Below are 67494 nucleotides of genomic sequence, written 5' to 3' on the forward strand. Positions count from 1 at the left end.
TCCCGGCGCCGATGCGAGTGAGCGAGCGAGCGCCCTCTCGGCCCGGGGCTCGGTTGGCCGTCCAGGAGGCCCGCCGGGCCCGAGGGGGAACCCTGGGCCGCTCCCCCATCCACTCCGGACGGGGCCCGGTGGGCGGCAGCCACGGGGCTTCCACGGCCGGGACCCCCGTCCCGCGTGCGCCCGCCCACCCCGCGGGGCCGTGGGCGTGGGGGGACCCGAGTCGGCGACACCAGCCGCACTTTTTTTTTTAAACAAAACTTTATTGGTAATAGTTTTCAAATATGTTTTACAACAGCACACTGCTCTGGAAGTCGCGGCCTGCCTCCCCCCACGCAGGTCGGACCGAACTGTTCCTTGTCCCCCCTCTCTGGTGCACCGGGCCAGCCCCCCCAGGCCACCCGCGCGGCGCGGAGAAGTTGGGAGTCAGGCGAGCGGGCGAGGCGGCTGGGTGGCACTGCATCGCCTCTTTTTCTATTGCGAGAAGACAGCTGAATGGGAGGGGGGGTTGTTGAGGGCCGAGATGGGGCGCAGTGGGGTGTGGGCAGGGCTCTGGTGACTAAACCTGGCAGCCCCTCCCCGCGGCTCCGACCTTGAACCCCGGGCCGTGTGGGGGAGGTGCTCTGCCTAATCACATCTTATTTTTTATTTTATTTTTGGGGTTGTATGTGTGGGGGTGGGTGGGTGCCTTCCCCAACAGGGCTAGGCTGGCGCCGCTGGGCATTAAAACCTAGTTGAGAATAAAATTTCAGAGTTTGGGGGGTGCAGGGCAAGTAGGCCGGCCGGGCCCAGGGTGTCCTGCCTTTTGCTGCTTTGTCTGGGTCCAGGCGCCTCCGGCCCCATCCCAGAGGTTGAGGGTGGTGTGTCCGGTGGCGGCTGTTGGGATGAGGGGGCTTGGGCTGGCCAGGGGACACCCCCCCCCCCGCCCCAGCAGGGGGAGGGTAGAGTTTAGCAGCGGCGGTGGTGGCCAGGCCAGACCAGGCCAGGGTCCCCGAACTCCAGCTCCTTCTTTGAGTCACTCTCCTTCCCAGCAGGGCTTGAATGGATTCGGGAGGCAGGTGGGCAGGAAGGTGCAGCGGCAGAAGGAGGGAGGCGCAGGGCCACTACCGAACCTGTGTAACACCATAGCTGGTCTTGGAGAAAGTTCCAGCCAGCAGTCCGAAGCCAGCTCCTATCTACATTCTCCAAGGCCCCAGGCCTGGCTTGTGAGCCTTAGCTTTTCTTGCTGGGGTCATTCATTCATTCACTCATTCATTCAGCCAGGCCAGAGCCAGATATGGTGGCAGCATGGGGGGCTGGAGATAAGGGCCAGCACACCCCACTTCTCACACCCTGTCCTGGGGTTACACGCACCCGTGACAAGACACCCCAGTCTGACCCCAAACTTAGACTTATTTAAAACAGGCAGCCCTGGGCAGAGCAGCGACTGGAAGGTGAAAATGGGTGCCAGGGCTGGATGAAGGGCTGGGTTTGGGGGCATAGCCGACCTTCCCATCCCTTCCAGTGACTGGGGTTCTTGTTTCCCATAATCCCCAGAATGGGGGTACAGGGAGTAAATTTAGGAACTGGCTGCTCAACTCGCCAGCTCCCTCATTAGAAATAAAAGAACAGGGCCGGAGAGATAGCATGGAGGTAAGGCATTTGCCTTTCATGCAGAAGGTCATTGGTTCAAATCCCAGCGTCCCATATGGTCCCCCGTGCCTGCCAGGAGCAATTTCTGAGCATGAAGCCAGGAGTAACCCCTGAGCACTGCCGGGTGTGACCCAAAAACCACGAAAAAAAAAAAAAAAAAAAAAAAAAAAATAAAACACACACGGGGGGGGGGGGAGGAGAGCGCACCCTAAAACTCCAAGAACTCCTTGCCACACTTCTCGTTGATGGAGACACGGATCTCCTCCTCCTCGTAGTCGTCAAAGTTACTTGTGTCCCCAGGACCTTTGCACTTGGGTATGAAGGGGGCCTCCACCTGCAGAGGGAGGGGGCGCTGAACGTTGGGGCAGGCCTGGACCCCTGGATCCCTGCCCCATCCCCACCCCCAGGCCAGGAGCCAACCTTCCTCTGGTAGATGGCGATCCAGTCGGTGGTGGCGAACCACTTGTGGTTCTTGATGTCGCTGACCCCGTTCTTGAGGTTCCCGAAGCGCTTGGTCAGGTCCACCTGGAGCAGGTTCCGCAGAAGGTCCTTCAGGTCGGAGCTGAAGTGGGACGGGAACCGCACCTGGGCCGGGGATAGGGATTGGTCATGGGGAGGGGCTTGGCTCCCCCCTTCTTCAGGGCTCAGGGGCTCAGATCTCTCCTGAGCTCACCTGCCCACTCTGATGTGTGGTCCTGGGCTGGACAGGTGCTGGGGAGATGGTGGGTGCGGGGATTCCCCCCAGCTTCCTCCACCTTCTTTTTTTTTTTTTTTTTTTTGGTTTTTGGGCCACACCCGGCGGTGCTCAGGGGTTACTCCTGGCTATCTGCTCAGAAATAGCTCCTGGCAGGCACGGGGGACCATATGGGACACTGGGATTCGAACCAACCACCTTATGTCCTGGGTTGGCTGACTGCAAGGCAAACACCTCTGCTATCTCTCCGGCCCCTGGATAGAAGTCTTAAAGCAAGCAACTGGTGTCTTAGATATATCTAACAATAATAAAGAGGGTCCACCAGCTCGGTGTCCAGTCCTTTTCTGCCCATCACCAGCTCCACCACACCTCCAGCCCCTTTTTATTATTATTCTTTTTTGTTTTTGTTTTTGGGCCATACCCAGCGGTGCTCAGGGGTTACTCCTGGCTGTCTGCTCAGAAATAGCTCCTGGCAGGCACAGGGGACCATATGGGACACCGGGATTCAAACCAACCACCTTAGGTCCTGGATCGGCTGCTTGCAAGGCAAACGCTGCTGTGCTATCTCTCTGGGGCCCCCCCTTTTTATTATTAATGTTAGATATATCTAAGACACCAGTTGCTAGCTTTAAGACTTCAGATAACAGCATGCCACACCCGGCTCTGCACTCAGAAGTGGCTCTTGGAAGGCTTGGGGGACCCAATGGGATGCTGGGGATCGAACCCAGATCTGTCCTAGGTCAGCAGCTTGCAAGGCAAACGCCCTACCGCTGCGCTATCACTCCAGCCCCAGCTTCCCCTTTTCTGACCAGTTCCTGGAGTGGGGGAACCAGGGCTCTGCTGCCGCCTGTGGGGGTGGGGGTCACTCAGTGTCCCGGCCTTACCTTCCCAGAGACGATCTTCTCATAGATCTGGATGGGCTGGTCGGCGAAGAATGGGGGGTACCCCGCAGCCATCTCATAGATGAGGACCCCGAGGGCCCACCAGTCCACGGCCTTGTTGTAGCCCTGCAGGATGTGAGTAGGGGGCAAGTTGGGGTGAGGTGGAGGGGGCGCACGGGTGAAGTATGTAGTGCCGCGTGAAGCATAAAGGCTGGGGTGAACCGGCGCCTACTTTGCTGAGGATAATCTCGGGGGCCAGGTACTCGGGGGTCCCGCACAAAGTCCAGGTTCTGCCTTTCACGCGTTTGGCGAAGCCGAAGTCGGTGACCTGTGGCAGGCGGGTGGGAGGTGGGTTTGTCGGGGGCGGGGATGGGCCAGGCCAGGGAGGAACTGGCAGACCCCGGATGTCCCCCTTCCCCTGCCTGCGTCCCCCAAGCACCTGGATGTAGCCCTGCTGGTCGATGAGCAGGTTCTCGGGCTTGAGGTCCCGGTAGATGAGGTCGAGTGAGTGCAGGTACTCGAAGGTGAGCACGATCTGGGCCGCGTAGAAGCGCGCATGGGGCTCGCTGGGGAGTCCGGGGACGAGGGGTGAAGGGCAGGAGCAACTGGTCACCCAGACACCAAGACCTGGGGAACCTCAGGCCACCTCCCTTCCTTCTTACAAGTTTTCATTTCATGGGACTGATACCACAGCGGGGAGGATGCTGTCCTTGCACACTGACGATCGGGTTCGATCCCCGGCATCCCATAGGGTTCCCCAGTGCCCCGCCAGGTGTGATTCCGAGCGAAGAGCTAGGAAGAACCCTGAGTTCTGCAGGGTGTGGCCCAACCCCCCCTTAAAAAAAAACCTCTGCTGGAGAGATAGCATGGAGGTAAGGCATTTGCCTTGCATGCAGAAGGACGGTGGTTCGAATCCCGGCATCCCATATGGTCCCGAGCATAGAGCCAGGAGTAACCCCTGAACACTGCTGGGAGGTTCTCTGGGCACCAGGCCTGGGCACGTGCAGCTTAGATTTGGGGGTGACCCCACTCATCCTGGCATTTGAGCTCGTTCCCTGGCCACTTGATCTGGCTCTGTGGGGTGTCACCAAACCCACGGAGGTTTGCTGGTGACAGACGTCCCTGGATGGGGGCTGGGCTGCAGATGGTGCACTGCCTTCAATGGAGGGGGCGCGGCATACCAGACCCAGCTGGAGGGTGTGGGGGTCACAATCCGCTGAGCTGGGCCCGGGTTCCAGTTCCCTCTCTCAGCTCACCTGAACCTTCCAATCCGGCGCAGGTGTGAGAACATTTCCCCACCTGGAATATACTCCATCACCATGTAGAGGTTTGAATTGTCCTGGGGGTGGCAGAGAGGGGTTATTAATGCCCGAACGCACCCCAATAAAACAAAGTGGCCCCTACAGGCTGGAGAGATACCATGGAGGTAGGGTGTTTGCCTTGCATGCAGAAGGACGGTGATTCCAGTCCCGACATCCCATATGATTCCCCCGAACCTGCCAGGAACGATTTCTGAGCATAGAGCCAGGAGTGTAACCCAAAAACCACCCAACCAAACAAACAAAAAAACCAGAGTGGCCCTGCTGGGGCCTGGGGTGGACGCTGTCCTGGTGTGAGTGGCTGATCCCACCCACCCTGTCATCTGTGAGGACCAGGAGAGGCAGTAGAAGGGGGGGGGGACCTATTTAATTAACTGTGAGACCAACACCCCCACGGTGGGCTTGAATATTTTTGGGGGTGGGCTGGGAGCCATACCAGGCAGTGCTCAGGACTGACTCCGAGCAGTGCTTGGGTGATGGGGGGCCCTATGGGATGTCTGGAATTGAACCCAGTCGGCCGTGTGCAAGACCAGATCCCTCTCTGCTGTGCTGTGCCCCTCCCCCTGCCCCAGAGATTCCGAGGAGGTGATGTTGGGAGCGCCCAGTGCTGGGGTCCGGGGTCCAGGGCCCGAGGGACTTCCTGGGTTCCACCTGACAGCAGTCTCTGTCACAGGGCCATCGGCGGAGAGGTCAGTGGGATGGGACCCTTGAGTGGCTGTGTACAGGCAGGGAATTGGATGGGGGCTGAGGGGTGCAGGGGTGGGGCTGGGGACCTACCTTGAAACAGAACTCGAGCTTGACGAGAAAGGGGAAGGTGACAGCTTGTAGGATGCGCTTCTCATTCAGCGTGTGCTCAATCTGCTTCAGTTTCACCACCTATGGGTGCGGGTCCAAGTGTGGGTGGGGTGGGCTGGAAGAGGCCAGGGGCCAGCCCCAGCAGCAGATTCAAGACCAACGCCCAGGAGGCAGAGGGCTGATTGGAGCCCGGAGCTGGGCAAAGGGGGCCTTGTGTGATCCGGGGACAGCCGCAGAGGGCTTCCTGGAAGAGGAGGCCCTGAACCCAACCTGGATGATTGTGTTTGGTTTGGGGTCCACACCCAGTGATGCTCAGGGATCACTCCCGGTAGGATTCGAGGTGACCCTATCGGGTGCTAGGGATCAAGCCAGGATGGAACACTGGTTGGCCTGTGAAGGGCCAGTGCTCTCCCCCATAGTCCTGTCACTCTACAGCCCCACCAACGTTCTTTCTCCTTCTCTTTTCCATTCCTAGCTGACTCCGGGCTCTACGCTCAGGAATCATGTCTAGTGGGGCATGGGGAACCCCTTGGGGTGGCTGGACATGGAACCTGGATTGGCTGCGTCCAAGGCCAGTGCCTTTTCCGCTGTGCTGTTGCTCTGGCCGCTCTCTCACTGTGGGGTGACACTCTGTGGCGTTTGGGGTCTACTCTCAGCTCTATTTGGAGCCACTCCTGAGGCAAAGTGAACTGCAGTTCAGCCTCCTCTGGAGGCTCGAAACCATCCCACCCTCATCTGTACACCTCACTCTTTCAACTGGTTTCACAGGGTTCCTAGAACATTCCAATGCACAGGCCCATATCCGTAGGGCAGCTCTGATCTGAAGGCCAAAACCAGAAAAATGGGTTTCAAAAAGAAAAATAATACCTATGTCTATCTCTATGTATTTACATAGCCAAACAGACTAGACTGGGAAGGGGACAAGGTCACCTCTTCAGGAAAGACCTCTAGGTTGCACCCTGCCTGGGCCGCCTCCTGGGCTCACCTTCTGCTTGTCCAGGATCTTCATGGCAAAGTGGTTCCCGGTCTCCTTGTGCTTCACTAGCATCACCCGCCCGAAGGAGCCTGTGCCCAGGGTCTTGATGCGCTCAAAGTGGTCCAGCTGGGCTGTGTTCTGTGGGCACCGTGGGCAGTAAGGCAGGGTCAGGGCTGGGGACAGGGACCTGGACCCAGGGCCGGGCATCCCGTCCTCTGCCAGCAGAGGGGGCCCCCGGGGAGCAGGTGGACAGGGAGGGCGGGCAGTTGGGCACGGGTGGCGGCAGGCGCCTTCCCGGGCTGTGCTGGGTCAGATCCGGCCTGGCCCAGAGCCCGGCAGCTGCGTGGACTGCGAGGTGGGGGTGGGGGGCGGCCCAGTCCTAGGGTCCTGCGGGCATCTGGGGCCTTGGGCGGGACCCTCCATTGCACACCCCAGGTCTGGTTGGGGGAGCAGCCTCACCTGGGTTGGGGACTCCCATCTCTTGATGAAGTCTTCTTTGGCTTTGGCTAAGAACTCTTTCACTGCAAGGGATAGAGGGGACGTGAGACTGGGCCCCCGCACACTGTCCCAGGGGAGCTGTCTGAGTAAAGTGAGGTGCAGCCGACCCTGGCAGGGGCCTGAGGGCCAGTTCGGAGGAGGCTGGTCAGGGCTGGGCCCCTTTCGGGAGAGGTGGGACCCAGGGGGGCTCGGGGCAACTTTGGGGGGGGTGGAACGCAGCACCCCGGCCAGCCCACCCCCACTGGCGCACCCGAGCCACATTCCAGGAGCCGGCAGCCCGCCGGGAGGTATTTATAGCTGCAGGATTTGGCCGCCCAGCCTGGCCCTTCTCTGGGGAACCGGCCCGGGGGCTCTGCGGAGAGCAGCCGGCCTGGGGGAGCTCAGCTGTCGCCCGGGGCCCCCTGGCTGGCCTGGCTCCTCCCTTCGCCCAGAGAGGGGTTAGTGAACCTGAGCTGGGCGCCCCAACGCGCCACTGGGCAGGCACAGTCATAGGCCTCTGAGCTTATCTGATGCACCCCGAACACCTCCCTTTCACCCTCTCCCTCAGCGCCTTTGCAAACTATGGGAAACTGAGGCAGGAAGTCCTGCCCCCACCGCTGCTGGGCTAGCAAACCACGACTCTTGAGCTCTCAGCTGATGGGGGGTTCGCACCCCCCAGAATGGGCAGTACGTGGCTCTGGAACCGAGGCCTGGATGGAAACGGCGGACGCCATCCTGACCCAATCCTTACATTGGGCTCCCCCCCCAACGACCTGCTTGAATATACTTTTGGGGGTCTCTGCCTTCATCACCCCAAGGAAGCACTTCAGACTATCCCAGGCTTGCCCCCAGGTGGGCTCTGATGGTCCAGGGAGTGGTGGCAGCTTATGGAGGAGGAAGGGGCATATTGATGGCAGTGTCGAGGTGGGGGGACCCCCAGCCAGGACCTCCACACTCACCTCTGCTTGCTGCCCCCAGGGCAGAGTGCGGGGGTTGAGGCGAGGGGGCGGGGGTTCAGGGCACGGGCTTGGGAGCTCGGAGCATGCGGCGCAGAAAGCCCAGGGCGCGTACGGCCAGGTGTGCCCAGAGCAGAAGCTGCACCCACAGCTGAAAGGCGGGTTCCGACGCCCCGCTCCCACCGCTGCCCGGCTCAGCATCCATGGGGGGCGCCCCGGGCTCCCCCAGCCACCCTCCCTCTGCAGCAGGACACTGCGAATCCGCAGCACACCTGGGCAGGCAAGGCAGGGCCTCCGGGGACCCTGGAGGAGGAGCCGTTTGGTTGCCAGGGTGCCCTTTAAAGGTACCTGGGCCGGCCCTAGGTGAAGGCTGGCACGGCGGTGCGTGCCCGCATCTGGCCCTCACCCCCGACCCTGGTGGAGGACAGGGTGCTTCGCCGGCGCTGGGGTGCTGGAGTGCCAGCAGGATGGCACGAAGGAGGTGCCCGGCAGAGCCCCAGGCAGAGGGGAAGGGGTTAAGGCGCGGGGCCCAGGAAGGAAGCGGCCAGGCCAGGATCTCCCTGGGGGCTTAAGGGCCCCCCTAGTGCCCTTAATAAGCTGAGCAGACGTGCCAGCCCCTGAGCACCTGCACTGGGGAGAGAAGGGGTCACCTCGACCCGCTGCTCCCGCTCCCCACTGGGCCTCCAGGTCTGCTCTGGGTCTGGGCAGGGTGAACCCCGGGCTGCGGAGGGGACAAGGTCCCCACTTCCTCCGCCTTCCTGGGGTCCCCAAGAAGCGGAGGATCAGGCCGACACTGTGCTTCAGATGGTGACTTGGCGGGGACGGGACCAGCCACTTACTGTCCCCAGGGGGCGTGAGGGGGATCCTGGGCCGCGGTTGTGAATCCACTTGTGGCCCCAGCGGGAAGGTGTTGGCAGTCCCTCACACTCAGCGTGGACCCCGAGAGCAGGCAGAGTCGGGGGGACCCCTTGGCCACTGGGCCCGGGGCTCCGAGCGCCGGGTCTCTGGGGTGGGCTCAACCTGCACCCACGAGGTCCGGGAGTCGCCAACTTCCACCCCGGGGCCGAGCGGGGATCCCCCCAACGAGGACCCGGCCCCGCTGAACCCCGTGGCGGCCCTGGGGGACTCAGGGTGGCGGTTGCTCTAGCAACGGGCGACGCTCACCATCGAAGGAGGCGGAGGCCATGGCCTACTCCCTCCGGTCCTCCCGTCCCAGGGGCTCGGACTACGGCGGCCCCGAGGGCTCCTGTGGCCCATGACACGCCCCGCAGCCAGGGGGCGCTTCGGGGCTGGTGGGGGGCCACGGGGGACCGGCCGGGCAGGCACCCAGGACCCCCCCCGACACTCAACAGTCCCCAGGGCGGAGCCCAGCAGCGAGGCGTGGCCGGACCCTCGGGGTACCCGTACAACGGCCGCCACGCGGCGTGGGGGGCCTTGGCCTTCGCGGGCCCCTGTAGCGGGCTCGGAGGATCTGGACCGGCTCGGGCCCCACCCAAGTGGGGGTGTCCAGCATGGCCGCTGCCCGGCGCTGCCCCTTCTGCTGCAGGCCTGCTCCCAGGGGTGCCTCTGGCCAGTGCAGCCAAGACCTGCGCCCCACTTGGCCGCCAGGCTTAGGGCCTCTTGGGGCCCCGCGCGTGGCCTTCTTAGTCCTTCCGCGGGCTCGGACTTGGGCTTAATTTTAATTTTTTTTAAATTTTCTGCAGGGGAAGGGCCACACCCAGAAGTGCTCAGGGCTCTCTCCCGAATCTGCGCTCAGAGATCACTTCTGGTGGGCTCCAGTGGCCTTTGGGGGGTGCCAAGGATCGAACTTGGTCGGCCGCATGCAAGGCAAGTGCCCTCCCCACAGTGCTCTTCTCTGGCCCCTTGGACTTCATCTTCTCCTGTCTACCCTCTTAGCATCTCTCAAAGCCCCTGCCTGGGGCTTGGCCCTTGCTGACCCAACCCTGGGCTCCGTCCGGTTCCTGGTGTCTGGCGCACGGGAGGACTTTGGAGGAGGTGCAGGCTTTGGAGGATACAAGCAGTGCCCCCTTGCAAGTAGGCTCTTTAGTGACCAAAGGGTCGATTGGAGATCAAATGAGGGAAGCCCCCCACATCAAGCTGCAGATGTTACCCAATGGGTACCGCCGCCCCGCTCCCCCCGGTATGCTGCATCCCTGCATTGGTTGTGTATTTGAGCCCAAGGTGGGCAGGCAGTGGCCCGGTTTCATTGCTGTGTCTGCATAGGCCCTACTCGCCGCCCGCGGGCCATTTGCGGCCCTCCATACAACATTTTGTGGCCCTGTCCTAGAGGAATCTTTGTTTTGTTTTAGTTATTTGAATCACACTCCCCAATGTTCAAGGCTTACTACTCTTTGCACTCAAGGATCACCCCGACCTTTGCCTCCTGCAGCCCCCAGGTAAATTGAGTTTGAGACCCCTGGCATAGGGCCACCAGGGCTCATGTCTAAACTCAGGAGACTGTTCACTTTGGGGGCTTTAAACTCAGGAGCAAGAGAGCCCAACTCAGGAACCAAAGAAGCTGGGGAATGTCTGGGCAGGGAAACCTTGGGGTCCCCATGCACACGCTAACTCTGAGGCCTTCCCTAGTGCTGTTCCCCATAGGGTCTTGTGGGCTGGGCCATGTCTGGTGTGGTGAGCTCATCTGGCGCTGAGTTAATGGTTCTTTCCAGAGTCTTCGGTCTGATTCTTGGGGATCCTTCCTGGTCCCCTTCAACCTCCCCAACTGGGCCTTGCTTCGGAAGTTCTCCAGGGCTCCGTCATCTCCCAACTTTATGCCTGGCCTCATCTGCTGGGCCCCCGCATCTCCTCCGGGCCAAGTCCCCACCAGCCTCCGGCCCCGGATGTTTTTTTGGGCCACCCTCCACCTGCTGTTCCGCCGTCAAGAGCTGTGCGGCTGCCACTGCCACCCCCCCATTGCTGACCCGGCCCTCTAAGGTTCAGCCACTTGAGTCCCTACTCAAGTTCCTCCCTGGTCAGGATTCGAAGAAGGGAAGGAAGCAGGTCTCTGCATGAGGGTGCCCCATTTAGAGCAGCGGGAATTCGGGGGTGGGGCTCCAGAAGGGCATTCAGCTGAGGTTCAGCTTTAAGCCCTTAGTGATGACTTTTTTTTTGGGGGGGGGTCACACCTGGCAGCGTTCAGGGGCTACTCCTGGCTCTCTGCTCAGAAATCACTCCTGGCAGGCTTGGGGGACCATATGGGATGCCGGGATTTGAACCACCGTCCTTCTGCATACAAGACAAATGCCCTTCATTGTGCTATCTCTCCAGCCCCAGCGATGATGATTATTTTGGGGGGTTCATACAGGGCTCACTCCTGTCTCTGTACTCAGGGACCACTCCTAGTGGTCACATAGGAAGACCCTATGTGGTGGCAGGATCTGAACCCAGGTTAGCTGCATGCAACGAAGCGCATCACAAGTTGTACTATCTCCGTCACCTTCTTATTTTTACTTTACTTTTTTTTTTTTTTGGTTTTTGGGTCTCACCCGGCTGTACTCAGGAGTAACTCCTGGCTCTACACTCAGAAATTGTTCCTAGCAGGCTTGGGGGAACCATATGGGATGCCGGGATTCGAACCACTGTTCTTCTGCATGCAAGGCAAATGCCCTATCTCCAATGCTATCTCTCTCCGACCCCATTATCTTTACTTTTAATGCTGTAAGAGTTGAGGAAGAGGCTTGAAGCCATTTTTTTTTGTTTGTTTGTTTTGGGTCACACCCGGCAGCGCTCAGGGGTTACTCCTGGCTCTACACTCAGAAATCGTTCCTGGCAGGCACGGGGGACCATATGGGATGCGGGGATTCGAACCACTGTCCTTTTGCATGCAAGGCAAATGCCTTCCCTTCATGCCATCTCTCAGGCCCCCTTATTTTTACTTTTAAGGCTGTAAGAGTTGAAGAGGCTTGAAGCCATTCCTAAGAGTTTCTAGAAAGTCTGTGCCGGACAGCAAACAGCACTATTATTTGGGGGCTGGAGGGGGGGGGTGATGACGGGATGATCAAACTCTTCCTGGCAAAGCAAGTCACTGACATCTGTCCCAACTGGCCCCCCCAATTACAGTTCCAATGAATGAGTCCATCGCCACCCTGACACTGCCCCACCAACACTGCCCCACTGGGCCTTTTCCTCCGGACTTGGGAGCCTGGGAGCCGCTCAACAAGCCGGGTCGGGGTCACTGGGCGAAAGACGGAACCTCACTTGTGCAACAACCATTTATTGAGGAGCTCTGCGGGAAGCCCTGGAGCTCCAGCACCGCCGGGCATCAGGAGGGGCTCTGGGCCCCCTTCTCCCAGCCCAGGGCGAAGCGCACTCACACACACACACACACACACACACACACACACACACACACACACACACACACACACACACACACACACACACAGCAAGAGGGGCTCAAACTTGGCTGGGAGCCCTCCCCCTGCGCTTCTCTAGCTTTAGGCTCCAGGGGGCCATCCCGGAGTCGGGGGCAGCAGCGGAGGGGCAGGGCCTTAGGGAGAAGCCGTGCTGGACAGGAGGACCCTGGACCGGGGGAACCCAGCACGCTCCCAGGAAAGAATTCTGCAGGTGTTTCAGGGAGATGCGGCGGGCCCTGGGGGTGGGTCAGCGATAAGGTGAAGAGGGAAGGGCAGAGGAAGATGGCCGGGGCTTGGGGGTGGGGTGGGGACCCCACTTCCAGACTGGCAGCAGCCTGGGTCCCTCCTGGACGTGGATCTGGAAGGGGGACCCCCGGGGGAGAAGTGGCTGAGGAAGCGGGGGCGTGGGGGTGCGGGCGAGTGAGAGCCTGGGAGGGAGCCAGAGCGCCAGGGTCCCATGTGGGGCCCCGGCTCTGCTGGCACGGGGTTGGCAGTGACAGCTGGGTGTGGAGGGGGGACGGCCTGTGCAGGGCGGGGACGCGTGCACGGGGGCCCCTGCACGGGGCTCTCCGGGGGCCTCGGACCCCAACTCCGGGCCGCCACGGGGCCGGGGTGCAGGGCGAGGAGGCGAGCAGAGTCGGGCCCGCGGGGAGGGCCGGGCGGCGATGTCCCGCGGGGGGTCGGGGTCAGGGCCCGGGCACTCACCGCTCTCCTGCTCGCTGCCCTTCTTGGCGGCGGCGGCGTTGCCCATCGCGGCGGCGAAGGCGGCGGCGACCGGGGCCGGTCCCCGAGCTGCGGCGCGGCGCGGCGGGTGCTGGCGGCGGCGCCCGCGGCCCCGGAGCGCGCGGCGCGGGCGGCGGCGGCCCCTCGGCTCGGCTGCGCGGACTGCGGCGCCGCGACCCCCGCCCGGCCCCTGCCTGCTTCCCGCGTCTCTCGGCGCGCGCCCGCCCGCCCGCCCGCCTGCCGCCGGCCCGCCCGGGAACCTCAGCCCAAGTCCGCTGCTGCTGTCCGTGACGCCCCCGCAGCCCGCCGCCCATTGGCTGCCCGTCGCTTGACGGACGGGGCCGCGCCGCCGCCCATTGGCTGCCCGCGACCGTCTCGCGCCGCGACTGGCCGGGAGTCCGCGACGTCACGACCGACGCCCCGCCAACCCCGCGCTCGCGAGGTCGAGGGTGGGCGGGCTCACGCGCCCGATTGGACGCGGCTCGGGACGGGGCGGCCGGGACCCGCCCCCCGCGGCCCTCGATTGGCGGAGCGGCGCCCGCCGGCCCGCCCCCCGCGCGACGTCGCGTGTCAATCCCGGGTGAGGGGGCGGGGCCTCGGCGCGGACGGCGGACGGGGGCCCGGACCGGGCGGGCGGGGCGGCCCAGCCCCAGGAGGCGGTGCAGGCGGTCGGCCCGGCCGGCCCCAAGCGCGCCGCAGTCCCCCGCCCGCGCCGACGCCGGCGCCAGAGCCCGGCTGCTGGTCCCGGCGCGGCGAGGCCGCCGTCCACCTGCCAGCGGGGGAGGGGCCTGGCCGAGGCCGCGGGTCAGAGGTCGCCGGGCCGCGGCCTGCGTCGTGCGCGCGGGGGGCCAGTGGCGGGCCCGGCCCCTTTCCCGCACTTCTCAGCCCGCTTCTCGAGGTGCAACGCGGGGCGCCGCCAGGCGGAGGGTCTCTGCCTCTGCCTTCGGGAAAGCAAAGCGGAGCCCTCGGCAAGAACTGTGGAAGCTCCTATGCACGCAGCCAGTCGAGGTCTCCCTTGTGCTCCAGCACCCCCAGCCTCCACCCCGAGTACCGGGGCATGCCCCCTTTGCACCCCACGGTTGTGACGACCCAGACCATCTGCAAAGGGTCACATCCTCCCCTAACCCCCACCCACTGCGCAGGTCCCACGGGGGTGTAGAGGGGCAGGGCGCAGCCTGGAATTTCCCCCAGCAAGGCCTGGCATTTCAGCTCCCTGCGCCACAGCCCCAGGTTTCAACCCTGCAAATTCCCAAGGAGGGAGCCGGGCTCAGGGCGCGAGGCCTGAGATCACAGGGTTCCACACTCCTCTGGGTCCAGGGCAAAGTCTGCAGCGTCACCGGTTGTGTCCAGGACAGGCCCTGCGAGGGAGGCTCGGCGGGAACTCTGCACAGCTCCCCGAGGAGCCATTCCCCCGAGGCCCAGTCCGGCCAGGCCCACCCAAGGCTGTGGTGGCTGCGGCAGCGAGACTGAAGTGCTTTTATTTTTAGATCAACTCAACATCGACTGTACAAATCCTCAAACAGACAAACAGCCATCAGCACGGATCCTCGGATCCTTGGCGTTACAAGGTCACTGGGGTGCTGTCCCGAGGTCTCTCTGGAGTGTGGGATACTGGACAGTTCGGGCCGTACCGGAACAAGGCATCAAAGGGGCCCTCGAGGCAGCGGACCCAATGGGAGGTCATGGGCCTCAGTAGTTTCGGGCAGGCGGGAAGCATGTCCGAATTAGTCTGTAGACTCGGGCTCTTTGTGGAGTGGCAGTCCGGTTGGTATTTGTAAAGGCAGAGCTGGGGCGTATCATCCGGTGGGCAATGAGTTGGGGGAGAGAGCCCAGTGGCCATGGGGGGTTCTTTCCTGAGTGTGCAGCACCCTGGCTTCTCCCATCCCAGCCCTGGCCCGGGGCGAGCTGGTCCTTCAGGTCCGAGTCTCCTCTGGGCCCAGTTTGACGGGCTCAGACATGGCAAACACATGTGGTTGTCCCTCCTGATGTCCAGGCCTTTGGTCAAGGAGTGCCCCCCCCCCCCCCGGCTAGATGCAGTCCATGGAATTTTCGGGAAGGAGACCGGGGATGCAGCCAGGGAGTCCGGATCCCTTGATTGGGGTGCAGCTGAGCGGGACACTGTATTCCAGGCCGGGGTCCCGGGGCTCCACGCCGTTGAGCAAGTCCTCAGGGCTGTCCCAGTTGATATGGAAGCGGGTCACCCGGGGGTTTGAGGCCAAGATGTTGCGCTGGAGCTGCGGCAGAAAGGGGGGGCGGTGTTAGGGTCCTCCTCAGTGTCCCCCTGCCCCAGCCCAGTCTGACCCCACCTTAGTTACAACCTCATCACCAACCGGGACCTATCTAATTTCCCAGTGTGGGGGATGCTTCTTCGCAAGTGCCTAAAGTGCTGGTGGCCGCAGGGGGACCCAGACCCACCTGGGAGAAGTCAGGCTTGGGGGGTGGATTCTCTCGTAGTTCGAGGCTGGGGTACTCGTTGTTGACGTAATAACCCACTCGGATGAACTCCTGCGAGCGGTAGGTGCAGGTGATGAGGACCACGGTCACGCCCACCGCATCAGTCTCCGGGATGAGGGAAGGGTTGGGGGCGTCGGCCTAAGGGGAGACACAACACAGGATGGGGACTTTAGCATCCTTCACAGGCCCCACAATCCCACCAAAGGGGAGGCAGACCAGCACCCCGGGGGCCTAATCCTTAGGGCAGTAGGGACGGGGACCCAGCAGGGCTGGAGATCCTGCCGGAATCTTCTAGAATTTCTTTTCCTTGTATCTGGGTCAGGGCTCAGGGCTTACTCTTGGTGAGCTGGGGGGAACCATCTGGGGAGGTTGGGGACCAAACCAAGGTCAGCAGCGCACAAAACAAGTGGCCTCCCAGTCTGGCCCCACTTTCTACCGTACAGCAGAGCCCAAACCCAAAATTGCTTTTTTTTCTTTTGAGGGGAAGGGTTGTGCTACTTTTGCGGGTTGAGATGCCGGTGCCCAGAGGGGGGCCTCCCTCGTCCTTCTGACCTGGAAGACGAACATGTGTCGCCCAGCGGGCACGGGCCCCACCAGCACCGAGTCCAGCACCTGGTCGAACTCCTCGCTCTCGGCCGAGCCCACATAGATGATCTTCCACTCCAGGTCTGTGGGGAAGGAGGTGATCAGGCCCGGAAACAGGGCGACAGCGTGGGAGGTGGGGGCAGCCGGGGAGCCTCTGTGACAGCGAACACCCTCACCTCCTTATTCTCGCGCCCTCCCAGGCTGAGCTCAGTGCCAGATGTGATGCCAGAGATCAAACTGGACTCAGGGGGCCCAAGCAAGAACACAGTGGGGAGGGTGTTTGCCTGGGACGTGGGTTCGATCTCCGGCTTTCTAAAGGGTACCCTCAGTCTTCCAGGAGGGATTCCTGAGTACAGAGCCAGGAGTGAGCCCTGAGCACCACCGGGCGGGGCCCCAAAACCACAAAAACAAATCGGATTCAGCTGCGTGCAAAGCCAGAGCCTCGGCCCTTCTTGAGGCCCAGTAGGGAAAAGTGGGATTGGGGCAGGCCCTCAACAGCACCCAGGACACCATATTTATCTCTCAGGCCTGAACATTCCTTGCCTCAAGCCCCCTTTCGGGGCCCACCTTGACTCCTGAGCCCCAGAGAGCCGTGGGCGTCCCTACAGCAACTGCGGCCCGTATGGCAGAGTCTGAATCAAGAGGCAGCTGACCAGAGCAGGGGAAGCATCCTCTTTCACACACAGGGCCCCGTGCCACGGCTGATCCCTCGACATCGGGCAGGGCAGGGTACAGCGAGGCCACCGGCGGCCCCTGTCCTGTGCACTCCCATACCACACCCCCCAACTTCCTGCACCCAGAAATTCAGCTTTGTGTCAGAGAGTACCCGGGTCCTGGGCCCACTATGGGGACCCCAAACGGCTCTCACACTCCAGGCTGGGGAGAGGGGGACGGACACACACACACACCAACGTGGAGAGTCCAGGGGGGCCGGCCCATTCGCTGCTGGCCAGGCTGGAGGTGCCAGTGCTCCAGGGCCAAGGGCAGCCTGGCGTGAGCAGTGCAGCTAATTTTGGGCTCCTGGGGATTACACAACTCCCGGCTCTGGCAGGGAAGTTGCACAAGTCCAAATTGTCGCCGGAAGCTCACGCCCTGGGCAGCTGCGTGGTACCAGGGTGCCCCCCCTCCCCACAAGGCAGGCGGCCAACTTCCGAGGGGCCCACAGCCAAGGTATTATCCAGCCTGTATCCTTCAGGCTTCCTTCTGGTTCGTATTTATTTCCCTCTTTTAATGGGGGGGGGGTGTATGCCACACGCTGAGGATCAGGGGCCCATATGGAATGCCTGGGCTCGAAAGCGCGTGGGGTGCCTGCAAGGAAAATGCCCTCCTTACTGTGCTACTGTGCTGTCACTTTGACCCTTTGTGGATTTCCCCAGCCTTCCTGTCCGGGTCCGGCAATAGTTTGAGTTCTGGCTCCCTAGGGTTTGGGCAAACCCAGCCTGGAGTAGTTCATGAGTCCTGCCAGGCACAGATCCAGACCCATACCCAGAGACAACCAGAGGGATGGTTCACAGGTGGGGTGCTTGCTTTGCACGGGAACAGACTTGGCCTGATCCCCGACACCCCATAAAGCCCCTAAGCCTTGCCAGAGGTAAGCCCTGAGCAGTGCCAAGCATGGCCCCCAAAATCCAACAATGAACCACCAAAATTATACACTCTAGGGCCAAAGTGATAGTACAGCCGGGAGGGCATTGGCCTTACATGAAGCCGAACTGGGTTTGAGTCTCAGCAACCCCCATGGTCTCTTGAGCTCCACCAGGAGTGATTCCTCAGCGTTGAGCTGGGAGCCACCCCAGAACATCGCCAATTTTAGTTTATGTGCTACCGAAGCGAACACCTTGAGCATGCCAGGTGTGGCCCAAAACAAACAATAAAGACCCATGAGGGGATGCAGGTGGACTCGCTCCATGATGCACAGGCCCAGTGAAGATGGGGGGCACCCCACCCTTCATTCGGATCTCAGGGCCCACCAGCACTTCACATCCTTTCTACAGTCAGAAGAGAAAACCATATCAAGCCCTAGCGCTGAAGTGCCAGGGAAATCCGGTGCTGGGACCTCCTTTCACTTCATTTTGGGGCCACACCCGGCTGTGTTCTGGTGAGGATCTCTCCTGGTGCGAGTTGGGTTGGGTTGGGGGACCCATCTGTGATGCCAGCAAGGGAATCTGGCCTGGGATGGAGTGGAGTGGCCAGGGTGGAAGGTGGCAGCTGGCACAGACCAGCTGGAACCTGCCCACACCTGGGGGAGGGGGATGAGGATTCGCTGCCCTCCCTGTTGCTCCTGGCTGGGAAACCCAGTGTCACTCCAGTGTCAGGATTGTTTTACTATTTACTCCTTGTCATGGCCCTGGAAGGACTAACACGACTGGTCAGCATCTTCACTTATAAAACACTGTGAGGGGCTGGAGTGACAGCACAGTGGTAGGCCATTTGCCTTGCACACAGCTGAACCAGATGAACCTGGGTTCGATTCCTGGCATCCCATAAGGTCCCCCATTAGGTCTGCCAGGGGCGATTTCTGAGTGCAGTGCTAGAAGTAACCTCTGAGTGGCCCAAAAACCAACAAGCAAAAGAATCAAACAAGCAAAAAAAGCCACCCAGGGAGAAAGCCCGTGGCTACTCCTGTCATAGCCCAGGACCTCAGAGCACCACTAGGCAGGCCCACTGACAGCAGAGGCAGGACCGAGGAAGGGGTAAGATGCTTGGTGATGCACACAGCCGTTGCAGGTTCTAAACCTCGCACCCCATAAAGGTCCCTGAGCCCGGCTTCAAGTGGAGTGGATTCCTGAGCAGAGACAGGAGTAAGCAAGCCGTCAAGTAAGCACCACTGTGTGGATCCAAAAGACAACAAAAGGTGCAAGAAGGAAGGATGAGGTGGAATGTCAGCAGAACTTGGGATTAGAGCCTTGATGTTCAGGGAAACCCCAGATCTCCCCTCACCTGCTCGGCGCCCATCCCTGAGCCGCACCAGGACACGCTCCCCCCAACGGTCGTCCATGAGAAAGGTGCAGGAAGGGCCGGAGTGGGAGCAGAGCGGTAGAGCGTTTGCCTCGCACTCAGCCAACCCGGGGCAGACCCGGGCTTGCCCCCGGGCATCCCATATGATGGTCCCCCAAGCCAGGTGCGATTTCTGAGCGCACAGTCAGAGGTAACCCCTGGGGAACACGGGGTGCAACCCAGAGAATCAAACTTTAACAAAAGGAAAGTGTATGGAGTGAAGGCAGGCCCGGGAGCTCCCAGCTACTGTGAGGGGGGGGGGGCATGGCCATGGCCTCCAGTTGGAGGGGGGCCCCCCAAATAAATCTGGCCATCAGAGGCGGGTGGGGGGAGTGCGACCCGCCAAATGCAAACGGAGTTCCTTGGAAGCCCCCAGCCAGAGCCGGGGAAAGGGGAGGGGAGGCAGGAGGGTGAGCGAGCGGGGAGGGCTGGAGGAATGACTCGGGGGTTGCAGTGAGTCCCAAGGAGCAAAGACAGGAAGATGTGGGTATTGGGGAGATGCGGGGGTGGAGGCCGGGAAGGAGCTCCCGCCAAGGGGACCAACAAGGCGGGCGGGATCCGGAGGCGCTGGGGCTCCCCCATCGGGGACGAGAGAAGTGGGGGGCCTGGGCCGGCCCGGGCAGGGACGGGAAGGGTTGGGAAGGGAGGGGAAGGCGCGGGCGGTGCTGTGCAAAGCGGGGAGCTGGGGAGGGGTCCGGGGCGCCGCCGGGGAGGACGGGCAGCCAGAGCGACCCGGCGGGGCCCCACCTCGGGGTCGGGGGCTCGTTCGACGCGGCCTCACCCACCGTCCTCCAGGCCCTCGCTGCACTCGAAGCTGATCTCGAAGCGGAAGGGGCTGTGGAAGGGGCTCGGGTTCTCCAGCACCGCCACGTTCAGCACCGACACCTTGGCCATGGCAGCGCCGGGCCCGGCTGGCTTCGAACCCGCGTCCGAGCGGCCGGCTCCGGGGAGGGCCCCGGAGAGTCGCCGGGGAAGCGCGTCGCCCTCTCGGACCCGCCGCAGCCGCCGCCGCTTCGAGGAGCGCGGCGCTAAGTGCGTCCCCAGCCCCGCGCGCTCCCTTCAAATAGCCGCCGCGCTCGCCGGCCAATCAGGACCCACGCTCGTGAGGGCGGGCTCAGCGCGGTCTGCGCCAATCGCGAGGCGCCGCTCGGCGCGCGCTCAAGCAGCGTCGGCCAATCAGCGCCGCTCCCTCGCCGGGACGCGCCAGGAAGGCGGGGCCAAGGCGCGGCTGCTCGAGGAAGTCCTCCGGGGACCAATCCCCAGCGTCTCCGACTCGCTGGTCCTGGAGCCAGTGGGCTGAGTCAACAGGAGCTCAGGGCCAATCCCGAGGATTCCCGCACGGATCGGGTCCACCCCCTTGCAGCCCAAGCTCCGCCCTTTCCGGAAGCTGCGCCCCGCTGCGGCAGCGCCGCCAACCGCCTAGCGGTGGCGCGCGGCGCTCGCCTCCGAGGGCGGGAAAGGCGGTGTTCGCGCCCGCGATGATTGGCAGATGTCAGTGGGGCGGGATCTCTGAGAGCTGATTGGCTGAGGTGGCTCAGGCGGGGCGGGAGGGGAGGGAATACAGGCTGCGGATTGGTGAGAGAGGAGCGGAAGTCGGCCGGCGGCTCCGGGACCCCGGGCTGGGGAAGAGAGTAGCGGGGTTGGGTTTGGGGTCTTGGTCGCCCCCTGTGCGTGGTCCTGGACCTGCCCCATGGGAGCTCCCCAGCAGCCTGGAGTTGGGGGGTTAATTGTGAACGCTTGGCAGCGCCCCCTCCGCGCAGACGGAGCGGCTGCGGGTGCACACTGGTCGGGCTTTAAGTGGGTTTGCTGGGTGCAAGCAGGCAGGCACCAGCCCCGCAGCCGTCTGATGGGAGCCTGGTCTTTGCTGGGGAGGGAGAGAGAGAAAGACCAGGCCGGGGGCTTCTGTGTTTGGGTCCAGGGCTGCTCTGGGGGTCACCGGTGTGTACCCAGCAGTTTTGGGGTGGGGTGGGTGTTGCATTAAGATTCTAGGCGTCTTGGGCCCGGAGAGATAGCACAGCGGCATTTGCCTTGCAAACAGCCGATCCAGGACCAAAGGTGGTTGGTTCAAATCCCGGTGTCCCATATGGTCCCCCGTGCCTGCCAGGAGCTATTTCTGAGCAGACAGCCAGGAGTAACCCCTGAGCACTGCCGGGTGTGGCCCAAAAACCAAAAAAAAAAAAAAAAAGATTCTAGGCGTCTTTTTGTTTTTTATTTTCTTTCAACTCCCTCACAATTGACTCTAGGCGTCTTAAACCCCAGGAAGCAATGAAATTTTGGGTAGTCTATGGCTGTATTAGGTTAAAAAAATTAGGGGAAGGGGCTGGAGAGATAGCATGGAGGTAAGGCAAGGCGTTTGCCTTGCATGAAGAAGGACGGTGGTTCGAATCCCAGCATTCCATATGGTCCCCCTGAGCCTACCGGAGCGATTTCTGAGCATAGAGCCAGGAGGAAACCCCTGAGCATTGCTGGATGTGACTCAAAAACATAAAGAAAAAATATTGGGGAGGCAGAGATAATACAGAGAGTAAGGCACTTGCCCTGCACGCAGCGGACTCAGGTTCCCATTCTGATCACCTCCATAGAATCCCTGAGCCCACCAGTAGTGATCCAGGAAAATTCTGAGGATGGCCCCAGAATTGCAATGTCCAGTCTACATAATCAGATATTACCACGAGTGGATCCTGAGGCCCTGAGCACTGCAAGAGTGAATACCAGAGTGAAAAATTAAGAGAATTGTGGGCAAGGGCTCCTGAATCCTGCCTTAAGTGGCCTAACCCCCAAGTCAACCCCCAAAAAGAAAAGAAAGCTTCCTTCCCCCTACCTTGAAGCGATTTGGCTGCTAGAAAATCGAGGATGCTTGGGGCCTGAGCGGTGGCTCAGTGGTAGTGCTTTGAACGTGGCTGACCTAGGATGGACAGCGGTTTGGTCCCCCAAACCAGGAGCGATTTCTGAGCACATAGCCAGAAATAACCCCTAAGTGTCACTGGGTGTGGCCCAAAAACAAACAAACAAAAACCAGAAAATTGAGGATGCTGCCTGGCTGAATTCTGAGGGGCCTTGGTTGCTTCTGTGCCTCGGGAAATCTGTCCTGGTCACTGCCCAGTGAAACCAGGTTATGTCCAGGTGCTGGTTCCCAAAACGTGGTGAGATTTCTGTTTGTTTGTTTTTGTTTTTTGTTTTTTGGGCCACACCCGGCATTGCTCAGGGGTTACTCTGGCTGTCTGGCTCAGAAATAGCTCCTGGCAGGCACGGGGGGGGGGGTCCATATGGGACCACCGGGATTCGAACCAACCACCTTTGGTCCTGAATCGCTGCTTGCAAGGCAAACGCCGCTATGCTATCTCTCCCGGGCCCTGTTTGTTTTTATTAAACACAGGCTCAGTCCACCTTGCGTTCTCTTTCTGTACTGGAACTTCCCTCGGTTCTTTTTGTTTTTCTAGCCACATCTGGTCTGGCTCGCTTCACAGGTTACTTTTGCATCTGCACTCAGGGATCACCCCTGGTGGTGTTCAAGAGACCATATGGGATGCCAGGGATCATATCTTGAATCGGTCGCATGCAAGGCAAGTAGCCACCACCACCTCCTCCTAGCTGTGCTATTGCCCCAACCCCTTCCCTTGGCCTTCTACACCTTGTCTAGCTTTCATAGCACCAGTGACTCTCCTGCTTAGAACAGGACCCTATGCCGGTTCTAAGCTATAACCCCAAAGCAATGTTCCTTGCAGATTGCCTGCTCCCTGCCTAGACCTCATTCACAGTCACACTGGCTGCCCTTTTGCGTCCACGCTGCTTCCTCCTCTCTGGGTTATCACCCAGCTCAGTGCTTAGTCTCCTCCACTCAGCATTAAAATGGCAAGGCAGCCTGTGTATCTCATTTGGGAGGGACCAGAGAGTGTGAGACGTGCCATGCAAATCGCTGACTGGGTTTGATCCCTAGCACCCCATCTGCCTCCCCTCCAGAGCCTACTAAGAGTGACCCCTGAGGGCAGAGCTAGGAGGAAGCCCTGAGCACAGCTGGGTGTGGCCCAAAAAGTAAAACTTGCTAGGCAGTGTGGAAAAAAAAAGCCCAGGGGTTAAAAACAAAAAGTGTCTTGCATTGGGACAATCCGCTGAGCACCGCCGAGCCCCAGCTCTGGAGACACCCCCCCCAAAACAATTGCACCTGTCACAAACCAGGCACAATTAATTATACCTGCCACAAAACTGCAAGGCAGGGCAGCAGGTAGTTGGAAGTGGGGGTGGGTGGCACTCACACTTTGCCCTGCTGGGAACCAGCTTTTAATCCTTGCCACCACATGGTCCTCAAGCACCAGGCCCCTGAGCACTGGGCCAGGAGTAGCCCCTGAGCACTGATGTGCTGCTTGATGAGGGTGTGTGCATTCTTCCATGGGTATGAACAAAGCCCCCTCCAGAAGGAGAAAGCTAGGCTGGCCGCCTGGTTTTCATGTCCTGGATAAAGAGCTCCTTGTGTGCTTTGCACATTGTAGTCCCAATAGCCCTGGAGGAATGTGGCCGGAATGTGCCTCTGTAGCAACAAAGTGGCTCCGGGAATGTGGGGCACAGGGTTCCTAACCCCCGAGGCCTGCAGGAAGTTGATAGCAGACACCTGTGCCAGCCTCCAGTTGGCTCTTGTCCCGCCCCAGAGACACCGGAAACAGCAAAACAGCTCCTTTCTTCTTTGTTGTTTCTGCTTTATTTTGGGGGTCACATTCCAGCACAAGCCTGGAGCCAGTGACACCCCTACTGCAGCTCTGCGGGAACTTGGGTTCCTCAAGGCTTGAAACCAGGGTTCCTGCATCTAAAGCTTGAATTCAGCTTTTTTTGGTTTTTGTTTTTTATTTTTGGAGGGCTATCCGGGGTTGTGCTCAGCAGCGCTTAATCCTTGCTAAATTCTTAGGGATCACTCCTCAGGGTTCGGCGGACCAATGGGATGCTGGGAATTGTACCAGGTGCATGCAAGGCAAGCACTCTACCCGCGATATTATCATTCTGCCCCTCTCATGCAGCTTTTACTAAAACCCATTATGCTCTCTCTTGTGCCCTCTGGACCTTTATATAGTGAGGTGGGAGTTACCCACATGCAAGGCAAGTGTCTTATTCCTGTTCTGTCCCCTAAGCCTGCCTGCTGTTTTCCATTACTGAAAGATAAAGGGCTAACTAAGGTAGATAGATGCACTACAGACTGGATCCCAGGGCTCCTTTCCCAGTTATTGCATGCCCGCTAAGCTGTTGCCTCCCCATCCTCAGCACCACTGGGTGTGATCCCACCGAAGAGACCCGGTGCTCTTCTTCAGCAGAAGAAGTATTGTTTCCAGCATGAGCTGACCAAAGCCTGAGACTTCATTCTCTGGCTGCCCTGTAGAAAGGGTCAGCCGGGCCACCCAGGAGACCTGGAGGAACAGCTCTGGCGTTCCATCGCCTACCTTTGCAAAGCCTAAGATGATCCAGACTTCAACCCCTAGGTCCCGAGTAGCTCTGCTGTTTTGGGACCTCCCTGGTACCCCCGCCCCCCGCCCTGCCCGGCTCCGGGCATCGCAACACCGTCCACAGGACAGGAAGGGAGGGGAACAAACTGATTTCAAAAAGAAAAGAGGAAAGTCTAGAAGGTCCAAACCTGAGCAACGCTTAGAAAGGAGAATGGGGGCGTGGCCTGTCAAAATTGGCTTGGGATTGGGCGGTGCTTGGTGGGCGTGGTTTCCCATGCAGGTCTAGGATTGGCGGAGAAGGGAGGTGTAAAATAAGGGCGTGGTTCCCGCCAGGCTGGGGGGAGTGGGCGGGGCTTCTTGCTGCAGGTCAAGGAAGGCCTGGGATTGGGGCGTGGCCTCACGATTTCGTAGCTGATTGGCCTGGCTTATGGGCGTGGCCTCACAGCAGGGGTGGCGCTTTGAGCTCCGCCCTCCCACAGGACCCCAGCACAACAGCCAGCAGCTAAGGCAGGGGGGTGTGCAGGAGCCTCAGTTTCCCCCAGCTAGCGCCCATCTCACGCCTCACCTCCAATGAATCACTCCACTCTGGTGCTTCCAAGAAATCTTAATTTCTTTATTGTTTGACTTTTTATCGACTCAACAATTTTTTTTAAACTTTTTGTTTTTTTCTGAAACGTTCTTGTTATGAGCCTTTTTGTTTTGTTTTGTTCTCGTTAAATGCACTCGACCCAAAATTGGTTTGGCATATCGAAAAGGAGACCGAAGAGGAGGAATACTGGGGGGGACGGTGGGGGGCGAGGAAGAGGAGGCCCAGATGGAGAGGGAGAGGGGGAGAGAGGGGGGGAGAGAAAGAGAGAGAGAGAGAGAGAGAGAGAGAGAAGAGAGAGAGAGAGAGCTAGAGAGAGAGAGAGAGGAGAGAGATCGAAGAGGTGGGAAGAGAAGAGAGAGCAGAGAGACAGCACGAGGACACCAAGGGGAGGCGACCTGAGTGGAGAAACTGAGGTGGAGGAAAGGAAAAACCAACAAGAAATAGAAAAAAGCAGGAGAGAAAAGAAAACACCCAGAGAGAAAAAGACAGATCGAAAAGAGCAAATGAATCCAGGATCCCGGGGGGGGGGGGGGCAGGAAACCAAGACCCTCTCTAGTCCACCCCCCCACAGAGGTGGGGGTGTCAAGGCACCAGGTCTGGTCAGTGATCGGGGTGTGTGTGTGGGGACACTGGGCTCTGGGGGCCACAGCGGTGTGACCAACCCCACCAGGGGGCCTTGCCATGGAGGCCTAAGAATTGGGTCCCCCATTGTCTGGAGACAGGAGGCAGATGGACCCCTGGGCCTATAGGCCCCAAGCTCAGGGCATTGGTTGGGGGGTGGGGGGGCTGGTGCTGGGCGGGGCCAGCTCCTTAGGGACCCAAAACTTCCCAGAAGGCCTCTGACCAACCCTACCACCAAGAAGACCCCCAAGACCTCAGCCAGGCCTCCGCGGGGCAAACCAGCCTCTTTGGTCGGACCCCGCTCTCTGACGAGCCCGCCCAGTCCCCCCACGCCCCGGGAGCAAGGAGGGGCTTCCTAGCAGCAAAAAGGGGCCCCCTCCAGCCACCTACCTGCCCTCCCCTTCTTCCTCACCCCTGCGCCCCTCTTCCCCGACCCCCCAAGGAGCTGAGGGCGGCGGCAGGCCCAGACCCCCGATGTTGGAAACCTCATGGCACTTGTGAGAAGAGGAAGGGGGCACGAGACAGGGGGAGAGGGTCCGAGCAGATGGCAATGAGAGCTGGGAAGGCGGGCCACGGGGCGGTCCCCCAGACGGGAGAGGTACTCAGGAGACACCCCAAGGCTGGATGGAGCCTTGGGGGCCTGCGGATTTGGGGGTGTCCTGTACGCAGACCCCCCGGCCTGCCTCCTCCCGGGGGGCGCGGTGGAGGGCAGGTGGGGCCAGCGAGGGGGTCTTACCTGTGCTCCCCGGCCCCATCTCCGCACCCCAGCCGGCCCCCCTGCTCTCCCCCCTCCACCTCTGCAGGTGGGAAGACCAGGCCCCGAGTCAGTTCATTCACACACAAAGCGGGACGCGGGGGGGACTGGGGCGGGCAGCGCAGCCACTTGGCAGAAGCATCTTTGGGCTCGAGGGCACCTTGCCCTGGGGTGCCGCCCCACCCCGCCCCGGCCCGGCCCGCACGGTGGGGCGGGGAGCGGGAGCGGGGAGCCGGGCCCCGTCCTGGGGCAGGCAGTGAGGTACACGCCCCGGGCGGGCCCACGATGCCAGGGGGCGCCGCGGTGCCTGGGAGGAAGTCGGGGTGGCTTGCTTCTCGGTTTTTCTGTCTCTGGGTTTGTAAAAAGCTGCTCGGGCGACCGCCCACCCCGGCCGGGACGCTCGGAGTCGTCCTGGCGGCAGGCCAGGCGGAGGCGGCGCGCCCCGGGGGGCTGCACTGGCAGAGCCGAGCCGGGCCGGATTCTCCGGTGGCTTCAAGTGATGAGATTAATTCTCTTCTTTGTTGGTTTTTGTTTCTTTTTCTTTTTTTTTTTTTGTCCTTTTTGTGTTTTTTTTCTTTTCTTTTCCATGTCGTTGAAATATTTACAGCAATGGGAGAAGAGGAGGGTGGGGAGGAAGGAGGAGGGATAAAAGCCGCCCCCCCAAACCCGGGACAGAGATCCAAGCCCAGGACCCAAATCTGCACCCCCCCGGATAACAAGCCCACAAGATTGGGCACTGCCCAGTTATGGCCCCCCACGTAGGGGGGCCTGTGGGGGTTTGTGCTTTATCAGGGGTCGCCCCGAGGGAGGGAGGAAGGAGGGAGGGGTCACAGGGGTGCATGGAAGGGGGAGGACTACGAAGAGCAGCGGGGAGGAGCTTCGAGAAAGTTCCACCTGTGAATAACCAGCCTCCAGCCCACCCTAAAGACCCCAGGGGCGGGCCTTCACCGGGCAGAGGGTCCCCACCGGAGCCCCCCAAGTATTCAGGGAGCTGGGGAAGAGCCTGTCTGACCTCCTGCCCAGAAGCACAGACCCTGCGCTGGGACACCCCGAGCCCCATGCCTGGCTTTCCCGGAGCGGGGTGCACAGGGAGAGTTGGGGTGACCCACATCCATGGTCTCCTTCCTCATTCACTCCCTGGGGGGGCCTGGGGCGACCCCGACCCCCTCCCCAACAGCTGGTGTGAATGGTGGTCGTAAACCCTGTCTAAATCCTGCACCTGGGGCCGAGGGGCGCCCACACACCCACCCACCCGGCCTGGGCCCGGCCCGTGTGCACGGCGGGTGCGCGGTGCCCGGGCGCCCGGTCCGGTCCGTCTCCTGCATCCGCCAGAGCCCGGGGGTCCTCCCAGGCCTGGGGCCGGCCGCCCCTGGTCCTCGAGGTCCCTCAGAGGCTGGTGACCAGCTGCATCTGCCCGTCCCCGTCCGGCCCGGGCCCCTCGAGGCCGGGGGGTGCCAGGTAGCCCTCGTGGCTGGGCCGCCGCACCTGGTAGTATCCCTGGAGCGGGTTCCGGGCCACGAGCGCGGGTGGGCGCGACGTGTAGTAGATTTCGGGGGGCCCCGGGGGCGCGGGCGGGGGCGGGGGCAGGGCCTCGCTGGGCCCCTCGGGGCTGCTGTCCGGGTAGGAGGGCGAGTCCCGCAGGTTGGCGCCGCTGGCGTACAGGGACTCCCGGCCGGGCGGCGAGGACAGCGGGCGGCTGGTCACCTCCTCGGCGGTGCAGCTCTCCGACTCGTCCAGGTCGCTCTGGTACAGCACGGACTGGGCCCGGGGCAGCAGCAGCGGCTCCTCCAGCGCCTTGTAGAGCAGTTCGATCTCGGCGCGCTCGGCGCCCGGTGCTCCGGCCTCCTCCTCCACGCCGCCGCCGCCGCCTCCGCCGCTGCTGCCACCGCCACCGGGCACGGGCGGTCCAGGGGGCTCGGGCGGTGGCGGGGGCACCTTGGAGGCGCCGCCCGCCGCGCGCAGGTTATTGTGCACCAGCTCGGAGATGATCATCTTCTCGAAAGCGGCCGCGTCCGCCAGGTTCCGACCCCGCGGCGGCTCGGGGACCCCGTCCCCCGGGGGAAAGTCCCCGCTCCGCAAGGAGTAGCTGTTGTTGAAGTTGCCGTTCAGGGGCAACGTGTCCATCCCGCAGGCTTCCCGGCCGCCCACAGGGTGCTCTGTGGAGGGGATGGCAGCAGTGGGGTGGGGGGATCAGGGGCATGACCGGGAAGGGAGCACCGCTCGCGCCCTCCTCCCATTCTTGGGGCCCAGACCTGACCCTGGTCCCTTATAATCAGTATTTTTCTGCCACACCCAGTGATGCTCAGGGGTTGCCACTCCTGGCTCTGCGCACAGCAATCACTCCTGGCAGTGCTCAAGGGCCCCATGGGATCCCAGCTCGGCCTCCTACAAGGCAAATGCCCGCCCCGCTGTGCAATCACTCACCTTACCCCCGTTTCCAATTTTGGCCCAAATAAAGCCCCTTCTGGCCAGTCATGGTGGGCATGCCTGCCTGGGTAGTGGGGAATCTCATTATTGGTCTCCTGGGAGTGATAGCATAGCCGTACGGCCTTTGCTTTGCATACAGCCAACCCTGGAGGGACCCGGTTTGATTCCAGACATCCCATATGGTCCCCTAGCCTGCCAGGGGCGATTTCTGAGTGCAGAGCCAGGAGGAATCCCTGAGCACCGCTGGATGTGGCCCAAAAACCAACCAATCAATCAATTAATCAATAAAATTTAGAAAAAAAAAAAAAAGACTGGTCTCCTAAGGAGGAGCGCTCACTTACTGGGTTCCCGGTAGCTCCCTGGAAGCCAGGCAGGAAAGAAAAGAGAAAAAGGGAGTGAATCAGTCCCAGAGAAGGAGAAGGAGCGACCCGCCCTGTGGCCCCCCAAGAAGGCGCTCCTACCTGGGGAGTTGAAGACGGGGGGCGAGGAGGGGTTGAAGCCCACCGACTCAGCGATGAGGGTGTTGTAGGGGCTGGTGCCCCCGCGCGGGGGCAGCACCGGGTTGGTCAGCAGGTGGTTCCCCATGGTACCTGCCAGAAGCCGGGTCAGAGTTGCGCCTGGGGTGTGGGGCCAGGGGGTTGGGGTGTAGAGCCAGGGTGCAGGAAAGGAATTGGGGCAGGGCTAGGGCCCTGGGAGGTAGGGCTAGGGGAGGCTGGAGAAGTGCAGGGCAGGGCCAGGGGTGCAAGACGCAAGGCAAGGGTGCAGGGCAGGATGCAAGGGCGCAGGGCGCAGGACAGGGCCCCTCACCTCGGTTCAGGGTGGGGGTGCTGTTGATGTCCCCAGCCATGAAGGACGACTCCGTCTGTTTCCGCACCGTGTCGTTCCACATCCTTCGGATTCGGCTCTGCGGACGCGGCCCACACGTCAAGGGGGTGATGTCGTCAGACCCTCCGGGCCCCCACGCGCCCCTGGGGACCCGTACCTGGGTGCCCGTGTAGTAGCGCGTGTTGCTCCGCATGGCTGAGGTCTTGAGGGAGCCGTGCGCGCCCCCTGGCGGCGCGCGGATGCAGCAGTAGGAGTGTCGCAGGCACTTGCCGTACTCCTTGTGGACCTGAGGGCGCCGGGGAACGGGGGAGACGCGCGGCTGGGGCGGCCTCCGCCTCTGGACCCCCGCGGCCTCGGGCATCTGGCTAATTCCCATCTCCCCACTTCCTTTCTCCCTTCAATAGACCATCGCTTTTGGTTTTGGGGCCACACCCTGCGGTGCTCAGGGGTTCCCCGTTGGCTCTGTGCTCAGAAATCTCTCCCGGCAGGCTCGGGGACCACTATGGGATGCCGGGGACTGAACCCCGGTCCATCCTGGGTCGTTCAGGAGCAAGGCAAAACCCTACTGACCGCTGTGCTATCACTCCGGCCCTGCCCTCAGGAACTGATCCTGGCTCCTGGCGGTGTTTGAGGACTGAACCTAGATGGGCTGTGTGCAAGTCCCAAGGGTTGGCTGCAATACCCTCCCCCCACCAATTAGGGGATCAAAACCCAGGGCCTCACAGCATCCAGGTGCAGCATCCACGTCCGGTCACCCTGGCCTGAGGCAACTCTGGTTTGGGGGCCACACTCAAGCATTGCTTACAAAGACCATGTGGTGCTGTGGGGCCAGAGGATTGCTAGGGCTCCTGCGTGTGTGGCAGTTGCTGCCATTGAGTCATTTTCTCCACCCCCAAGATTATTTATTTACTTGTTTGTTTATTTTGGTTTTGGGGTCACACCCAGCAGCACTCAGGGGTTACTCCTGGCTCAATGCTCAGAAATCGCCTCTGGCAGGCACAGGAGACCATATGGGATGCCGGGATTCGAACCAATGACCTTCTGCATGAAAGGCAAACGCCTTACCTCCATGCTATCTTTCCGGCCCCACCAAGATTATTTTTTTGACCCCCAAGATTCTATAAAGATTTTAACACTGTTTACTCTGGAAAGAAAACCTGTCACCATGAAACTCTGTTACATGGAACAAAGAGGAGGAAAACAAATAGGAGAGAAATCCTCTCTACAGACACACAGACACAGAATGCAGGGGAGTGTCTCAGCTCCCTGAAGTGACCCACCCATGATGGGTATGGCCAAACATCCCATTTTCAGGGGCTAAAGAGCTAGCACAGCGGGGAGGGTGTTTGCCTTGAATGTAGCAGACCTTGGTTCAAATCCTGGCATCCCATAGTGATCCCCAAGCCTGCCAGGTGTGATTTATGAGCTTAGAGCTAGGAGTAATCCGAGTGTTGCTCAGCGTGACCCAAAAACTAACCCCCCAACAAGGCTTCCAGGCCCTTTTGCAGCTCACCTTCTTCTGCAGGGCGCAGTGAAAGACGAAGATGAAGACGCCCTGGAAGGCGTTGAAGGTGGTGAAGAGATAGGCCATGACCACCGACTCTTTATTAATAAACAGCAGCCCGAAAGCCCAGGTGAGACCCAGCAGAAAGAGCAGTGTGATGGCCCCCAGGGCCCAGGACCTGGGGGACAGGGAAGGGGACACAGCCATCATGGCCCATCCACACAGATGCCCGTCCCACTTGGAGAGGATGCTGAGATGGCAGGCAGTGGCATAAGGAGCTGGGCAGGGGTCAAGTGGGTGACTGACTAGTGGCCACCTCCTTTCTTTGTCACTGTATTTATTTTGGGGTGCCACACCTTGCAGTGTTTGCGAGTACAGCACTCCTGTGGAACTGGGAACCATTCCTGGGTCTCCCGCATGTGCTCCAGCTCCGTGGGTCACCTCCCAAGCCCACATACTTTTTGGAGGGTGAGTGATTAGAATTTCCACATTTTGCTTTTACTGTCTCTCTAAAATCCTTCAACGATTTTGCTTGTGTGTCCTGTGTGTTTTGGGTGATGGGAGTGCGAGGGACCACTAGGGAAGATTTCGTCAAGACGGGGCTCACTTAATGTTGTCCAGACGGCTGGAATCAGGCTTCAGCACAGAGGAGCTCCGAATCATCTTGTGCAGTGTGACCATGAGGAACACCAGGTTTACCTGGAGCCGGGAGAAGAACCAGAGCCTGCTGCAATCTGTCCCTCCCTCCGTCAGGGCCTTCTCTGCACCCTGGTGGGAGTTCCCCTCCAGAGCGGAAGAGTGTCCCCAAGAGTGACCAAGAGAGCTGTGGTACCACCTAGATGCGACAGCCCAGGCATCTCAGCACTTGGGTACCCCAGAGCCTGCTTGCTCCAGCTGTCAGAGCTGGAGGCTCTTGGGGTGTAGGATGATGATGCTCAGGGCAGAGATCACATCGCCTGGGTCCCACCCTGACTTACCACGATCACGAAGGAAACAGGCCCGATGAAGCTCCAGATGAAATAATTGTCCACTCGAAGCCAGCAGCTGCAAAGGAAGCGGAATGGGGGGGTAGAGGGAGTTCTGGGGGTGGAAATGGGTGTGAGGGGTGGGCTCGCACCCTCAGGCTGTGATGCGGAGGTCACTTACGCCTTCTCGGTGCCGTAGCTGCGGTAGTCGATGGCCGCGGCGATGCCCACCACCAGGGCGGGGAAGCAGTAGCCGCCCATATAGTAGTACTTGGTGCGTGAGTATTCGCTCTCGAACACCTCCACCAGCAGCAGGTAGAGGTGCACGCCCTCTAGGCAGAGCCACGAGAAGGCGGCCAGGAAGAAATAGTGCAGCAGCCCCGCAAAGATGGGGCAGGCGATCTGCAGAGGGGCAGATAGGGCAGTGAGGGGAGGGCTGGGATTGGGCCCACAGCTCCAGACCCCATCCCAGATCCCACCTGCTCCCATGGGTGCCTCGAGCCATCACCGCCTACTGGATCTTGTTCATTCCCACCATGAGATGCAGTTCGGCCAGGGGCGTGGCCATGACTCTAGACCCGCCCCCACTCCCACGAACGCCTCCTATTGGGCCTTGTTAATTCCCACCAGGAAGTGCAGCTCGGCCAGGGGCGTGGCCGTGGCTCTAGGCCCACACGCGCACGCGCACATGGCACCCGCAGGTGCACCACGGGCGCTCACCTCGTACTGGGTCTTGTCAATCCCCACCAGGAAGAGCAGCTCGGCCAGGAAGAGGTTGATGCAAAGGTTCTTGTGGATGGTGTTGCGGTCGGTCTGCAGCCCCCGCAGGAAGCAGAAGGTGGAGATGCAGATGGCCAGGCACACCAGGGAGATCACGATGCCCACCCACGTGATGACGGACAGCAGCAGCTCGTTCATGCGGCCCTGGTACTGCGGATGAGGTGGGGAAGAAAGAGGAGAAGAGAAGGGGGCACAATGAGTGAGAGCCATCTGCTGGGCTCGGGCCAGCCGGGCGGGCATCACGATCTATCACCACCCCACCTCCCAGCCCCTTGCAGGCAGGCGCAGCTCGCTCACTTCCTTCATGCTCCGGAAGCCTTTGGTGGAGAGATGCATGGCAAAGGAGACACAGGGGTAGGGGGCGTGGGAGGTGCTTTCTCCAGAGGCCCCAGCTGTGACCCCAGAGAAGCGCCCCCCCCACAGTCCTGTGACCAGGCGCTGGCCCCCGCCCCCGAGAGCAAGCGGCTCGCTAAGGTGCCATGCAAAGCCGGGCGGGCACGGTGGGTGGCAGCTTACGATCTCTCTATGCGCCATGAGCACGGCGAAGTTGGTGAGGTGGCTGCAGGCGCACGTGGTGTGCGTCTTATTGGACTCCACCAGGCGGCAGCCCTGTGTGGACCAGTAGCCTAGCATGGATCGCTCCGAGTAGTTCCAGAAGGAGCAGTTAGCATTGAAGTGGTTTTTCACCTGGGGGGTCAGGGGGAGGCAGGGGTTAGACCCCACAGCCAGAGAGATGGGATGGGGGAAAAGGCGGGAAAGGGACTCGGGCTCCAGTTCCCAGGCCCAGGGCCGCCTTCACGTTTCACCTCCAGGTGCGCCACAGTGAAGATGACGGGGTCCATGAGGAAGACGCGGCTGGACTCCTTGTTGATGGAGGCAGCAATGACTTGTGAGTTGACCACCAAGGAGGCGCCCCCGGAGCCGCTGGTGCCCGTTTCACCCGCCAGCTTCACCGTGGCGTTCTCCGTGGACAGAAAGAGGCCCAGGTTGTTGTAGAGGATAAACACAACCTTGACCACCCCTGCGGGGAAAGATGGGAGGCTCAAGCCTGACCCGTGCTCTTTAGCAGAACCTAGAGGTCCTTCCCCACTGAGTCCACCAGGCCAGGCAGCGGGGCCTGGACTAAGTCATGTAACACTCACTGCCATTTGCTGTGTGCTCTACAGTTCAAACAAGCCTCTGCCCGTCAAGCGGCCAGCCCTCCCATTCTCTGAGAGTGGGCCATATTTGCTCAGCAGCTGTCCAGAAGTCAATCCTGGGTTTGGGTGAACCCTTCTCAGAAAATGCCAATGCTAGAGTGAAATGAGGGCATTCCACTGGGGGGGGGGCACATCAGGCTTTGAACTCAGGAATCAACACTATAGGTCCATGTTCAGAGGACCCTATGGGATGTCAGGGATCAAACCAGGATTGGCTGTGTGCAAGGCAACTCCTGGAGTGCTCAGGGTATCATCTGGGGCTCCAGGGATCCAACTCAGGTCAGCTGCATGCAAGGCCAGCTCCTTATTCATTGCAATATCTCTCTAGCCCATTATAGGCTCCCCTAAGCAGTGTTCTGGGAGCTTGAGACCATTCCTGGGACCAGATAGGTCCTTACTCCCCTGGGACCCATGCTGCTGGGCTGGGGGGACTACCAGGATACTCTAGCCCCTACTTTTCTGAGACACTCCTGCCCTCTTAACGGCTGGAGGCGCCATGCAGGATGGTCCAGCAGAGGGGGCCAGGCACTAACCGTTGCGGCTGTTCTGCTTGATGGTGTTGGCCGAGAGCTGGATGGAGTTCTCGCTCGGGTACTCCTGCGGGAACACCAGCTCTTGCACCTGACCCTCCGTGTTCAGCACCGTCACCTCCAGGACTGCGGGCGGCAGCGAGAGGGGAGCAGGTTGGGGTATGTCCAGATTCTGCCCCCACCCACCCACCCATCCCACCCCTGCCCCCTGCAGCACGGCGAGCCCCACCCACCCACGTTCTGCTTGGCGGCCAGGAAGCGGGCTGGTTCGCGCACGTTGTCGGCCAGCAGGAAGGCGCCCTCCTCCAGCACATCCAGCAGCATCGTGGCTGTGTGCACCTGCTCGGTGGCGTTCATGTCCTTCCAGGACTCGAGCGCCTCGGGCCGCAGCAGGTTATCTACTGTCTCCACCACCGCCTGGAGGGGCACGCAGGGCCCAGCACCTTGAGTGATCCCCCCAGTCTCAGAGGCCCCAGGGCTGCCCCCCAACACTACAACCCTCTGAAGATCTCTAACCTTGATATAGTCCTTGCAGGTTCTCTCCCGCTTGTGCATCTAGGGCAGAAGACAGACAAGAGGTCAGGCCTCAACCATCCCAGCTGGCTGTATTCCCATTGGCTGACACCAGGGTCCTGCTTATCAGCATATTCCACTCCGGGGAGGCGTGGCCTACTTGACATAACCCAGCCTGTGGGGGCGTGGCCTACCCACCAACCAATCACAGCCTTGCAGGGGCGGGGCCTCTCACTGGCCTATTTCCATGCAGGGGCGGGACCTTTCCACCCATCTTTACCAGCCAATCACAGTATTGCAGAGGCGGGACCTATCTATCTTCCTATCCCAGGCTCGCAGGGGCGGGGCATCCACAGGACCCGCCCCCAGCACGCACCTTGTTGTAGTTCTTGCCCGCCGACTCGCGCTCGATGGGGCGCAGGGCCTGCAGCTGCGCATCCAGGATGTCCAGCAGCTGCTCCATGAGCTTCACGGAAGACGACACATCCCCAGCGTAGATGGAGCCCCGGGTGTGGCGGGCCAGCTCGCTGGCGATGTTGGCCGCGTTCTCCCCGCTCTTGATCTGCGGGAGGAGGCCCCCCATCCCGCTAGTAGTTCCGCCGTGCAAAACGAGGCACCCCCGTCCCTCTTCCCCTTCCCACTCACTGGATGCCCCTTCTCCCTGTGTCCCCCTTCCATGCGCCAAAAGAAGGAGCTTGCAGTTTGGCACCCCCAAGCCTTTGTTCGGGGGAGAGGGCGATCCCTGGTACCTTCTGGGCCACCTGGTTGACCCAGGGGGAGGTGCAGTTGCTGAGGTCGGGGCCCCGAGGGTTCCAGAGCCCCAAGGCCGGCAGACACTGGAAGGAGGCAATCCCTGCAGGGACAGACGGACAGACCAGAGACGGGCGACAGGGAAGGGCAGACAGAGCAGGCAACACAGAGGGGCAGATAGCCAGAAGGTCAGAGCGGCAGGTGACTCATACATAAGAGCTCCCCCAAACCCTCAACTTTGCTACCTCAAGTAGCAAAGTCTAGAAAGCCCTTTTGCAGTCTCAAGACTCTGCCCCGCCTGACACAAGCCGCTGATCCTGGGCCCCCTGCAGGCTTCACCCAGAGTTAGTGCCTTTAGAGACGAGCCACCCACCCCACTTACACTGACCTTGCACACTTGGGCATGGCCCTTCCTAGATCCCACCAGCAGGGCCGCCCTCCTCCTGCATGAACCCCAACTTACCTCGTGTGCCCTTGGGACAGGGCCGCTCCACCAACATGCCCTGCTGAGTGGCAGGCCACTGCACCCGCCGCACCTCTCGCGGTTCGCAGAAGAGCTCGGGGGACACGTGGAGGTTGGGGGCGGGGGGCCGCCGCGTACTGGGCACCGGGGCGGTGGCCGGTGGCAGCTCAGGTCCCAGCTGGTTGATGGCGCCCACCGGATGCGTGGTGAGCGGCGCCCGGCGGAGCGGGGTGGTGGCTGCCGGCGAGGCGGTGCTGGTGAGGGGCGTGGGTCGGGCCGTGGTGGTCGTGCTGAGCGGTGGGGACGTGGCCGGGCCTGCGAAGGAAGACAGGAAGGGGCCCCGAGTGAGGGTCAACCCTGGGGTAAAGTCTCCCTGCCCAGCCCAGATCCCCTGGATCCCTACTGTAAAAACACTATGCAAGTAAGAAGTGACTCAATCTCTCTATTCCTATTTTCCTTTGAGATTCCTGATTGGGTTAAAAGGAGTAATATTGGGCCCCCACTGCAGAATACCGACTTTACAGATAATGCGTGCCCACCAGTTTTGGTGACCGCACATGCTCTGGTAGAGAACGGGCAGAACCTGAGGGTGGTTCCAAACACCCCAGAGGGTCTGGGGAGATAAAGGTCCAGAGCAAGCCTGACCCTGAGTTCAATCCCAAGCATCAGGCAAAGTGACCTGAATATCAGAAATGCATGGCTCAGGGAGAACCCAACTGCCATGTCCGCCCCATTGGGTGAAGAGAAGGGCTGGTAGCTGTATGGGGCAAAAATGAGACAGACTCAAATAAATACATGAAATTAAAATGGGGGCCCATACAATAGTATAGAGAGAGGGCTTTTGCCTTCTAAAACCCTTCTGGAGCTCCACAGTGCCCCACCCCTCTTGCTCCCCAAGAAATCTGGAGGTTGGGGCCTGATCAATAGCTCAGAGGGTGTTTGCCTTGCACGTGGCCGGCCGGGGTTCGATCCCGGGCACCCCGCAGGGTTCCCCCAAGAGCCTGCCAGGAGCAACGCGAGTGGGGAAGGCGCTGGCTTTGGGGGCGCTCACCGGCGCTGGGGTCGGGCGGCCCGAACTCCAGGCCGTAGCGCACCACGAAGTAGTTGTTCCACACGTAGAGCTGGTTGTCGCGGGGGTTGTAGTCGACGGAGGACACGAACTGGTAGGGGTTGGGGAAGGCCAGGCCCACGGGCTCCTCGCGGTTGGCGTTGGTGTTGAAGGCGTAGTCCACGCGGTTGCCGGCCGCCTCGCTGTCGTCATCCACGTAGACGCTGCGCAACACGTAGAGGACCCCGCACACCATGAAGGCGTTGGAGGCCGAGCGCTTGTCGTAGCCCGTCTCCCAGGTGCCCTCGAAGCGCAGCGTGTAGGGGTTCAGCTGGCTCACCACCAGCCGCCCGTTGTTGCCCTCGGTGGCGTAGAGCACCCACAGCCCGTTCTCGTCCACGGCCAGGTCGATGTCCGTCTTGCCGCCCCAGCGGTAGGGCGACGTGTCGTGGTAGTTGGCCGTGTTGATGACCGTCTCCCCGCTCTTGATGCGGGTGCGCAGGTCGTACTTGACGATGTTGCGGGTGCGCTCCTTGTTGTAGAACACGGCGCCGTCGTAGACCACGAAGCCCGTGCCGTCCACACGCGGTTTGGGCAGCCGGTACGTGGTGGTGTGGCGCGCGGCCACGTAGTCCTCCCACGACGCGTACTCGGTGAGCGTGTCGGTGCGGTAGGGCACCCAGGGCATCACGTAGATGCGGTCGCCGGCCTGCAGCGGGTCTTTGCACCACGCGCCCGACTGGTGCTCCGACTCGTGCGTGGACGTGGGCTCCAGCACCTTCTGCAGGGTCCCCGGGCACACGAAGACTGGACGGAGGCGGAGGGGAGCGGGGAGGGCGGGGAGGAAAGGGGCGATGGACGGAGGTCGGGGGGTGGTTGTGGGGTGCAGGGAGGGGAGGGCAGGGGACAGGAGGGAAGGGGGAGAGAGAGGCAAGTCGGTCACGCAGTCCGGGGTTCCAGCCAGGCCGTACCCCCTCCTGCCGCTGCAGTCATGGTTCCTTGGTAAGGCTGGTGATGTGGAAGGGGGTTTGCGGGCTGGGACCCCCGCCCCGCCCAGCTGCCCCCTCTCCCTGGTGGTGGTGGTGGTGGTGGTGGGAATGAATCAATCCTGGAGGCCGTGAAGAGCAGGGTTAGTGGAGGGGTGAGGGGATGGTTTGGGGGGGACCCTGGCTTTCCTCCCCTGGCTGCTGGAGACCCCACAGGCTGGAGATCCGGGTTTTCTTTTACTTTTATAAAATATCTGTATTTTGGTTATTTATTTTTTGGTCCCCTATGGGCCAGACTGGGCCCTCCTGGAGGATGGGAGGCGGACGCGGTCGCGCGCTCCCCCTAGTGGCCCTCTGTGCTCAATGCAGGCGCGGGGCGGGCTGCGTCCGCGTCTCCGCCCGCTATTGGAGGAGCCTGGTGGGCGGGGCCGCACTCCACCAATCACAGCGGGACAAAAGTCCTGGCTAGCTACTTTAGACATTTAAAACGCCACTTTCTTCCTCCTGCGAAGATGCCAAGGTCAAGGGAGGCTCGCTGCCCGGGTGCCCCCCCACCCAATCGGTTAGCCGAGCAGGAGGAAGCGTGTTCTGGGGAGGGGGCAGACCAGGGGAGGGGTGCCCAGCTCCCCCCAACACCCCACCCCACCTCCCCAGCCCGCCCCCAGCCGGCAGGGTCTCTGGGGAGCCGGTTCAGCAGCTGACACTGATGGGCTTTGGCGGGGAAGCTCCCTGGAGTGGGCGAGGGGAGGAGAGCTGTGCGGAGGGGGAGAGAGACCGGGGTAGGGGTGAGGGTCTCGCGGGTCCGGCATCCGAAGGGGAGGCGCGCTGGAGGTCACCTGGGGAGAAAGGGTTAAGGCGCCGCCTGGCAGAGGAGAAAGGGGGTGAGCAGGAGAGTTCACTCCGAGGCCGGGGTGGGTGGGGGGCGTCCCCCGGCTCCCGCGGGGGACCTGTCCCAGGTCCAGCTCAAGAGTGGGGGCAAGGGAGGGAACCAGGTGTTAGGATGACGCCCCTGCCCGCCCCAAGCCAGGCGCCCCCGCCCGCCACCTCCCCTGCCCCGACCCCGATTTACCTGCGACCATCCCCGGCTCGGGAGGAGACCAAGGCAGCGCTGATGTCAGAAAGGTGGGGGGCCCCGCCCCACCCCCCCATTCCCTGAAAAGGAGGAAAACCTGGACTGCATCTCGTTGGCCGAGCTGGCCTGAGCCCCCAAGAGCCCCCTCGCGTCCCAAGGCCGCCTGCTGCCCCCGAGGGTGGGGAGGGGCGGTCTGGACTCAGGGCCTCACTCCCCCTCCTTCCAGGACGCTGAGGGATCCCCCCACCCCGGGAATGGATTGCATGAATCTTAGCTCCTGCCCAGTCTAGCAATGAAGCAGAACCCCTGGGAGAGCTGGGATGTGAGAACAGGGGCCAGCCCCTCACCCCAGGCCTTCTTCCTTAGCAGATCTTATATAGGGATACGGGGCACACAGACCTCCCTCTGGACAGGTCTGGTTTCCCCAGGGGGAACTGGAGGGCAGATCCTGACTCCGGGTGGGTGGGGAGCCAAGCGTCCCCAGAATCCAAGACTGCACCCCATTATCCAAAAAGGGGCCCCAGACGCGTCTCTGGGGGTGGAAGGAAGGGGGACAGCTCTAAGCCTGACCTGGGCGGAGGGGCGTGCAGGAGGAAGCAGTGTAGGTTAGAGGTGACCCCAGGGGGCCAGGGGGAGAAGAGGAAGAGTCAGCCTGGGCCTGGACTGAAGCCAGCCCGCCCCCCCTGCCCCCCTCTAGCACCAAGCTCCCCGACACCTCCTCTTCTCTCTCTCCTGCACCCCCACCCCCCCTGCAGAGAAAAGATGAAGCTGCGGAGTCCGACACCAGCTGGCCTGCAAGAAGAGTGGAGCCGGGTGGGAGAGGGGGGAGACAGGGTGCGGGAGAGGCCCCTCCGACGTGGGCGAGGGGCAGAGGAGGGGAGCAGCTGGGAGGGACCCCCCACCTCCCAGCCTGGAGGCGCCCCGCGGACCACCGTAATTTCCAGGCAGAAGCCTTGAGGATGTGCATCTCCGTGCAAACTTGCAGAGGGGAGAGAGAGAGAGAGAGAGACTCTCTTTCCAGCAGCCCCCCAAAAAACTGTTGCGGCTGCTCCAGCATCCAAAACAGGCCACGGCCCCGTTGCGGGGCCTGGCAGGCGGGAAATTACGGTGCTCCGGGAAGGGAGCCCCCCAACCAGCCTCGACCTCCCCGCGCCCCTCTCCCGGTGCTCGGACCAGACAGCCCGGAAGAAACCTTGACTGCAGCTTTGCAAGTGGCCCCGGCCCCGCCCCGCGCGCGCCCGGCCCCGCCCGCCACCAGGCCCCGCCCCGCCCGGAAGCCCCGCCCACAACCCAGCCCCGCCCCTCCCTCGGGGCGGGGCCCAGCTGGTTCGACTGTTAAGGGGTGCGTGGGGGGTGCGGGGAGGGGCGGGGCCGGTTGCTCCGTGCTCCAAACAGCTCTGGGCCTTGGAATCGCCAAGCCAGGAGGAACCCCAGAGGCGGGCAATCTGCTCCCCAAAATGAAAACCCAGGTGCCCCCGCCTCCCAGCAGACACTCAGTTACAAAAGTTGGGGTGTGGGGAAGAAGGAGAGAGAGAGAGAAGGAGGAGGAGAGAGAGAGAGAGAGAGAGAGAGAGAAAGAGAGCTCGTCCCACCCTAGGTCTCCTTCACCCCCTCCCCGTTGGGAGCCAGGGGGCCACCCCTACCTCCCGGCCGCCCCCTGATGCTTTTACGCTGTCCTGAGGGAGGCAAAAGGAGGGTGAGAAGGCAGAGGGGACCCCGAAAAGGGTCAGGGAGGGAGGGATAAGGGGGACAAGAAGAGAGGGATGGGGAGACGGAGGAAAAAGAGGAAAGGGATAGAAGGTGGGGAGAAGGGGAGAGAGAGAGATAGACAGAGTGACAGGAAGTGGGGAGCCGGGGGTCACCGGGAGGAGAGAGGCTGAAAGGGGTAAGGGGAGGTCCTGCCCGCCCAGAGGGATCCAGGGCGTCTTGGGGCGCCCCAGCGGAACGAAGTGCGGTTAGGGATCAGCGTTGGGAACAGCCTTTTTACCTTTCTGCTCCACTTCTACTTTAAGCGTCGGAAGAGAGAGAGAGAAAAACAAATTGAACAAAAAAAAGTGCAAGAAAAAAAGAAAAAAAAAAACAAAAAACAAAAAAAAAGAGATTAAATCGCTTTCGTTTCCTTTCTGGCAACACGCCCCCTTTTTCAATTTTTTGCCTTTCCTTCCTTCCTCCTGGCTCCCCAAACCCGAAACGCAGTCCCACCACCCCCAAATGCCTTCGTCTGAAAGGGGGGTTGCAGGGAGACAGAGACCCAGAGAAACAGAAGGTGGGGCTACGGGGGGGTACGGGGGAGAACAGGCGGGTGAGGAAACCTATGGACAGGGGGGCACCCTCAGTGCTGAGGGTGGCACCTGGGGTTGGGGGGATTCCGCCAGCTGGGAGGCAGGCACTGAGGGGCTCAGAGAGCAAATTCCGCTTCACCCCCGGACTGCACCCAGTGGGACTCCCCGCCAGACCCAGAAGCTGCAGACAAGGGTGAGGGATGGGGGGAGCACATGACAGACAGGCCTGCCGTGGGCCTCATAGTGGGCATGGGAACAGGCTTGGGGGAGACCAGGGCAGAGGCCGGGATGGGGGTACGCACAGATGGGACAGCAGGTGGGGGGCACGGACACCCTCCCTTGCTCCCCCCAGGGCAGACTGGAAGTGCAGAATCAGCCCAGCACCCCAGGGCCCGGGAGCATGGCAGGTGGGCACCCTGTGTGACCTGTGACCTTTGACCCTGACCTTGAGCAGGACCGAGTTCTGGGTGTTGGCACCTGGGGGAGGAAGGGGTGCGGTTAGACTGCCTGGCTGCAAGACAAATCCAGCATTAGTGGGGCCTGCGGGGTGCAGGGGGTCTCCCCCGAGCCCTCTCCCCAACCAAACCAGTGCTGGGTCACCCCAGCTTCCGGCCCTGCAACCCTCTCCCCTGGCGGATCAGCAGGGGATCCTCCAGCATCTGGGGGCCTCATCCCAGGCCCAGCACTCAGGAGGTGCTCAGAGATCCTTGGGGGACTGCTGGGGGTGCCTGGAATCACATTGGTTATTTTTGTTTTGTATTTTTAGGCCATACGTGGCAGCGCTCAGGGGTTGCTCCTATCTCTATGCTCAAAAATTACTCCAGGCACGCTCAGCTTGGGGGATACTACAGGATGCTGAGGATTGAACCCGGGTCAGCCACATGCAAGGGAAAAGCTCTCCCCACTGCATTTTTGCTCTGGCCCTGGACACACTCTTTCCTGCCTGTCAGTGCTGGGTTCAGGCTCCCTGAACCCCTCGGCTGGGGGCTGTTCCCTAAGCCCTATGGCCTTAGGCTGGTCACAACTGACTTGGCCTCTGTCTGAGATGTCTTTAAGCCCCTGTTGTCTTTTTCCCACTTATTTTTGGGGGAGTCAGGTGCCCTCACTCCAGCAACACTGACAGAGGTGAGGTGGGGCTGTGGTTTAAACGATGGGTCCTTAGGATGCAACCCTGGGATGTAGCAGGGGACACACCAGGCCTCCAATTTCTAGATTACCCACCACCACCTTCATGGCAGTGTCTCAGTAACCTGTGAGTATCCCAGTGTGACGGGGAAACTGAGGCTGAGAGAGATCATAATGGCGCTTGGTGGGGGCAGACGTAGGCTTAGCGGGCTTGGGGATATCCCCAGGACTGAGCACCTCCTGAATCAGGCTCTGGGCTGGTTACTGTTCACATTCCTGGCCAGGGGGAGGCTCCTGGAGCCCCCCATCCCTCTCCCCACTGAACTGAACCTCCTCTTCTACCCTCCTTCCCCACTGCCCCAGCCCAGTGTCCCAGTGCTGTGGGGGCAGCTTCAAGAATCCATGGGCGGCAGCTGAAAGGAAATGGGGTGAGTGGAAAGAAGGTTACAGGAACCATGAATACGGCTGTCTCCGGGTGGCTGTGGGAGCACCTGAGAGGAGGAATCAAAGGTTGTGGGTGTGGGGTCGGGAAGGCTGGGTGGGAGGGGAGAGGTGGGCGAGTCACGGGCCCCCTGCTGCCCCCACCCCTTTCTCCCACCAAGTCAGACACCCTGTGGCCTTGCTCCCCACCCACTTCCAAGAGGTCTTGGCCTCCATGTTAGCTACAGGAAGCTGGGAGTGGACAGGGGGAGGGAACGGATGAATGATGGGGAGGAGGGAGGCAAGAGTGGGTCCAGGAAGGAGGTGATGAGTGGGGTGCTGAGGAGGAGAAACCCTGTCTTTGTCTGCTCCCTTGGAGTGGACCCTGCCTCCGCAGGTCACAATCTTCAGTCTTACTGGGGCCATGGTTCAATATGGCGGCACTTCCTCTGCAGACAGGAAGTGCGGCCCAAGCAAGGGCAAAGCACCCAAAAGGAAGGAATGCATGGGAGCCGTCTTCCTCTTCACCAGACCTGCCACCAGGCCTGGGAGGGGACCTGTCTCTATGACTCTACAGATCAGCTGGCTGGGAGGAAGAGAGTGGAGTGCAAGAGGGAGGAGAGGAGAGGAGAGGAGAGGAGAGGAGATATTGGCAAGGGCAGTGAGGTCAGGGCAGAGGGGGCGTCAGTGCCATGGAGGCAGGGCTGAGTAGAGGGGTCGGGTCTGGAAGAGGTGCACTGTAGAGGAGGGCTTTGATGGCTCGGGGAAGGTGTGTGCTTGGTAGGAGAGAAGAGGGCTGGAGCACGTGCCTGAGCCCAACTCCAACCCTATGAGTGCATGTCTGACTGAATACCTGCTGTACCTGCATGCATGAGAACCTATGTTGGTGTGTGTCTACATGTGCACGCTTACTTGGACGCCAGTGTTGCATTCGTGGGTTGCATACGTGCCTGGGTGGTACCTGCCATGAGTACCTGTTTTGAGGACGATCATGAGTACCTGCACAGGTGGGTACCTTCAAGTGTGAAGACCTGAGCCTGGGTACCTCCATGCAAGGGGACCTGCGTTGGGAGTGTGAGTACCTGTTTGTGTGGGTACCGGTGTGCAGAGGTTGAGTATCTTTGGGCGTGCGTCCCTGCGTGTGTGGGGACCTGGTGCCTGGGCGCCTACGCAGCTCAAGGTGTCTCCTCCTCTGCGCTCGGTGGGGAGGGAAGGGCCCGCGCACCCGAGGAACAAGCGGACTCACTGTAGGGGACACAGTCGTACTGCACCTCCAGGTACTTGTAGGTCCCGGGACAGGGATCGGGAAAGGCGTCCGAGCCGGCGACCACCACGCACTGGGTGCGGTTGTTGCACCTGCAGAGCGGGACGTGGGGAGTGAATACCCTGGGCGTAATGGGGAGGAGAGGGACGGGCACCACCCGCCAGGAGGTGCTGCCGATGCTGAGACCCAGCCCAGGGCTGCTTTGCCCGTCCACACCACTCCACCCTGCCCCTCGCACCTCTGGGACATGATCTTGAAGGCGTCGGGAAGGTAGCACTGCACGTTCTCCATCTGGAAGGGGTCCGCGTCACAGATCTTGTCATCCGTGCGTCCGTAGTTGGCGTTCTCCACCATGATGACGTCGCTGCCCGGGCACCGCAGCTCGATGGGGTACCCCTCGCATGCCAGCTCCCGGCGCATCAGCCCGAAAGGGAGCCCGGCCCGGCTCAGGCCCGCTGCAGGGAAGGGCCAAAGCTCAGGGGCGGAGCCAGCAGCCGGGGGTCGTGGCCAGGGCAGCACCCAGAAGCAAGTGGGCCAGTGTTCAGGGGGTGGGAGACAGAAGGAGGGGCCACTCTCAAAGTGGGAGGGCCACACCAAGGACGTGGAGCCAGTATTCATGGGGGACATCACTTGGGGTAGGCGGGGGCAGAGGCCAAGAGGTGGGGCCAGTGCAGAAGGGAGGGACAGCTCTCAAGAGTGGGCAGGGCCACACTCAGGAGGTGGGGCCAGTGACTTAAAATTAGGGCCACACTCAGTAGATGGAGCCAGTCCCCGGGGGCGGGGAATCATCCAGTGGGCAGAGCCAGTCAGAGTGGGCGGGTCAATACTCAGGAGGTGAGGCCAGTGACTTAAAGGCGGGTCCACACTCACAGTGGACAGAACCAGCACTTACTGGGGTCGGGAATCATGCACAGGGAGGTCACGTGTGGGACTCTGGAGTGTCCTGCCTGATTCCACCTTCTGTTTTTCCTAGTTCAGTATTTCCCAAAAGGCAAGTACAGGCCACAGGGTTACCGGAGTGGGGGGCAGGGAGTCAAGTGGGGGAGCAGAAGCAACTCTGGGGCAACTGGGAGTGTAAGGAGTGCAGAGCTGCAGCTGGAGGTGGTGATGGCCAATGATGCCTGAGCCCCTGTAATTCCATCTCTGCTGCTTCTAAGGAACAAATTTCTTTTTTTTTTTTTTTTTTTTTTTTTGGTTTTTGGGCCACACCCGGCGGTGCTCAGGGGTTACTCCTGGCTATCTGCTCAGAAATAGCTCCTGGCAGGCACAGGGGACCATATGGGACACCGGGATTCAAACCAACCACCTTTGGTCCTGGATAGGCTGCTTGCAAGGCAAACACCGCTGTGCTATCTCTCCGGGCCCAGGAACAAATTTCTAAGGGAGGTGAAGTGTTCTCCCTAATAAGGCAGATCTACAAGAATGTTGGGGACCCTCTGAGCTAATCTGGGGAGCCAAGGCTGGAGGGAGCTTTGTATAATGAAGCCACAGCCCTGACACACCACCACAGCACCTTGACTAGAGGGCATTTCCCCCCTTTTTATGCATTCTGGGATAAAACACACAGTCATCAGAGTGCAAAACAAGGCGAATGAGCTGTGGCCTAGGCTGGAACATCCAGAGGGATTTCTTAGGGAGCGAGGTTCTTTTTTGGAGGGAGGGGACCCTGGCAGTGCACAGGACTGACTCCTAGCTCTGCGCTCAGGAATCCCTCCCGGGGATATTAGGGCCCCTATGGGATGCTAATGATCTAACCTGGGTGGGCCGTGTGCAAGGCAACCGCCCTCCCCGCAGTGCTATGGCTCCGGCCTCACTTGGGGAAGGTTTGAGGTGATTTAGAGGCTACTCCGGCCTTTGTACTTGGGGGCCACTCCCAACAGTGCTCAGAAAACCATGAGGGGCCCGAGATCTGGGTGTAAGATTTCATTCTGGATCTGGTGGCTGCGATAAACTGGGGGTGTCGCTGAGCTTTCAGATTCAGGGCACTAGTTAGTCTGAGAGTCTGCAGCTTTGCAGGGCCCGGGGAAGACATGATGGCCTCCAGCAGGGGCCTGGGGCGGGCCAGGTCGTGTGACCATGACCTGTGGTCCCATAGGATTTGGACTTCCCCAGGCCCCATCACCCATCATCACAACCATGAGTTTGTGACCTCTAGTCCTGAGGCAGAGGCCACATGCTATCTTTTGAAATATTCTGGAATGTTCTAGAATATTCTGGAAGGGAAAGCTGAACATAGCAAGGGCCCAACGGGGTGAGGCTGAACTTGGGAGTCACTGTGCTAAGGGCAGAACAAACCCAGGAGATGCACTTCCACGCTGCACCGAACAGACGGGCTCTAGCTGCCAATGCAGCGGCAGGATTGGTGCGAACAATTTCTCCTGTTTCTTCATTCTGTTTTTGTTTGGGGGCCATACTCAGCGGCACTCAGGGCATACTCCTGGCTTTGTGCTCAGGACCCACAGGAGATGCCAGGGATCGAACCCGGGTTGGCCAGGTGCAAGGCAACTGCCCTCCCTCACTGTCTTTCACTCCACTATCACTCCAGCCTGTTTCTTTTTTTTTTTTTTTTTTTTGAGGTTTGGGGCCTCATATTATCAAGAGGGATGAACCCCGACATTCCACACATAGCCTGTGCTCCAGCCGACCCTCCTGGACCCTCTCGATCCCTGGCCCTGTTTCTGCACTTCCCAGGAGGGCCGAGGGATGGAATCCAGGACGCTCCATGCTGAACCTCCTCCCTGGGTGGACCAGTGGGGTTCAGAGTCCAGAATGATGGGACAGCAGGGAGGACCCTTGCTTTGCTCACAGCAAGCCCAGATTCAATCCCTGGCATCTAATCACACTGCCAGGAGCGCCTCCCAAACCAAAACAAACCAAACCGAAAAACACCCACGCCCAGCTCAGGGGCTAGAGAGAACCAAGCTGGGGTAAAGGCACTGGCCTTACAGCTGATCCAGTTCTATCCTGAACTCACACAGGGTCCCTGGAGCACCTCCAGATGTGGTCCAACCTCCTTGTATTCCCTCAAAAAAAAAAAAAAAAAACAGCCTCCCAGGTACCTGCCTCCCCACAGCACCCTGGCGGCCCTCCCCTTCCCTAGAGGATGAGCAGCTAACTCCTGGCAGTCAGTGGGGCACCCAGCTGGGCTGGAGACACCCAAATGTATGGCCTGGGGGGGGGAGCTCTGGTCAGGGGGTACCCGGGGGGGGGGCTGTCACATGGACTGGGTGACTGTCCTGGCCTGCCAGCTGCCACCCAGCCAGTCCCTCCCGTGCCAGCTGGGTACTGGGGGGAGGGCGGCCCACAAGGAGGACACCAAGGAGGCCCCTTGGGGTTTTTTGGGGTGAGCCGAGTCCCACTTGGGGGAGAGCTTGACATGTGTTCTTCCAGCACCATCTGCTTCCAGGGCTAATTTTAGTCCTGGCGGGCCGGCAGCGAGGCGGGAGAGGGACGGGGGCTGCTGAGATGTGTCTGGGGGGTGAAGGCGGCCCCCCTCCCTGGCCCAGCTGGGACCCCACCAGGGCAGAAAAGGTGGGTGCTGCATTTGCCGGACTGTCTCCCTTGTTGGGGGGGGGTTCAGGGGCTGCTACCAAAGCGGCTTTCTGGGAGGAACTTTGGCAGAATGGGGGTGCAGGGTCCCCCGAGATTAACAAAATGGGTTAAAGCAGCTCTTCTGCCAGGGGTCACTGAGTCAGGCAGGCGAGGTCCCGGGGCTCAGGGTGATTAGCTAGTTTCTTTTTTTTTTTTTATTGTTTTGGGGCCACACTTGGATGTGCTCAGGGGTTACTCCTGGCTCTGTGCTTAGGTATCATTCCTGGCAGTGTCCAGGGGGCCCTATGGGATGCCGGGGATCGAACCTGGGTCAGCTGCGTGCAAGGCAAAGACCCTCCCCGCTGCGCTCTCGGTCTGGCCCTGATCAACTGTTTTTAAATAAACGTCAGCGGATGCTTAAATTAAGACTTTGCCGCTGCCGGAGATAGAGACAGAGATAGAGACATTCACAGAGAGAGACACTCCCCAGGAAAGGAGGTCCCGACCCCAGGGGGCTCCAGATCTCGCCCCTCGTCCCCCCTCCCGGCTCCTACCTTGGGTGGCCGAGGTGACCAGCACGGCCGTGACACACAGGCTCCAAGTGGCAGCTGCCAGGCGGGCCATGGTGGCTGCCGGGGGGGCTCTCAGAGGCGGATGCGGGGGGCTGCTCGCCTCATCACCAGGAGGGCGCCGCGGCCTGGCCCACCAGCCTGGGGGAGGACAGGGGGACTGTGAGGGGTGCCCCGAGGGGGCCCCCACCCTCCAACATTTGTACCCCCTAAAAGCACCACCGCCCTCCACGACTTGGGGTGTTGGCTCTCCCAGTCGCCTCTGCCACCCGGGCACCATGAGTGTGCCCAGCCGAGGTGGCTGACGCTGGTACCCCAAGTGGGAGACCCAGGCACCCGGAATCTGGGTCCTCCCGCCCCTCCCTGCCCCACAGCCCCCCACTTCCTGCCTGCGCACTCTGGCAAGTTAATTAGAATCTAGCTGGCTGGCGCCACGCGGGGCCCAGGGACCACTGGAACCCTCTTTCCCCTCCAGGGGACCCGCGGGGTTCGCTGGAGACAGACAGGCTGGCGGGTGTGGGGGTGCAGGCCCCCAGGGCCCTGCCAAGCTCCGCTCTGACCCCCTCAGCCCAGCCCTGCAAACACGCAGCCTGGATAACCTACCTGCCCGCTGCCCGCCCCTGTCCTGGTCACCACTAAGATCTCTCTCTCTGCTTGATCCCAGGTGAGCAAGCCTGGCCCGGAACATTCCAGAAACGCAGATAGTCGGAGCCAGAGCGATAGGGCAGCGGGAAGGGCGTCTCACTGCTATGCAGGTGGCCAACCTGGGTTTGATCCCTGGCACCCCGTAGAGTCCCTGGATGCTGAGCATGCAGTCAGGAGTGATACCTGAGCACTGTCGGGACAGGCCTCCCCCAAAAATACACAGATCGTGCATGGAAGACCAGCGAAAGTGGGTTTCTTTCTTCTTTTTATTTATGGGGGGGGGTGTCAAACCCGGAGGCACTCAGGGGTTACTCCTGACTCTGCACTCAGAAATCACTCCTGGCAGGCTTGGGGGACCATATGGGATGCCTGGGATCAAACTCGGGTCCATTCTGGGTCAGCTGTATGCAAGACAAACGCCCTACCACTGTACTATCATTCCTGCCCCTCTTTTTTCTTTTTATTAAAAGGGGTGGGTTGGGGCCGGGCGGTGGCGCTAGAGGTAAGGTGCCTGCCTTGCCTGCGCTAGCCTTGGACGGACCGCAGTTCAATCCCCCGGTGTCCCATATGGTCCCCCAAGCCAGGAGCGACTTCTGAGCTCATAGCCAGGAGTAACCCCTGAGCCTCACCGGGTGTGGCCCAAAAACCAAAAAAAAAAAAAAAAAAAAAAAGGTGGGTTATGCCCGGCAGGGCTCAAGGGACCCCAGGAGGTACAGAGGATGGAACCCGAGTCATCTGGGAGCAAGGCAGATGCCCTTCCCATTGTACTATCTTGTCTCTGGCCCCATGTTCATTTATTTTGATTTTTTTAAAGTAAATGTTTGGGTTTTGGGTCACATCCAGCTGTGCTCAGGGGTGACCCCTGGCTCTGCACTTAGGGATCAATCACTCCAAGTGCTGCTCAGGGGACTGAATGGAATTACGAGGAGCAAACTCGGGTCAGCAGCATGCAAGGCAAGTGTCCATCCCCTGTGTTATCTTTCCAGCCCTTATTTAGAGCTTTTCATTTTGTTGGTCTGGGGGACACCCCTGGCTGTGCTCGGGGCTCACCCCTGACTCTGTGCTCAGGAATCAGTCCAGGCAGTGCTTAGGAGGGGAGCTTCTGAAGTGCCAGGAATCGAACCCAGGTCAGTGTATACAAGGCAGCATCCTCCCCACCATGTTAGCACTCCAGCTTCATATTTATTTATTATTTTTTATTTTGGGGCCACATTTGGCAGTGCTCAGGGGTTACTCCTAGCTCTGTGCTTAGAAATTACTCCTGGCAGTGCTCGGGGGACCCTATGGAATGCTGGGAATTGAACCTGGATTAGCTGTGTGCAAGGCCAATGCCATTCCCACTGTGCTATCACTCTGGCATCATATTAATTTTTTTATGGGGGCCCATATGATGCCGGTTCTGAACCCAGAGTCCCCACATGCAGGCTCTTTGAGACTCCCCATGACCTGACCAGCCTTCTGGAAGCAAACCCACAATTGGTCCTTTCCCCAAGGCCCTGTCTTACACGATGACACTAGCTGGGTCTTATTGGGGGTTGGGGGTTGGACCCCACCTGGAACTCAAGCAGTGCCAGGGACCTTTGGCTCAAAGGCTCAGGCACATGCTCGGCAAACACTGAGCCCCAGTATCACTGGGTGTGGCCATGGGGGCTCCAGCAGTGCTGGGGATGCCCCAAAAATCAAAGCACAGGGTTTGGAGAAAGAAGGAACCTCATGAAGGTGACCGGTCTCTTCACCTGCACCACTGGGTCACTTCATAATTTGTTGTGATGGTGGTTGTTTTTGTTTTTGGACCACACTTGGTGGCCCTCAGGGGGTTCGGGGTGCTCCTGGCTCTGTGCTCAGGAATCATTCCTGGCAGGCTTGGGGCACCCTATGGGATGCCGGGGATTCAACCTGGGTCAGCCCTGTGCAAGGCAAACGACCTCCCTCTTGTGCTCTCTATTGTCGCTAGGGGCCAGTCCTGAGCACCAGTTGTGACTGTCGCCCCAGGTGATTGAGAAGGAGTCAAAAGGGGGGATTCCCCCTGCAGAAAACAACCCTTTTGCACTGATCCCAAACTCTAGTCCCAAACTCCTGCTGCAAAAGCTGTTGGGGTGAGGTTTCCAGTGCTAACACCCCAAAAGCATACATAGGGTTGGAGATCAGGACCCACTTGGGCACTAGGCATGGGGTCATACAGGGGTCACCCCTGTATCCACTTCCGCCAGGCAGATCTCCTGTAAGCTCCCCAAGAATTATGGGAGTGTCCCCCGAGTATCTGGGGAGCCAGGAGGGAATTGTCCCAGACCCTCCGGCTTCAGGATTCAGGGAACCCCCAGAAACGGGGCTTGCCCTGTTCCCGCCCAAAAAGATGGGAGGCGGGACCCCAGATTTCAGGGTTGTTCCCCACTTGTCTATGCGCTGGTGCTGAAGCAGCAGTGAGAGGCTCGAGGAGGGGGGACCCTAGGGTGTCCTTGGGTGCCCCCGGCGGGGCAGGGAGGGTGACAGGCGGGGAACCGGCTGCGCAGAGCGGGCGCCTGGCACCTGCCCTGAGCGCGGTTGTCATGGAAACCCTTGGAGTGGGTGGGCGGCTGCAGGGGGCCGGCGGGGAGCCCTGGGTGCCCCACGCTCCACCCTTGCATGCAGAACCTCCTCCAGAGTCTGTCTGTACAGACTGCGTCCTCCTGCCCAGGGCCCAATGTCCAAGGCAGCCCAGAAACACGAGTTCTCCTCCTCCTCCAGGCAGACATCGTGGCATGATGGAGGGAGAGCAGGAAAGAATCTCAGACTGGATCTGCGGTGGGGCCTCTCTCAAGCTGAGAGGGACAAACAGAAGGTGACAGACCTCCTCGGACTCACTAAAAGTGCTCAGTGACTGCAAACCCACTGCTTCGAGTCCCTGAGTTCCAGGACCCACACACAGCAGGGCAGGGGTTGGGGCTGGGGCCCCAGAGTTTCGAACCAGAGAGACTAAGGGTCAGCACAGGGTGGAGGCACTTGCTTTCCATGTGGTGCACTCCAATTCCATCCCGTGAGCACAGAGCCAGGACTCATCATGAGCATCTCCTGCTGTGACCCAAAAACCAAACCAGAGCGGTAGCATAAGCGGTAGGTGTTAGCCTGCACGCACTGACCTAGGACGGGTCCAAATGGTTTCCCAAGCAAGCGATTTCTAAATGCATAGCCAGGAGCAACTCCTGAGCTTTGCCGGGTGTGTCCCCCCAAATAAACAAACAAAAGATCAAACCAGAAAAAGAAAAAAAAAGGTGAAATCGGGCCGGGCGGTGGCGCTAAAGGTAAGGTGCCTGCCTTGCCTGCGCCAGCCTTGGACAGACGGCAGTTCGATCCCCCGGTGTCCCATATGGTCCCCCGAGCCAGGAGCAACTTCTGAGCACATAGCCAGAAGTAACCCCTGAGCGTTACCGGGTGTGGCCCAAAAACCAAAAAAAAAAAAAAAAGGTGAAATTGGTGCCATTCAATAATAGAGGGGAGAGTGTTTGCCTTGGACGCGGCTGACCCGGGCTTGACCCTGGATATCCCAGAGGGTACCCCAAGCACCGTTAGGAGTAACCCCGAAATACCGCAGGGGGTGGCCCCCCCAAAAAGATAGTGAAATTGCAGTGTCTCCCCCAAGCTGTCAAGGTAGGCCCTGGCCCAAAGCAAGCATTCTGAACATTCAGAAGACTCAGGGGAACCTGGGACTTGTGCCCCCCTGGCTTTCCTACCCCCAACCTGTGCCTGAAAACCAGTGCAGAGGGCCAGAGAGATAGCATGGAAGTAAGGCGTTTGTCTTTCATGCAGAAGGTCGGTGGTTCGAACCCCAGCATCCCATATAGTCCCTTGTGCCTGCCAGGGGCATTTTCTGAGCATGGAGCCAGGAGTAGCCCCTGAGTGCTGCCGGGTATGACCCAAAAACCAAAAAGAAAAAAAAAGAAAACCTGTGCAGGATGAGCAAACAAGCACCACCATGGACACCTGGCCCCGAGCAGCCAGACATGGCACCTGTGGTCCCCACATCTGGGGTCTCCACAGGGCTCAGAACTCCTACTGTCCTGCTGTCGAGTCATGGGGTCACAGCCCCCCAGCCAGCACCCTGGCCCATGACACTCCTTGCTGAGCCCAGTTTTTTTTTCATTTGTATGTATGTGTTTTGGGGGGAGGCCACACAGGCGGTACTCAGGGGTTACTCCTGGCTCTGGGCTCAGGGATCACTCCTGGCAGGCTCAGGGGGCCCTATGGGATGCCGGAGATCAAACCCAGGTCAGTCAAATGAAAGACAAAAGCCCTACCCAGTGTGCTATAGCTCTGGCCCCAGGTTTCTTTTATTTGTTTTTTTTTTTTTTTTTGAGCCACACCCGGTAACCACGGTTTACTCCTGGCTATGCGCTTAGAAGTTGCTCCTGGCTTGGGGGACCATATGGGATGCCGGGGGATCGAACCAGCCGTCCGTCCAAGGCTGGCGCAGGCAAGGCAGGCACCTTACCTCTAGCGCCACCACCCGGCCCAGTTTTCTTTTATTTGGTGGGGGGAATCACACCCGGCGGCACTCGGGTTACTCCTGGCTCTGTGCTCAGAAGTCACTCCTAGCAGGCTGGGGGGACCACATGAGATTCTGGGATTCGAACAGGGTCTGTCCTGTATTGGCAGCATGCAAAGCAAATGCCTTACCATTGTGCTATCACTCTGGCTCCTGGCCCCAGTTTTCTTTTTTTTTTTTTTTTTTTGGTTTTTGGGCCACACCCTGTGACGCTCAGGGGTTACTCCTGGCTATGCGCTCAGAAGTTGCTCCTGGCTTCTTGGGGGACCATATGGGACGCTGGGGGATCGAACCGCGGTCCGTCCTAGGCTAGCGCAGGCAAGGCAGGCACCTTACCTCCAGCGCCACCGCCCGGCCCCTTGGCCCCAGTTTTCAAAGGCACTAGCCGCCCCCGTATGGGAGGGCCCCCACATCTCGGAGTGTCTTTACTGACATGGGGCTCCGAGGAGCTTAAACCCCATCCTGTTGGCCATTAAGCCCCTCCTTGTCTCCACACTCCTGGCCTAGGATTATCTATGACCCCCCATGGCCTCATGGGTCCCTATTGGGTGCCAGCCGGTCGCCCTACCTTCTCGGAGCCCCTCTCACCACCGCATGGGCTCCAACCCCATGACAAGAGGCCTCCCCTAAGAGGAGCAGCCACAAGGAGAGCAAAGTCTGGGGTGCACTGGGATAAATCTGGGAGTGGGGACAGGGACAGGACAAAGGGCAGCTGGATGCCAGGCCCCAAATCCCAGCAAAGCCATGATGGCTCCAAGCCCCAAAATAAACCCAAATGGGGAGCACAGCAGGGAGGGCATTTGGCCGACCTGGGTTGGATCTCTGGCATCCCATAGGATCCATCAAGCCTGCTAGGAGTGATCCCTGAGGCCAGAGCCAGGAGTAACCCCTGATCACCGTCAGGTATGGCCACAAATCAAAACAAACAGAAAAGCAGACATGGATCAACAGCCCTAAAACAGACCCTCCTTCAGGTCACCCCATCTTCTTACCCCACCCTTCTCTCTGACCCAGACCTGGCCACAAGCCCAGCGTCTCCCTTCCCATCCCCACAGCCCACTGGAACATTCTGGCCTTGACCCCTCACAACCCAAGGAACAAACAAAGCCCAACCTCCCCCCAGTGCTCCTCCCTCCCGCAAGCTTGGGAGGTCATTTTGGGGGAGAGTGGCCTCCTCCAGGCAGACTGCTTGGTTTGAAAGCTTCTCTGCCCCCCCCCCATACTGGGGAGAACCGGTGGGTCCAGTCCAACTCCAGACACAATGGAGCTGGGATGTTGCAGAGACTAAGGGGAGATATAACATGCTCTGAAGCAGAGAGAAGAGGCTCTGGGCTCAGATTCCTTATGTTCCGGGTTCAAATCCTGACTGTTGCCCCCCAAGTTTGCCCTCTACATTCTCCTCTGCACCATCATCTGAGGAGAAGGATACAGCCAGAGTCCTCTGTGGTTTTAGTGGCCACAACAGAGTGCTCAGGGCTGACTCCTGGCTCATTGCTCTGGAAGCTAGGAATCAAACCTGGGTTGGCTATGTGAATGGCAAAAGGCCTCTCAGCTGTGCTGACTCTTGCCCAAGATTCTATCCTTTCTAGGGGGCTGTTCCTGGCAATTCTCAGCCAACGGGGTCTGGTGGTTGAATGTCCTGGCCTGGCCTGGTGGTCAGTGTTCAGTGGGGAAGCTGCAGGGCACAGTTGCCAGGATCATACTTGGAGCCTAGAGCACACCAGGCCTGCAGGTATCCAGTGAGGCTCTCAGGCCAACCTCTAACCTTTGACTCTTAGGGTCGTGGCCCATGCCTGCCAGTGGGAGGAACCAACATGGTTCGTGTCCGCTCTGCAAGGTGTGAGGACACCAGGCTATTCCCTGGAAAATGCACCCCAGTGCCCCGGGGCAGCCCCTACCCATTCCTGCCTCAGGGAGGAATGAAGTTATTTTTATTCATTTATTATTATTTTGGGGGTTTGGGCTACAGTGCTCAGGGGGTCCTCCTGGCTCTGTGCTCAGGGATCATTCATGGCAGTACCTGGGGGACCTTCTAGGATGCTGGGGATCGAACCCAGTCTGCAGCATGCAAAGCAAATGCCTTCCCCGCTGAGCTCTGGTTTTGCTATTTCGTTTTCATTTAGTTTTTGTTATTGTCGCTGCTGTTGGGTCACATCGCTTTCATTGCGCTCAGGGCTGACTGTTGGCTCTGCTCTTGGTGGTGCTCTGGGGGCCCTATGGGATGCCAAGGATCAAACCTGGGTCAGCCCAACCAGCCGCTCCCCAGACAAATAGCCTCCCCCGCTGTGCTGTCACTCGGGTCCCTAGGCTATTTTGAGCCTTGGCATCTAGTCATCAGAGCTTTCTCCTTTCCCTAAATCTGGGTGCTGGGGGGAGACTTGGGGGCTGGGGCGCTCGGCTGGGTCAGTCTCCCAGAGTTCCAGCTGATGGCACAAGAAAGAGGGTCTCCACCCGCAACAGAAGTGGGAGCAGTTCAGGCTTCCACGTTTGTGATGAAGGCGGACAGGGGTGCCCATCACTGCCTCTAGACTCTATTGACATGTGGGGCACCTTGCAGGGTACCCCAGGCTCTGTCCCCTCATGCCCAATGCTCCAGTACAGGTGTAGCTCATTATCACCTCCCCAAAGGGGTCAGTGGGAAAAGGAGGTTATGTAGGGCAAGGAAGATCGAGCTTGTCCAGGGAGGGACCCAGGATTGGCCCTCAACAGCGAGCATTTGGGGACCAGAGCGAGAGCACGGTGGAGAGGGCATTTGCCTTGCATGCGGCAGACCCGGGTTCGATCCCCAGCATCCCATAAGGTCCCCCCGAGCACTGCCATGAATGATCCCTGAGCACAGAGCTAGGAGTCAGCCCTGAGCACCGCTAGTTGTGGCCCAAAAACAAAAACACGAGCACTTGACGAAGAGCCTGACAGGTCTAACAGAGTCCAGATAGGGAGGCTCCGGAGACATGAGCTATCAGGAAATTACGGGGAGCAACAGATGTCCAGGATAGGGGACCAGAAGTGAGGTGGTGTGGCCCCCACAAAGCCTGACAGCGGGCTGGGGGGAGTCACCAAGAGGGGGAGGCGGGCATGCAAAGGCCCTGGGGTGGACCAGGGCAGGGTGGAGGTGCGAGGGCACAAGGGAGAGCAGAAGGGTTGAGCCTGGGGTTCCACGTGCCTGGACCACCTTGTGCTGGGGAGACGCGGGTCTCTGCACGGCATCGAGGACTCAGTTAACCCCGGTGGGTCTGCAGCAGCGCCGGGGTGGGGGGGGGGGGGTGTATGGAGGAGGCTCAGAAGCCGACTGTGGAGGGCCAGACGCACCGCGCACATCCCAAGAGGTGGCAGAGTTCGCTCCCGTGCACGCAGGCAAGAACGCACAGACGCATGGATGGACGGACAGACGCACGCACCGGGGACCCCAAGGCCACAGCTCCTCCGCCACTCACTCACCCCCAAATCGCACGTAGGACAGGCCCAAGGAGGGGCGTCCCCAGAGACAGCTGGAGGGTCAGCGCACCCCTCGGACACCCCACTGAACTCTTTCCCAGGGCGGGCTAAGGCCTGGTGGGCACCCTCTAGCACCTCACTGAGGGTTCCATTCTGGGGGAGATCCATCTAGGAAGACCCTCTGGGAAAATGGGAAATGTCGGGGATTCTGGAACCCGCACCGCCGCCCTGTCCTTGGGGTTTGAGGGGGTCAGATGGGGCCCGGGCCAGGAGCGCCCCAAGACCTGCGGTTGGTTATGGGGCAGGATCCTATTTCTCTGACCCTCTTTGGGATCCCGGAGGGTGAGGCAGGACCCTCTGAGCCCTTCAGGGAGCCCCTCTGATGCCAGCCAGAGGGTGCCAAGGCGGTACGCAGAAGCCCAGAGTCCCAGGAGGCTCGGGGTCCCTCTCCTACGGGCACGCAGGGTCCTGGGGGGGCCCTACAGGAGAAGGGGCTCCCCAGGGCAGGCTGCAAATAGAAACCAGCTTCCATCTCCTCCCCACAGGCCCCCCCACTCCAGGGCCCCCTCGGGGGCTAAGAGCAGATTCAGATCCTTATGGGGGTGCCTCCTGCGGGGCCCCCCAATGCCCTGTGGAGAGGCAGGCGGGAGGATGGCCCAGGGGGGGATCTGAAGCGGTTACTAAGAAGCCCTGAAGGCCTGGACAGGGGCTGCTCTGGTGGTGCGCGCCGTGGGTGCAGGGGGGTCCCCACTTATGCGGGGGTCCCCGACTCCCAGCCGGGACCCAATTCTCTCGCTTTCCCGATTTCCCGCTGTTTTCTCGGCTCTGTAATTAATGGGCAAGTCTGTGCCGGGCGCCCTTGGCAGGAAAATTGCTGGTTGGGGCGATGGACTAATTTCCTCGATATGATAATGAGGGTTGGGCCCAGGGCCCCCTTTCCCCCTGCTTTTAAGTAATAAATTCCACATTATCGCTGGGGGGGGTGTCGCAGGCGCCCCTTCTCCGCCAGGCTCTGCTCTTGGGGGCCCAACGTTCCTGTCTAGGGGAGCTGTGGGGGGCAGATGGACAGTCAGGGGACCCCGCCAATGACCAGCCTGGGGGTGCTGGGTCTGGCGAGCGAGTGGAGGCCCTGGGGTTCTGCACTTGGGCCGGGGTGAAGGGATGGGACCCCGTATCTGGGGGGAATGCCAAGGAGTCTGTTGTGACCCACCGGGCCACAAGGGGTTCCGGGGAGGGGTGCGCAGGGCAGAGCATCACTGGGGGAGCGCGACCCCCAGCATCACGCGCCTCCACACCTGCCTGAGTCTGGATGGCAGGGGAGGGACTAAGGGGTGAGGGGACAGAGAAACGGGGGGCCCGGGAGGCCATCTTGGCGGCCATCTTGGCCCCCTCCCCCGCTCCCCGGGGCCCCCACATGTTCCCAGCCCGGAGGCAGGGACGGCGGTGGCGGCGGCAGAGGGTCCCTCGGCGCGCAGGGGTGAAGGGGGTCGAGCGGGTGCCACTGGCCCAGGCAGGGGGCAGCTCCGCGCCCAGGCCCAGCTAGAGGACACCCCGGCCAGGCCAGGCCCGAGGGGGCTTGGGCGCCGACCCAGCCAGGCTGGCAGACGCGGGGTGGTGGGCCGGGGCGCCCGGGGTCGCTGGGGCCAGGCCCGGAGGGGCCTTTTGGGGCTGCGGCACCCGTGCCCCGCGCCCTAAGTCCCGGAGCCCCCTCCCCACCCAAAAACCCTGGGGGAGGGAGTGGGCGCTGGGCCTCACAGCCAGACCTAGCCAAGCTGAGCATCCCGGGGTACCAGAGAGAGAGACAGAGAGAGAGGGAGAGGGAGACAGGGATGCTGCGGGCATGCGCCCGCTCCCGCCCGCCGCGGCCCCCGCGCCCCGCACCCCGTCGGGCGCCCAGACAAACCCTCCCCATCTCATCGCTCTTCTCCCCTCCGCTCCTCCCCGCCCCACGAGCCGAACCCCGGGCCCGAGGGCTCCTCCGGGCTCCGTCCCCGCGCGCCGCGCGCCCCCGCAGCCGCTCACGCCCAGACACCTACACAAACAGCGGGTGGGGAGGGGGGGCGCGCCCCGCACCCACACCCGCGCGCGCCCGCACCGGGACACGCAGGCTCCGCCGCTCGCTTCCCCACAAAGGCCGGCGCGCGCGCGGGTTCACGCAGCCACGCGCGGCACCCCGCGCCCCTCCCCCGCCGACCCCGCAGCTCCGTGGGGGGCCCCAAGGTGGGTGGGTGGGGGCTTGGGGTCCCGCGGCCCCGACTCCACACCGCGCGACATGACAGGACACGACGCGACGCGACGCGACTGCCCGGTCCTGGGCCCGCACACCTGGCCCAGGTGCGCCCCGCGCGCCCGCTCACCTGTCGGGGTCGGCCGTGCGCGTCTCTCCTGCGGCTCCGCGGACCCGGGCCCCCCGCCCGGCACATCTCCCGGGGCCGGGGCGTGGGGGGCGCGGGTGGGGGGCGGCGGGGCGAGGGCGGCCTCCGTGTCCCCGGTGTGCAGCAGCGCCGCCACCGACCCGAAAAAAACGTCAGTTCCCCCAAAAAGCGATCGATCAACCCGCGCGGGCCAGCCACCGGCTCCCCGGGCGGCTTCGGGGGCGACGGACGGGTCCGGCCCCTCCCGGGGACTCTCGGGGGGCGGGAGCGGCGTCAGGGGCGCGGGGGCCGGGGCGAGGCGGAGCCCCCCGGAGCGGCGCCGGCAGCCGCCCGCATCGGCCCCGCAGCCCCGGGGCCACCGCGCGCGCGGCACGTGTGCGCCCAGGCGAGCGCCCGGTCCTGGCCCGGTCCGGGGGGTCAACGGCACCGCCGGGGCGCCCCGAAAGTCCCCCGCCGCCCGGCCGAGCCGCTGCGGGGCCGGCGCGGCCCCATCCGCCGGGGCCTCTCCCGGGCAGGCAGACGGCGGCGCGGGGGGGCACCGCAGTGGCCGCGGGGCGCGCGCGTGGGGTCCGGGGGCGCGGCTGGCCCGGGGCGGGCGGGCGGGGAGGAGGCCGAGCCGTGGGCACCGCAGGACGCGACGCGCGGACCGAGCCGGCGCGGGGCACGGGCAGCAGCTCCGACTCGCCGCCCGCCTGTCCCTCTCCCCGGCTCGCCCGCGCCGGGAGGACGCGGGAGGTGGATCGGGGAGATGGAGGGGGGCGCGCTGGGGTGCGGCGCGCGCAAAACCCGGACCGGAGCCGCCGCCGTCACGGAGACGCGGGGACGCGGCCACCGCAGCCGGCCCGCGCGCAACGGGGCGCGGGGTATGGGGGGCGGGAGAGGCGCCGAGCGTCCCCAAAACCCGGGCTGGAGCCGGCCCCCCAAAACCCTTCTCCTTGGGCCGGCTTGCTGTAGCGGGAGAGGGTCCCCCCACCCCCGACCCACCCACCGGAGCAGGAGCGAGGCGGTGGGGGAAGGGCGGGCGTCGGGAAGACCCGGCGGTGCTCGGAGCTTGGAGCTTGGAGCTTGGAGCGGGCTCTTGGAGAGGGTTTGGGGGAGCCGGCAGGAAAAAAAAAAAAGAAAAAACGGGGGGGGTCGCAAAACCCGGGTCGGATCAAGAGGCTGGCTCGCGCGGGGGACGAGGGGGAGCGGGGCGGCCGCGCCTGAACCAATTGCGCCCGGGACGGGCCCGCACGGTGCGGGCCGGAGCCTCCCCCGGAGACGGAGTCATGCGTCACGCGCCTAATGCGGTGGGAACACGCAAGATGTGGCGCAGAGTGCGCGGGACCTGGATCCCCGGAGGAGGAGGAGGAGAAGTGGGGGGCAGTGGGAGCGGGATCTGGAGGGAGGGCTGGGTGGGGGCTGGACCCCCGTTTTCCAGGCAGCGACGCGTCGCCGGGGCTGGGGGTGGAGAGGGGCCCGAGCGCACCGGTGGCGACTGCGCCCGAGCGCGGATGATGACCGCGCCACCGGTGGGTGGCTCGGGGGCGCGGCGCTGGTGACCCGGCGCGGGCCGCTACCGGGGCGACCGGCCCCACAATGGAAGGAAGGCGCGGGAGGGCGGGACGCAAAGCCAGGAGCGGAGGCCGCGCGCGCGCGCGGGATGGGGACCGACCCGGGTCCACCACCGTCGCCGTCACCATCGCCATCACCATCACCACCGCCCGCACTGGGCCCGGGCCCGGAGCTGACCGGGCGGCCTGGCTGGAGAGGCGGGGCGGGGAGGGCCGAGGGGACGGGAAAAGGGGGGCGCGTTGTCTCCGTAAAAGCTTCACTTTGCAAGGGGGGTTCGGGGAGGAGGGGGGCGAGGGATGGAGGAAAGTGGGGGGGGGCGAAGAATTGAAGTTCTTGGCGAAAGCAAAATCCCGGGCTAGATTGCCACCGCCCGCCCCCCGGATTCGCAGACACGGGTGGGGGCGGGGACCCGGAGAAGTAGGACAAGGATCTGGCGGGTTCCAAGGCCCCGGGGGTGTGTGTTAGGGGGTACCCGGCTGGAGGCCAGGTTGCGCCCCCCACGCCCCTTGCCTCTCCAAGCTGGGATAGATAGACTCGGACGCAGGATGTTGGGGGCCTGGTTTCTCCGGGTGCACAACTCACGGGGCTCCTGGGGGTTGCCTGGCTATGGGAGAGGAATCTGGGGGGTTGCGGGGAGGGCGGGCAGACACCCCACCCCAAGGGGGGAGGGTGCAAAGTCTTGAGAGGTAAGAGCCCCGAAGGGTTTGGGGAGCCCCCCACCATGAGCCGCCGGGCTGACTGCTGGTTGCATCCGAGAAAAGCGGGGTGCATCTCAGAGATTGACGATGCATGGAAAGGGGAGGATCGAGGGGGGCGCACACCTCGGGCTTGGGTCCCCCGGGAAGGGAGAGCGTTCCCGATGAGGCTCACGGAGTGTAAAGCCTCAGCGCCCATGGGTGTCCAGGCGTGCAGATGAAATATGCACCCGGAGTGGAGAGAAAAGGGAGAAAAGGGGGAGCTGAAGCTGGACATTGGGGGTACCCAAGGCTCTAGGTCTCTTTCCAAGGGTTCCTCAGCATGGTTGCCCCCCACCCCAGAGCTTGGTGCCGCCCCAAAGAGAAGGATGCATAGAAAAACCCCAAAAACCAGCCCGTGCCTCGCTGGGAGCGTGGCTCCTAAGAGCCCCCCCAGAACCTAAAGCTTAAGGGTGGGGCAGGGTGGTCCCCATTCCAGCCGGGAATTTGTCTGGTGAGTTGTCTCCTTGGGGCGCAAGGCTGTCTCCCCCCCCCCATCTTTCCTGCGCCCAGGAAGTGGAGGTCGGTTGGAGAGATGCCCAAAGAGTGTCCATCCCGCCTGGGGTTAAGCAGCTTGCTGGGAACTCGGGGTGTTCCCCTTGGCGAGGGATGGACAGACAGACAGACAGTCCCCTCTCCACGGGGGATTCCCTCCCACCGCGCCCCTGTGCCTTGGGGGAGGCGTCCACGCGCCCCGCCGGGAGGGGGAGAGGCTTTCCCGTAGAGGAGGGAGGGGAAGGGGCGACGAGCCATGGGGGGCCCCCCAAGGGATCCAGATGGAAAAGCCCGAGTCGACCCCTCCCCGCCGCCCCCTGCTCCCCGGACACCCCGCGCGAGTCTTTGGGGGGCTCAGGAGCCAAGGGGGCGGCGAGGGTCGAGGCGGCTGGAGATGGACGGGGCCGCGCAGGAGCTGGGGCGCCCACCCCCAACCCACCCCAGTCCCCCCGACCCTCGGCGGCGCAGCCGCAGTGGAGGCCGCGCCAGCAGCTCCGGGAACCGAGGCGTCGGCGGCCGCCCGCGCAGGCGCGCAGTCTAGGCTGCGTGCGCCCCGCCGCGCCGCTCCAGGTGGGGTGAGGGGGACCCTGGCGCCGGGCTGGGCACCCTTCTCTCCTGACAGACACCCCGAGCCTGAGGTGCCTCCCTGGCCCGGACAGCCCGTTTCTGAGCCGGACTGCCCCCCCAAGCTCCTTTCTGGAACACCCCGTGATCTCGTCCTCCCTCTGGCCCTGAACCCCCATCATCCATCATAGGCTCTTTGCATCCTCTTCCCAAACACACCTGGAGGCGCCCAGGCTCCCTATTTCTGCAGTCTGGGGAGCTGTGCACTCTAGAAATACCTTCAGGCGCCCCAGTGCCGAACCCGGCGGGCTCCTCCTTAAACCTTGCATCAGAGGTGGTGACTAAGGGGTACATTCCTGGAGTTCCCCCCCACCCCCAGTTTGGCCCTTTAGGAGCCTTCAGCCTCCCTGGGTCAGAGTTCACTGGCCCCTCATCTCCTCTCACCCCAATGGAAGTACAGGAGAGGTTGGGCAGAGAGGCCTCAGCGTTGTTCCTGGAAGTGGGGGACAGAGGCAAAGTGAATACATGAAGCCAGAAAAACGTTCATTCTTTTTTATTTTTTGAAGTCAAAGCTGGCGATGCTCTGGGCTTTCTGCTCAGGGATCACTCCTGGCTGGCTCACAGGGGAGGCCTCTACTCAGCTCTGGGTATGGAACAGAGTTGGCCTGCCTGCAAAGCAGAGCCCTCTCGTTGTCCTCTCTTCGGGCACAAGTGAGCACCTACTGTGTGCTACTCAGAGAGCACCTACTATGTGCCGCACAATGCTCGGAACTGGGGGCCAAGATAGAGAGCAAAAGGGGTGCACTCCTGGCTTATTTGGACGTTGGTGGATGGGGAAGAGGCAGGAAGGAGGCAAGGAAGCCAAGAGCCAGGCAAGGAAGGAAGGAAAGTGGGAAGGTGGGAGGGAGGGAGGAAGGAAGGAACAGGGCGTGGAGAGGCCACTTCTCAGGCATTTGGGATTTTCACTTGAAGACTTGGGGACACCTTGTCTGGAGGTGTGGACATGCGCCTTCCACCACGTCCCCTGCCCAGGTGGAAAGAAATGCGCTGACTGTCCAATGGCTGGAGGCTGGAGAAGGCCTGAGTGACGGAGAGAGGGTGTGAGGGAGGACGGGAGCCTGGACGGCGCGGGCGTGGGGTCCCCAAGCTCGGCGCCCCGCAGGGAGAGAGGTGAGCGGGGGACCTGGCTGTGCTGGGCAGGAGGTGCGCGCGTGCGCCCTCTGGCGAGCAGCGTAAGGTTAGGAGAGGCCGGGAGACCCGCTAGGAAGGGAGGGGTTGGGAGGATGGGGGTGCACCCTCCAGGCAGTGTGGAGGCCCAGAGAGAGGGTGCGAGGTTTGAGGTGCTACTGTAGTGGTGGTAGCCAGGAGCATCAGGCCTAAGCATCACTGAAAGACATCCCAATAAAAAGAACTGAGGCCTGCTGGGACCCCACACACACACACTTTAAGAGAATGCCCCCAACTCAGGACTAATAATGGAGCAATAGTATCTCTGTTTTTTTTTGGGGTGGGCCACACCCGTTTGATGCTCAGGGGTTACTCCTGGCTAAGCGCTCAGAAATTGCCCCTGGGCTTGGGGGAACCATATGGGACGCTGGGGATCGAACCGCGGTCCTTCCTTGGCTAGCGCGCTTTGCAAGGCAGACACCTTACCTCTAGCGCCACCTCACCGACCCCGAAATAATATCTCTTAGCGACTTCACAGGCATGCCCAGAAAATGCAGAACTGCTGGGAGCGATATCAAAGCGGGGAGGCTGTTTGCCTTGCACAAGGCCTACAAGGGTTTGATCCTTGGCATCCCATAGGATCCCCCAAACCTACCAGAAGTGATTTCTGGAACAGAGCCAGGAGTAAGCCCTGAGTGATGCCAGGTGTGGCTCACTCCCAACAAAACCCTAATGGGAGGATCCCCAGGGGCCAGGTGAAGGGCTAGGGGGGAGCCTAAGTGGATTCTGTGGGCCCTTCTGGCCCAGGGTCTGAGGACATAACGCGGCACACACATTAAGTGCCTCCCCTCCACATGCTCCTAGCGCCCCCAGACAACATAGCCTGTACCCCCAACCTCCTCTCACAGTCCACCCACCTGCAGTTCTGACCCTGTTTCCTGAGAGTCTAGGAGAGATTGGAGATGAAAGACACAGAGTTGTGCGCTGTAGAGTGGGATCAGGCTTTTTTGGGAGACTGAAGTTTACCAAGCGGTAGGGGGATGCACATCCTGATGGGGCAACAGAGGCCGTAAAGGGGCATGAGTTAGGTGATATTGGACCTGAGACCCAGGGGTTGAGGTGTTCGTGGGTCGTATGAGACGTCTCAGATCCTCAGGTGGTCCCAATGCCTGGGAGAAGGGATGGCAGGAGGCGAGGGGCCTCCTGATTTTATTTTATTGTTTTTTTTTATTGATTGGGGATTTTACTTTATTGATTGGTTTTGTTTTTGGGGGTCACAGTGATGCACAGGGCTGACTGCTGGGTGTGTGATCAGGGATCACTCCTGATAGACTCAAGGAACCCCATAAGATGCCAGAGACCGAACCGGGTTGGATGCATGCAAGGCCTGCACCTTCCCTGCCGTGCCATCACTGTGGCCCCAAAGAGGAGTTTTTGGCACAGTGGGTAGGGCGCTTGCCTTGCACGTATCCAACTCGTTTTGATTCTGGGATCTCATAGGGTCCCCTGAGCCCGCCAAGAGTGGTTCTTGGTGGGCCCGGAGAGATAGCACAGCGGCGTTTGCCTTGCAAGCAGCCGATCCAGGACCAAAGGTGGTTGGTTCGAATCCCGGTGTCCCATATGGTCCCCCGTGCCTGCCAGGAGCTATTTCTGAGCAGACAGCCAGGAGTAACCCCTGAGCACCGCTGGGTGTGGCCCAAAAACCAAAAAAAAAAAAAAAAAGAGTGGTTCTTGGGTGCAGAGCCAGGTATGGACCAAAACAAACAAACAAAAAATAAATTCAATTCAATCTCAGAGTGATAATACAGTAAGCAGGGTGCTTACCTTACATGCTGATGACCCCAGCTTGATCCCGTCACTCCATACGGTCCCACCCAGGAGTGATCCTGGAGCGAAGAACCAGGAGTCAGCCCCAGCACCACCTGGTATGATCCCCAAACAAAATCACTGTTTCGGGACCGCTTGCCTTGCACAAAACCGACTCCAATTTGAGTCCCAACATTGAGACTATGGTCTCCCCAGGTGTGACCCTCAGGCACAGAACCAGGAGTGAGGCCTAACCAACACCTGGTGCGTCTCCCCTTCATCACCGCCCCCCAAAATGGAAGGTTATTTTTGGTTCCCTTGAGAGAGTTATAAAGGCGCTTGGTGGAGCTGCGCTTCCCTCCCCAACCGCCAGGGGCCGCTGTCTCGCTTCTGTGCAGATGTCACACCTTAACCCCCCACCCCCAATTAAGGGGTACGGGACGGGTGCCCAGAGATAGACAGAACTGGGGGACACATCTGTGAAGGGACAGAGCTGAATGAGGTGGAGACAAGTGAAGGAGACAGGGGATCAGAGTCTTAGGACAGCAGGGAGGGCGCTGGCCTTGTATGAGGGAGGCTGCCCCAGGTTCAATGCCCCCAGGTTCAGTGCCCCCAGCACCCCATAGGGGTGCCCCCAGCACCAACAGGAGCAAGCCTTGAATGCCGCTGGTGTGACCCCCAAACAAACAAAGTATGGACGCCCCGCAGTGGTCCTCAAACTATGGCCCGCGGGCCACATATTGTATTTGTGTCTGTTTTGTTTCTGCATTGCAAAATAAGATCTATGCAGTGTGCATAAGAATTCGTTCATAAGTTTTGTTGTTACTATAGTCAGACCCTCCAATGGTCTGAGGGACAGTGAACTGGCCCCCTGTTTAAAAAGTTTGAGGACCCCTGCCCCAGAGAATCCCAGGAACTTGGCTGTGGAGACCCTGGTCGCTGCGGGGAGTTGAGGGCATGAAACTAAAGTGGGTTATTTTGTGGTAGGTAGGTGTTTGGGGGGCTGCCATGCAAAGTCTATCCAGGCAGTGAGGTGATTTAAACTGGAGCCAGGAAATGCCGGTGGCTTTGAAACAGCAAAATACTTGGCTTTGAGGGCCAGAGTAATGGCACAGCAGTAGGGTATTTGCCTTGCGCACTTGCCAACCCGGGAGGAACCGAAGTTTGAGCCTCAGCATCCTATATGGTCCCCCGGAGCCTGCCAGGAGTGATTTCTGAGCACAGAGCCAGGAGTAACCCCTGAGCGCAGCTGCTGGGTGTAGCCCAAAAACAAACAAAAAACTCAGTCCTGTGGTTCCTCCCTCCATGCCCAACTGCTCTAAGGCCGGCTGCACTTCAAACTTGTTTTGGGGGCGGAAGAGACACAAGGATCCTTGTGTGGGGTAATGACACACACGAAGGATTTTTTTGGGGGGAGGATTTTGGTCACCCCCAGAGATGCTGAGGGGTTCACATTTCAGCTTCTAGTGGGGGTTGGATTCTGACCAAACATCATTCCAGCAATTGGGCTCCCACCACCCACTTTTTTTTTTTTTTTTTTTTTTTGGTTTTTGGGCCACACCCGGCGGTGCTCAGGGGTTACTCCTGGCTGTCTGCTCAGAAATAGCTCCTGGCAGGCACGGGGGACCATATGGGAGACCGGGATTTGAACCAACAACCTTTGGTCCTGGATCGGCTGCTTGCAAGGCAAACGCCGCTGTGCTATCTCTCCGGGCC

The 67494-nt window shown here is 61.1% G+C and overlaps 3 protein-coding genes across 8 annotated transcripts; all 3 read right to left on the bottom strand.

The window, feature by feature from the left end:
- Positions 1–632: 632 nt before the first annotated feature.
- On the bottom strand, positions 633–12901 carry PRKACA (protein kinase cAMP-activated catalytic subunit alpha). The gene is made up of 11 exons (XM_049788523.1): positions 12788–12901; positions 6754–6815; positions 6304–6432; positions 5301–5399; positions 4461–4543; positions 3644–3770; positions 3437–3532; positions 3208–3330; positions 2050–2214; positions 1837–1963; positions 633–1109 (listed from the first exon to the last, which is right to left on the bottom strand). The coding sequence occupies exons 1-10, from the start codon at positions 12831–12833 to the stop codon at positions 1838–1840; spliced, it is 1056 nt and encodes a 351-aa protein (XP_049644480.1). The 5' UTR covers positions 12834–12901; the 3' UTR covers positions 633–1109; position 1837.
- A 1926-nt stretch (positions 12902–14827) lies between these two features.
- Positions 14828–19735, bottom strand: ASF1B (anti-silencing function 1B histone chaperone). Its single transcript, XM_049788532.1, has 4 exons — positions 19627–19735; positions 15812–15927; positions 15221–15397; positions 14828–15039 (listed from the first exon to the last, which is right to left on the bottom strand). The coding sequence occupies exons 1-4, from the start codon at positions 19733–19735 to the stop codon at positions 14833–14835; spliced, it is 609 nt and encodes a 202-aa protein (XP_049644489.1). The 3' UTR covers positions 14828–14832.
- Positions 19736–26749: 7014 nt separating this feature from the next.
- Positions 26750–59538, bottom strand: ADGRL1 (adhesion G protein-coupled receptor L1). Of its 6 annotated transcripts, none has more exons than XM_049788508.1 (24): positions 59441–59538; positions 48470–48625; positions 44623–44839; positions 44367–44476; positions 41281–41295; positions 37239–38042; positions 36188–36502; positions 35724–35827; positions 35351–35536; positions 34978–35016; positions 34695–34878; positions 34465–34587; positions 33539–33753; positions 33249–33419; positions 32673–32882; positions 32134–32354; positions 31965–32031; positions 31595–31686; positions 30997–31165; positions 29641–29769; positions 29466–29562; positions 29120–29248; positions 29000–29017; positions 26750–28387 (listed from the first exon to the last, which is right to left on the bottom strand). In XM_049788508.1, the coding sequence occupies exons 2-24, from the start codon at positions 48537–48539 to the stop codon at positions 27618–27620; spliced, it is 4455 nt and encodes a 1484-aa protein (XP_049644465.1). In that variant the 5' UTR covers positions 48540–48625; positions 59441–59538; the 3' UTR covers positions 26750–27617. The 6 variants fall into 6 exon arrangements, with proteins under 6 accessions (XP_049644465.1, XP_049644463.1, XP_049644466.1 ...); XM_049788506.1 differs by having other exon boundaries at positions 29120–29275; XM_049788509.1 differs by lacking the exon at positions 41281–41295.
- Positions 59539–67494: the final 7956 nt, after the last annotated feature.

This window comes from Suncus etruscus, chromosome 15, assembly GCF_024139225.1.
Source record: "Suncus etruscus isolate mSunEtr1 chromosome 15, mSunEtr1.pri.cur, whole genome shotgun sequence".
Lineage (NCBI taxonomy): Eukaryota > Metazoa > Chordata > Mammalia > Eulipotyphla > Soricidae > Suncus > Suncus etruscus.

Coding starts and splice junctions, on each gene's coding strand:
- ASF1B (XM_049788532.1), bottom strand. CDS start 19,735: ATGGCCAAGGTGTCGGTGCTGAACGTGGCGGTGCTGGAGAACCCGAGC. Junction 15,928..19,626: donor CAGCGAGGGCCTGGAGGACG/GTGGGTGAGGCC, acceptor CCTTCCCCACAG/ACCTGGAGTGGAAGATCATC. Junction 15,040..15,220: donor CCAAGCCTGACTTCTCCCAG/GTGGGTCTGGGT, acceptor TTTCTGCCGCAG/CTCCAGCGCAACATCTTGGC.
- ADGRL1 (XM_049788505.1), bottom strand. CDS start 48,539: ATGGCCCGCCTGGCAGCTGCCACTTGGAGCCTGTGTGTCACGGCCGTG. Junction 34,588..34,694: donor GGCCGCCAAGCAGAACGTGG/GTGGGTGGGGCT, acceptor TGCCGCCCGCAG/TCCTGGAGGTGACGGTGCTG. Junction 33,420..33,538: donor TCACTGTGGCGCACCTGGAG/GTGAAACGTGAA, acceptor CTGACCCCCCAG/GTGAAAAACCACTTCAATGC.
- PRKACA (XM_049788523.1), bottom strand. CDS start 12,833: ATGGGCAACGCCGCCGCCGCCAAGAAGGGCAGCGAGCAGGAGAGCG. Junction 3,771..4,460: donor CGCCGGATTGGAAGGTTCAG/GTGAGCTGAGAG, acceptor CGGACTCCCCAG/CGAGCCCCATGCGCGCTTCT. Junction 1,964..2,049: donor TCGCCATCTACCAGAGGAAG/GTTGGCTCCTGG, acceptor CTCCCTCTGCAG/GTGGAGGCCCCCTTCATACC.